Source organism: Pygocentrus nattereri, chromosome 8, assembly GCF_015220715.1.
Source record: "Pygocentrus nattereri isolate fPygNat1 chromosome 8, fPygNat1.pri, whole genome shotgun sequence".
NCBI lineage: Eukaryota > Metazoa > Chordata > Actinopteri > Characiformes > Serrasalmidae > Pygocentrus > Pygocentrus nattereri.
Genome location: NC_051218.1, coordinates 32278262 through 32350350, shown reverse-complemented (window position 1 = coordinate 32350350; position 72089 = coordinate 32278262). Strand labels below are relative to the sequence as shown.

The following is a 72089-nucleotide window of genomic DNA, read 5'->3' as shown; positions in this document are numbered from 1 at the left end:
GTGGTTGTTAATGCCCAATGGGCTGGTCTGAGTATTTCAGAAACTGCTGATCTACTGGGATTTTCACACACAACCACCTCTAGGGTTTACAGAGTATTGTCCGAAAAAGAGAAAATATCCAGTGAGCGGCTGTTGTGTGGACGAGGTCAGAGGAGAATTTGCAGACTGGTTCGAGATGATAGAAAGGCAACAAGAACTCAAATAACCAACGAAAATCTCTGAGGAATGTTTCCAACACCTTGTTGAAAGTATGCCACGAAGAATTAAGGCAGTTCTGAAGGCGAAAGGGGGTCCAACCTTTTACTAGTGTACCTAATATAGTGCCCGGTAGGTATAAACCTGCACATAAGGTGAATTAATCATGATTTACTGCCATGCCTACAACTTCTTCCGTGCACACTTCCACAGTCAGTTCTCACTGGTTGGAGATCTTTTAGGCATGACGTTAACACCACATTTCACACCAGAGAATCAGCGTCCATCCTACACTACAGGATACTGAGTCTTAAATATTGAACATGTTTAATATTTACATTTCACTGTCAGGCGACCCAGACTGCACTAGGAGTAGATCAGAGGAATAAAGTCTGGATTGTAGATGCCTCACACCGCAGGATAATCTGGAAGGTCATCATTTAAGATCATCCTGCTATCGGGAGAACTTTTTCAATTTTCGGGAGGACAAATCGGCCTAGTTGGCCATACATAAGAAGTACATGAAAACCAGAGAAAATTAACACCAGAATCAGCATGGTGTTTAGGATTAATGAAAAGCAGAGCCAGACTGTTTCAATGAGGAGTTGATTTTAGCTGCAGTATTGTAGGACCTACTTATTTGTTTCATTTAAATTATTATTATTATTTTTTAATCAGAGGCTGTGTTTCTGACTTGTTGACCGATCAGAGGCTGTGTTCCTCACTTTTCAACCAATTTCAACTTGTTGAATAATCGAAGGCTGTATTCATGACTTGTTGTCCAATCAGAGACTGTGTTCCTGATTTGTCACCCAATCAGAGGTTGTGTACCTGACTTGTGGATCAAGTAGAGGTTGTGTTCCTGACTTGTGGGCCAATCAGAGGCTGTGTTTTTGACTTGCTGGCCAAGCAGATGGTGTGTTCCTGACTTGTTACGCAATCAGAGGCTGTGTATCTGACATGTTGCCCAATCAAAGGGTGTGTTTCTGATTTGTTGACCAGACAGAGGCTGTGTACCTGACTTGCGGACTAATCAGAGGTTGTGTTCTTGACCTGTGGACTATTTAGAGGCCGTGTTCCTAATTTGCTGACCAATCAGAGGGTCTATTCCTGACTTGTCACTTAATCAAAAGCTGTATTCCTGACTTGTCGCCCAATTAGAGGCTCTGTATCTGACTTGTCGCCCAATTAGAGGCTGCGTACCTGACTTGCGGACCAAGCAGAGGTTGTATTCCTGACTTGTCACTCAAGTACAGGCTATATGTAAAGCAGTAGAGAAATACATTTTTTGGGTTTTGTCCCATAAGGTAGTGTGTTTTCTATTTTGTTGGGTGGCATTGGGTAAATTGAATGAACTCACTCTATTGGCCTAATGCTAGCATACATGCTATTTAGCCACACAAATTGTCGTCATTGCACCTGTCGCATAATGCTGACATAAATATCCGTACACAGCTTTATCCCATATTATTTAGCCAGTCAATTCACAATCAGATTACATTCCTGGACCTCCTCCAGTAAAACTAATCCAGCTCAATGATGAACTTAAGATGAACTGCCAAGATTGCATAGTTAAAATACAAAATAGCCCCCAAAATGGTCCCCACTTTTTTTCCTCAGATTTTCCTCTATTTTCCCATCATCAACATTCCATATAAAAGCTCAGAAGATACAGGACGTGGTGGTTTTGGACAGTAAATAAAATGGCTGTATTTCTTTTGTAGTCGTGGTGACCACTGGTTCACCACCACCATAAAGAAATTTGAACCATGTCACACCAAAAAACTCTGAATGACTCTGTTTACATGTGTTCAACAGTAGTTTTGAAAAATTGTTACAGTCTCTGTAATAAACGGTGTGATGTTGCGTTCCTCATCTGAGTGAACAGGCAGGATAAACACATCAAAACAGATGTTAATGAAGTATGTGCTCTTCAACAGCGTATCTCATGCCCTTATTTTCTTTTATATGTTTCTCCACAGTCAGTAGACTGGATTTTTTGCAAGTTCAGCAGACACAAGCTGGTACAGGTCAGAGTATTAATAACTCCTGCATTCTGTTGTGCTGTCCTTGTTGGTGCACTTTCCATCACTGGCATGTTTATTTTGACCCATGCACCTGGCTGAGGCAGCACCGAACCTCTCTCTTGGGGGATACGGCAAGGCTGTAATACATGGCACTGTTCACCTGTTAGTCAGGGAGAGACGCATGGCCTCCACTTCGCCGAGACAAACGAGCAGAAAAGCTACGGCCTCGGCTCCTCCGGAGGTGATCCAGCTGCATTTAGCACGTGGCCTTGTGGTGGGCAGACAGGATGTCTACCGTTTACAGTGTCAGTGTTTGCTTATACCTTGGGCAGCAGACATCAGAAGTCAACAGTTATTATCAATGTTTGGCATAAAATTCCATCTATGTTACATAATGGTCTAAATCTAATTTGCATAATAACAAAATAATTATTGTCAAAAGGTTTAAACATCCCCAGTCAAATGACATCATCAGTTAATTTTCTAATTGCAAATAAGTTAACGCAAGGGAATAAAATTAAGAATGGCATTTTTCTGCAAATATGCATGTATTTTTTTTTTTCTTATTTTAACATATTGAAGGTAAAAAATAAAATATAAAATGTGGAATATTCCCTTTTGCACCAACCACATTTATTTATTTATTTATTTATTTATTTAGTTATTTATTCTCTAGTATGTTGAATTCATCAAGTAAATAGTATACATTAACCCTTTAAATGGCCAGGGCCCAAAGCTTTATTACAGACTTCTGTAACCTAAGAATAGCTCAGCTAGTTTGCATTGAAGTCTTTCTAGTTACTGAATAATAAGCATTAGCATGTAGTAAGCCTGACATTTTACTGAAAATAATGAATGATTTTTACTGTAAATAATGAAGTCCATTTATCACTGCCTATTTACATTTAATTACTTTTTTACTTTGACATTCCTGACTTTTTTGACCTCACTTGTTTTAGCATCAAATTACAAAAAATACATTCATAAGATTCGTTCATTTCTACTTGCAACTACAAATGTTATATGTGCTACTTGAGGTTTTCCCAAACATTTCTCCACAAATTTAATATGAGTGATAAATAATGCACATAAAATTGCATCATGCGACTTCGAAGGGATACACAACACGGGATACAGCAGAAAAAAAAAAAAAAAAACTGTGGAAAAAGAGCTGTTGCTTGTTCCACCTTCATTAGTGATGTATACAGTACACCTACCAACCTTGAGAGAGAGGACAAAGAAAAAACAAAGAAGTTGTGACATACTTCACAGCCTTGGAATAAACCCTCCTACTAGACTTCACGCTTGTGGGAGAAAATAAATGATGTGCTAAAACAGCCTTAGAGCATGCATCTCCTACAGATCCTAAACGGCCTCAGATACACAGCCCTTCATCTAGAGCACAATAATCAGTAACACTGCCCTTCTGTCATGTATAACACAGCCCTTCAGTCATCGACAACAGATTAAGCTGTTTTACAGCCTTTCACTCATCTATTACACTATAATCTGTAACATGGCCATTCAGTGAAGCATAATACAGCCTATCTGTAATCTTTTATACAGCCTTTCAGTAATCTATTATACAGCCCTTCAGTTATCCATTACTGAAGGGCTGGAATCTGTGACGCAGTCTTTTAGTCATATTTTACACAGCCTTTCAGTCATCGTTACACAGTCATCTGTAACATAGCATTTCACTCAAGTATAGCACAGCCTTTCAGTCATATTTTACACAGCCCTTCAGTCACCTATTACACAGTATTCAGTAACATGGCCTTTCAGTTAGGTATAAGAAAGCATTTCATTCATCTATTACAGAGTAATCTGTAACATGATCTTTCAGTCAAGAAGCATAATACAGCCTTTCAGCAATCTAGTACACCGCCATTCAGTCATCTGTTAAACAGTAGTAACACAGCTCTCCAGCCATTTTTCTCACAGGCAATTACCTACAGCCCTCTAGCCATGCTTAACACACTGATATATATCATAGCCTTATAGGCATATCTCAGAATCATTCACATGTAACAAAGTCATTTATGTACTGATGTATTATGTATTGATTTATGTTGTCACTGTTTAAAAAAACCTTGCAGCTACTCTTCTAAAAGTGCATACACCCAATATAAATGTCTTTATAGTGTATATATAATATACACTATATGAAAACTTGAATATAACAAAGTAGTCAGTGTACAGCTTGTATAGCAGTATTGATTTACTGTCTTCTGAAAATAACTTAACACACAGTCATTAATGTCTAAATAGCTGGCAACACAAGTGAGTACACCTCAAAGTGAACATGTGCAAATTGTGCTCAAAGTGTCAATATTTTGTGTGACCACCAATATTATTTAGCACCGCCTTAACCCTCTTGGGCATTGAATTCTCCAGAGCTGCACAGGTTGCTACTGGAATCCTCTCCACAATGATATTACAGAGCAGGTGGATGTTAGACACCTTGCGCTCCTCCTCCTTTTGCTTGAGGATGCCCCACAGGTGCTCAATTGGGTTTAGGTCTGGAGACATACTTGACCAGTCCATCACCTTTACCTTCAGCAAGGCAGTTGTCATCTTGGAGGTGTTTTTGGGGCCATTATCGAGTTGGAAAACTGCCATGTGGCGCACTTTCTGAAGGGAGGGGATCGTGCTCTGCTTCAAATGTCACAGTACATGTTGGAATTCATGTTTCCCTCAGTGAACCACAGCTCCCCAGTGCCGGCAGCACTTATGTAGCTCCACACAATGATGCTACCACCACCATGTTTGACTGTAGGCAAGAGACAGTTGTCTTGGCACTTCTCACCAGGGTGCTGCTACACATGCTGGACACCATCTGAGCCAAACAAGTTTATCTTGGTCTCGTCAGACCACAGGGCATGGTTCCAGTAATCCATATTCTTGGACTGCTTGTCTTCAGCAAACTGTTTGCAGGCTCTCTTGTGCGTCAGCTTAAGAAGAGGCTTCCTTCTGGGACGATGGCCATGCTGACTGAGTTGATGCCTTTGCAGCATATAGTCTGAGCACTGACAGGCTGACCCCCCTCTTCTTCAACCTCTGCAGCAATGTGAAACTTCTTTTGTCGACCCTGGCGAGGTCTGTTCCGAGTGGAATCTGTCCTGGAAAACCGCTGAATGACCTTGGCCACCGTGCTATAGCTCAGTTTCAGGGTGTTTGCAATCTTCTTATAGCCTAGGCCATCTTTGTGGAGAGGAACAATTCTATTTCTCGCATCCTCAGAGAGTTCTTTGCCTTGAATTGCCATGTATAATATCCAGTGGCCAGTATGATCGAATTGTACCCAAAAACACCCCTGCTCCCCATTCACACCTGGAACATTGTAACTCTAATGAGTCACATGACACCAGGGAACAACAACACAATTGAGCACAATTTGGACATGTTCACTGTGAGGTGTACTCACTCGTGTTGCCAGCTATGTAGACATTAATGGCTGTGTGTTGAGTTATTATCAGAGGACAGTAAATCTATACTGCTATACAAGCTGTATGCTGACTACTTTAAGTTATATCCAAGTTTCATTTCTATAGTGTTGTCCCATGAAAAGACATAATAGAATATTTGCAGAAATGTGAGGGGTGTACTCACTTTTGTGAGATACTATATATGTATATATGTATAGTGGCGTCTCTACATTAGGGGCCCCACCAAATGTCGCTGTGGGGCAGTGCACAACATGATCAATAATTCAACACAACAACTAGTATTTTTTTTTTCCTTTGTAACCAGCATTGTTGCATATTTATTACATATGACAATAGTAGGGCTGTCTGATACATTCCAAATATCTCCCTGTACCTGTTGTGTAAATGCCAGTAGGCTACTACTAGTAGGCTTCAGCACTCATTTAACCAAGTGAGCAGTTAACTCTGCACGTCAACCCGCTTTCAATAACCAGCTGTGGGACACGATGACGTTGGCCCCATGCTGAGAGGAGCCATTAAAAAATAACAAAAGTACATACGTCATACAGATATTTAGTAAACATTGTTTACAATATGGGCATTGCTATGCTGCGAGCCATTGTTCCTCATCAGTTGTGGTAGCCACTCATAATAGCAAGACAATATAATGAGTCAAGTCAAATAGGTAATAAAAGTTGGTACCAGCCATAAGAGCAGAAATAAGAGATTAAACATTTCTGGAAAGGACTCAACCTGCTCCTTTAATCTAGAGAGATTCAAGAGAAAAACATGGTTAACTGCCATTGTAGCTAAAAACACTCTTTTGCTTTCCTTGCCTGCACTTGCTACACTATCACTTTAAGTCATGCATGGATTGGTGGACTTTGAGAGAAAAGTTTTTGACAAGTTTGCCCAGATAAAAGATTGTCATGCATCTTTTCTTTTCAAGCAGTGAACGTCACTGGTAAAGCATTCTGCATTATTACAAGGCATGTAATTCCTAATGGTTGGAAAGCAATATGTTGCTTTGGACATGTAGCTGCAGACCTCAATGAGTGTATACTGCTAGATAACTTTGGATTTGTAATGTCATGCTGTATAACCAGGATTTATGAGGTAGCAATATATAGCAATGTACTGCACAGTCCTTCAGCCACTTTTATAATACAGTTATGTACAGCAGAGCTCTAAAGGCGTCATTACTACAGACTTGCACTTACACAACCCCTGCCAAGAAGAGTGTGAATGAAAGGAGGACGATAGGAACCAAAATATAAATGAAGAGAGAAATAAAATCAATCTACTCAGGTGTTGCTCCAGGGAACATGGAGGGAGGGCACTTAACCAGCTCCTGAGCAGTTTAATTAGGGGACCCCACTGCTCGTTAATGAGGAGGCTAACGAGGACAGAGCTGGCACTGTGGCCCAGGACTGCGGCTGCCCTGCTGATCACTAATGGGAATGCAGAGCGTCACGAACACAGGACCGAATCTGGACACACACACGCACCATGGCAGAGCTGGCAGGAGGCCGGAGCAAGACCGCTGCGGGGGGGAGGAAGATTGGCAACCAGTGGGGAAGGGGGAGAGAGCCAAAAGGCGGCTTTAATTGCAAGCTTGTGGAGGAAGTGTGGAAAGTGCGGCCCATAATTCAGCGACAGCTTTTTAGTGGTTTGTTTATTTATGTTGCCATCTCATTAGTTATATTGATTAGGCAAAAAAAAAAAAAAAAAAAAATTGCCTGGTTGCTAATTTCATATTCATCACTTGGCATTAGTTTTTTTTTTTTTAAATAAGTCAAAGCTGCAGTTTATGGCTGGTCCCTTTACTTGTGAAATGCTCATTAAGCATGGTGTTATTAAACATGTTTATCTCTGGGGTAACAAACTCACATCTTTTTTTTTATGTTTAACATCAACCTACAAATTTAACCTAGAGATGACCCATGTTTTGCTTTTTTTCAGTTTTACCCCTCAATTATGGCTCAGAAAAGAAATCTGTTCTGGTTTATCAGTGATGAGCGCAGATGTGAGTGTACAAACTGCTCTGTGTCTGATGCATCAAACTTTTGTATGGTACTGAAACAAGATGATTTGGGTTCAACTTCAGTGCCTTATTTTCATGTCATTTGCATAGGACACAACCCAATTTGCCTTTATATACATATAATTTAACTTCCTCTAGATGTTTCAATAGTGAGCCAATAGAAAGAAAGCATTCAGCAAACTCTACGATCAGAGATATTAACTGGGTAAGTATATGGTACAAACACCACAGTACTGTGTATTATTTTGGCAGTTATATGATGTAAACAGACTGTGTAAGAATAAAGTACAGAGTCTCATGCAGTATGCATTTGTATGTGTATGCACTTATGCATGTTACATTGTTATGCAAAATAATTATCTACTACTTTGGAATATATTTCTTAAAGTTTCCTTTCTGTCCTGACAAAATATAGCAAAATGTTTTTTTTTTTTTTATAAATGGAAACAGTTGTGTGTTGAACACACTGTTCACTGTGTGCATAACACTGCTGTTGCAAGTGTTGCAGACACCAGAGGACTTTATTATACAACCCCAATTCCAATGAAGTTGGGACGTTGCGTAAAACATAAATAAAAACAGAATATGATGATTTGCAAATCCTTTTCAACCTATATTCAATTGAATACACTACAAAGACAAGATATTTCATGTTCAAACCAAAGAAGTTGGGACAGGGGCAACAAAAGACTGGGAAAGTTGAGGAATGCTCAAAAAACACCTGTTTGGAACATTCCACAGGTGAACAGGTTAATTGGAAACAGGTGAGTGTCATGATTGGGTATAAAGGGAGAATCCCTGAAAGGCTCAGTCGATCACAAGCAAGGATGGGGCGAGGTTCACCACTTTGTGAACCACTGCGTGAGCAAATAGTCCAACAGTTTAAGAACAACATTTCTCATCATAATATCATCAAAAGATTCAGAGAATCTGGAGAAATCTCTGCAAGTAAGCAGCAAGGCTGAAAACCAACATTGAATGCCCGTGACCTTCGATCCCTCAGATGGCACTGCATTAAAAACCATCATCATTCTGTAACAGATATTACCACATGGGCTCAGGAACACTTCAGAAAACCATTGTCAGTGAACACAGTTCGTCACTCCATCTTCAAGTGCAAGTTAAAACTCTGCCTTGCAAAGCGAAAGCCATATATCAACAACACCCAGAAACGCCGCCGGCTTCTGTGGGCCCGAGCTCATCTGAGATGGACTGACGCAAAGTGGAAAAGTGCCCTGTCCTGGACGTCATGTCCTCTGGGCCAAAGAGGAGAAGGACTGTCCGGATTGTTATCAGCACAAAGTTCAAATGCCAGCATCTCTGATGGTATGGGGGTGTGTTAGCGCCCATGGCATGGGTAATTTGCACATCTGTGAGGGCACCATTAATGCTGAAAGGTACATACAGGTTTTGGAGCGACATATGCTGCCATCCAAGCAACGTCTTTTTCAGGGACGTCCTGCTTATATCAGGAAGACAATGCCAAGCCATATTCTGCACGTGTTACAACAGCGTGGCTTCGTAGGAAAAGAGTGCGGATACTAGACTGGCCTGCCTGTAGTCCAGACCTGTCTCCCATTGAAAATGTGTGGTGCATTATGAAGCGCAAAATATGACAATGAAGACCCCGGACTGTTGAGCAACTGAAGTTGTACATCAAGCAAGAATGGGAAAGAATTCCACCTACAAAGCTTCGACAATTAGTGTCCTCAGTTCCCAAACGCTTATTGAGTGTTGTTAAAAGGAAAGGTAATGTAACACAGTGGTAAACATGCCCCTGTCCCAACTTCTTTGGAACGTGTTGCAGGCATCAAATTCAAAATGAGCAAATATTTGCAAAAAACAATAAAGTTTATCCGTTTGAACATTAAATATCTTGTCTTTGTAGTGGATTCAATTGAATACAGGTTGAAAAGGATTTGCAAATCATCGTATTCTGTTTTTATTTATGTTTTACACAATGTCCCAACTTCACTGGAATTGGGGTTGTAATCCATTGTATGCATTGTCTCCTTTACAGGAGAAGGAAAAACCTCCATTATTTTTATTTTATTTAATGTAAGGTTTTTTTTTTTTTTCAAGTAATTATTAGGCATTTGAATTGATCCATTCATCATGAAATTTACACCCAACATAAAGGGCAATAGGCTTTTTCAAATTATGTCAAAAACTGAAAAACAACAAAAATGAAATTACAAGGTTTTGTTCCAACAACAGTGATATGTATGTCACTCATGATTGGGGAACACCTCTGACACCCAACAAGCAAGAGAACACATATCTCAAAGTGCGCTGCACACCATTTCAACGGAACATGTTCAACACTGACAAAACAGAGATGTGCCCCCAGTTAATATCAATAGCTTAAATCTACATAAAGTCAGTGTTATCTGTTATTCCAAGGTTTCTGAAAGGTGATCATTCATCAGTAACATTTTTCTTTGCTGCAGTTCACACCTTTGAGAGCACACAATGCTGCTTTGTTTGGTGGATGGCATTCAGTGTCAGTGTCTCTCAGAAGAAAACAGGAGGTGTGATGTGAACTGGAACACTCGCTGCCACAGCGGACACTCTGACGAGCTCTGTGTGCATGTGTGTCACCCCCAACAAAAGTTGTTCAGACATAAAAGCAGTGACCTTCACGAAACAATCGCGACATTTCACCTTGGCTTTGAAGCCCACTGCGAGAACGAGGGAGAGAGGGAGGGAGAGAGTGAAGTCGAGGCATTTATCCACGAGCGCGTGTTGGCCAGACAGCCATGAGAGAAGAAGAAAAGCAGAAAAAAACAGATCCCATTTCATCTCTGCAGGAACATGACGGAGGAATAAAAGCAATACTAAAGTTCAATGGGGCCTGTAACTTTCTCTTTCCCCTGCAATTTGTCACAAGCTGAGAGGTCCATCCGGCCGGGGTTGAGGCTGTACTATCACGTGCAGCCAGAGATTCAGTTCCCACTTACATTTACTCACTTACATGCACTTAAAGTGACAGTTCAGCCAAAATAATCAGTTTTTTTTTCACCCCTTATCCTTAATGTAGTTGATAAAACATACTTGATGTCTAAAGATTGCTTCCTTATTTTTAGCGCTGGACCTATGAGGATAATGTAGCTAACAAGCAATGGAAGCTTATACCCCATCAATTAGCATCACACTAACAGCATGCCTAAATCATCACATACTTGACTCAGAGTTGTTAGGTCCTCTTTAATAGACTTATTTATGTGATATCAGACACTATGTGGTGTACTGTACAGAACAGGAGATATTAGTCAATAAAAAACCTCACAAACACTCCTGTACACTACAATAGGAGATATTATTGCATACACATCGCAATTAAGACTTCTGTACACTAGAATAGCAGATATTAGTCCATAAAGGACCATAATAAACACTCTTATACACTAGAATAGGATATATTATTACATACACAGTTCAATTAAGACTTCTATACACTAGAATAGCAGATATTAGTCCATAAAGGACCGTAATAAACACTCTTATACACTAGAATATGAGATATTATTAGAATACACAGTTCAATTAAGACTTCTATACACTAGAATAGCAGATATTAGTCCATAAAGGACCGTAATAAACACTCTTATACACTAGAATATGAGATATTATTAGAATACACAGTTCAATTAAGACTTCTATACACTAGAATAGCAGATATTAGTCCATAAAGGACCGTAATAAATATTCTTATACACTAGAATAGGAGATATTATTACATACACATCTCAATTAAGACTTCGATACACTATAATAACAGATGTTAGTCCCTAAAGGACCATAATAAACATTCTTATACACTAGAATAGGAGGTATTAATCAAGTAATGACCTCAAAAAAATACCTCCTGTACACTAGAACTGAATATATTAGTCTACAAACAATCTCAATACATGCTTCTATACATTAGAATAGGAGATACTGTATTAGCACATAAACACCTCAATCAAGACTTCTGTACATTAGAGTAGAAAATATTAGTCCATAAACAACATGCCTACACATGAGAATATAAGATATTAATCCATAAACAATTATGTACACAGGATGGGAGATATTTGTCCCTGACCAACCTCAAGAAACACCTATACACTATACAATAGGAGACATCTATAAAATGCACTTATACACAAGAATAACAGATATTAGTTCATAAAGAACCTTACTTAAAACTCATATACACTAGCATAGGAGATATTAGCCCACAACCAACCTCAATAAACACTTGTATACACTAGAATCAGAGATAATAGTCCATAAGCAACCTCAATAAATGTTCTTATGTACTAGAATATGTGATATGTACTAGAAAATGACCTCAATAAACATGCCTATAGACCAGAATATGAGACATTCTAGTGTGTAAAAAATGCTCCTATACACTAGAATAGGCAATAATAGTCCATAATCTTTCTAAGAGCCAAAAGCTTCCAAAACATTTTAAATAATCAGTAATAATGGTGACCAAAGACAGATCAAATTGATCATCAAAAAACTGTCCTCATTTTCCAAAAATCTCACTCAAAAAACTGAAAAGCAGTGATGCTCTAAAGACAGTGAGTGATTTCTGATTTTCTGACCAGGTTCTAGCACTTGTCTCAGTAACAGTAGTCCATAGTGAGTGCTATCATTTTCCTCCTTATTCGTGTGTCCAGATGATCATATTTTTGTCTCTATTCCAGATTTCTTATATCTTTTTTCCTCCTTCCTCTGTTTTCTATTTTGCTGTCTCTTCTCTCACTCCTTTCCACCCTGTCAGTGAACGTGTGGCGAAAGTGTTGATTAACTGTGTGTGTGTGTGTGTGCGTGTGTGTGTGTGTGTGTGTGTGTGTGTGTGTGTGTGTGCTGGGGCCACTGAAGGCCTAAATTAGACTCTCTCTCCTCTCTCGCCCTGTAATCAGTACTTTCAGCCTCAATAGGCTCAGCAGCATGAAGGAAGAACTTCCACATCAGCTTCAGCATCTCACTCACTACAGATTATACATTCAGATACACTCTCTCTCTCTCTCTCTCTCTCTCTCTCTCTCTCTCTCTATATATATATATATATATATATATATATATATATATATATATATACATATATATATATATAATATATATATACACACACACACACACACACACACACATGTACACATATATACACACATCACTGTTGCCCAAAGATTAAAAACCACTTTATTTTACTGTAAGTCAATGGAACCAAAGTTTTTTTTCAAGTAATTTGATCCATTTCTTTTAGTCCATTCTTCATGAAATTTACACACAATGAAAAGGACATCAGGCATTTTCAAATTATGTCAAAAACTGAAAAACTCCAAAAATGGAGAAAACAACAGCTATCCTCTGTATCCTCTATATGCTTTCTTCTTCTGTCCATCTTTCTTTCTCTTCTCTTTGCTCTCTCCTTTTCTCTCTCTCTCTCTCTCTCTCTCTCATGACTAGTTATCCCTCTCTCTTTTCTCTTTATCAATGACCACTTTTATCTCTGTACACATGGTTTCTCTCTCTCTCTTTCCTTCTCCCTTTCTGTCTCTCTCTCTCTCTGTCTCTCTCTCTCCCTCCCACTTTCTCTCCTTTCTCCTGCTTTCTTCTTCTTCTATCCATCATCTCTCTCTTCTCTCCCTTTTTATGTCTTGTTTCCCCTCTCCATCACTGACAAGATGTCATGTTTCTCTCTGTACATATGATCTCTCTCTCTCTTTCTCTCTCTCTCTCTCTCTCTCTCTCTCTCTCTCTCTCTGGTGGAGATGGATGGCTTTGACAGGAACAGTAAGACCTTTCAGAGCAGATGCTCCTCTGCATGGTCCTTGGCCGTCTGGAGCTTGAATGAGACCCTCACACTGGCATAATCACACTTTTTATTCGTCCACTCAGAGAAAACAGGACGTGAAAGTGAATATTTTATGTTCTGAGAAGACGAGTGTTCATAGAAAAAAGGAAGAAAGTAAAAAAAAGTAAACCTCTCAATGGCTCTGACACAAGACAGAAACGTCATCCGCGCTCACTCTGCGGGAAACGCACAGGTTCTGCTACATCAAACACGCAGCTCTGAGTGTTTTGAAGGCTTTTCAGAGCTTTTCTCTGGATTGGTAATAATGGGCACCAGCACAGGGGCCCCATTCACGTTCTGTATGCATCTAATATAACAACATCAGTAAAAACTTTATTTAATATAGCGGCTTAAAGTGGTAGAACAGTTTGTGAAGGAACTTTCCACCATTTGACAGCCTTCTCTCCATTTGCTGTGTGATAAACATCCCCACAAATCTTTTCAGATTTTCTGATCTTAGACTGCAAAAAAGACTTATCCTCTTAAAATATCAGGCTTACTATACTAAGACTTGTTACTCAGTACATACAGGGACTTCAGTGCAAACTGGCTGAGCTATTCTTAAGTTTGAAATGTGTAATAAAACTCTGGGCCTGACAGCAGGCCCTGGACATGTAAGGGGTTAAGCACAGTCAATATATCAAATATTTCTCATTGTGAGAAATGTTGTAAGTAGTAATGTAATGTATTTCTATACGTTTACTTGTTATAAGTCATTTTTACAGAGCAAAAGTGGCAGATGGAATAAGAAATAAGGCTTGAAGCAAGTAAAATTAGCTGCCAGTATAATAAGACACTTTAATAAGATGAAACCATTTAACCCTCTGAAGTCTGTCAGTCACCTCTGAGGTGGTCTGGCATTCCAGATATTGTATCTGAATAACAATGGGCCTCATTCAATAACCATTATAAAGAAGAACTTTATTTGGAGTGGTCCTTTGTAAATGAGTAATAAACTCTGTATCAGTAACACATTAAAACATATCAGTGGAGTAGCAGGAGTGAAGCATCTGAATAAACTGAAGTAAATATCTTGTAGATGTTCTTTTGATACATTACTTACATTAAGTAGATGTATTTTTAATATGCTACTTCCATTACACAAAATCTAACCTTGCACAACACCTAACACTAACCCTGGGCCTAAACCTAACCGTAACCCTCATATATATGACATGCTACTCAGAGTCTGTTGAGTGTTTGTTTCATTTAAAAATGACCACTCAAAATAAAGTGTGACCGATTTTTTTTTCTTAAAAATGAAGATTCTAACATTTACAAATGTTTTCTTATTTGGGATTTGTTTGTTCTATCTCTTCTCTGATTCTTTCTTTCTTTCTCTGTCTTCTCTCTTTCTCTTGCCCTCTCTTCTCCTCCTCCCTCTCTCTATCTCTCACTCTCTTCTCTCCCTTACTCCCTATCTATCTATCTGTCTATCTATCTATCTATCTATCTATCTATCTATCTATCTATCTATCTATCTATCTATCTCTTACTCTTTCTTTCATTTTCTCTCCTCTCTCTTTCCCAGTCTTCTCCCTCTCTCTATCTATCTCTCACTTTCTCCTCTCTGTCTATCTATCTATCTATCTATCTATCTATCTATCTATCTATCTATCTATCTCTCTCTCTCTCTCTCTCTCTCTCTTCCACTGAAGCCTCTGCCTTTTGGCTCTCTACCTTTACCTCTTCTTTTCTCTCTCTCCATTGTTTTTATTATCAGTGTATTCCAGCATATGGTTTAGTATATTTTCTCTGTTTCTCAGTGTGGTAAATAATCTGAATGCTACAGCAGGTATATCTTAGGTAGCGAAGCACTAGAGTACTCCTCTAACCTCAGAAGACAGACAGACAGCTGTAGGAGTCGTCTCGAGTGGGTGGAGAAAGAAACAGCCGCTTCAAGTGTGTCTTTCTGCTCACGCTGTGGAAGTACATCTACTCATCTGCCACCACTTCTGAGTGGCTGGAAACAGCTCTGTGTCACAAGCGTCAAAAAAAAAGTGACAGTACTGTACAGTACGCATCTGCCTGTCAGGCCGAGCCAGCAGGAGAGCTTTTACTTAAATTAGAAAGCTGTCAGTCAGCAGAGACGTTCAGCAGCTTCATTTAGGAAAAGAGGTGAAAGCGTAACATGTCTCGCTGAATTTTGGGTCACTTTTCATCTTTGCTTTAGAAGCAGTTAAGCCTTTGAACCCTGTCTGTTTTTCAATTAACAAATTATGTTAAAGTTTGGTTAAAAACTGAAACTTTTAAGCAATTATTATTTAAGAATACACTGTTATTGATTACTGATACTTCAGTTGTGTAGCTTGTAATCAGTACCAGGTTATCTTTTTTTGCAATCTGCTGACACTTTTTTCACATTCATTAAAGAAAAACAAGCTTGAAGAATGCCTTTGTTGTTTATCAGTTTGACCTTACACTGAACATAGGAGAGAAATAAAACCTTTCAGCGCAGGGTGGAATTATTCCAACACCAAGCCAAGTTCATAAAAAATATATTCCCCTCTCCCTAAAAATGCCTCTAATATTCTCAGTGTGAGATCAAACTGATAAACAACAAAGACACTTGCTCTTTTGTTTTCTCATCTTTACCATGGGTGCCAATAATTCTGGAGGGTGTTTGACAAGGTTCATGTCAGCTGGAAACAAATGAGGCATCTCTTTTCTTTTAGACTGGAATAAAACATTATAATAGCAACCCTAAAATGGAGAGTGAGTTTATATTCACAGCCAGCAGAGATGCTTTAATAAACACCCCTCTCCTCACAGACTCACACGCTTATTCATGTTGTTAATGGGACTGTGGTGCGGTGCAGCAATGGAAAAAGGGTTTAGCATAACTGTGTAAAGGGGTGTGATGTAGCTTTGGAAATGGTGTAAGGTATACATAAAAATGGGTGTAGGGTAAACATTGAAATGAGTGTGAGAGACCCATGGACATGCGTATAGATTAACCATTGAAATAAGTGTAGAGTAACCATGGAAAAAGGTGAAGGGTAACCATGTAAATAGTGTAGGGGAATCATGGAACTGGGTGTAGCATAACATTGTTAATCTGTGTAGTATAACTATGGAAATGGATGTAGCCTAACCATTTAATGTAACAATATAAATTAATCAATCTTGGAAATGGGTGTTGGGTAACCATTTAAATAAGCATTGGATAAAAAAATGGATAAAAAAAAAAAACACCAATAGAAATTGGTGTTAGGAGGACTACAGAATTAGGTATAGGGTAACTACAGAAATGGGTGTAGGGTAGCCATGGAAAAAGGTGAAGGGCAGCCATGTAAATAGTGTAGGGTCATTATGGAAATACGTAAAGCCTAACTATGTCAATAGAGGTAGGGTAACAATAGAAATGGGTGAAGAGTAAAAATAGAAATGAGTGCAACTTAACCATGTGAATGGGGTGCAACATAACTGTGGAAATGGGTGTAGCATAATCATGGAAATATAGGTGTAGTGTAACCATAGAAATTAGTGGTATGATGGTGTAAATAGATGTAGTGTAACCTCTTGAATAGGTGTAGCATAACTATGAGGATTGTAACCATGGAAATGAGTGCAGCCTAACAATGTAAATGTGTATAAGGTAACCAGGCAAATGTAGTGTAATTATGCGAATTGGTGTAGTGTGGGATGTTTATCAGTCAGCACACGTTATAATTGTATTATCTGGATTATTAGAGCTGGGCAGTGAAAACAGACCTGCAGGCTTTATAGATTTCCTCTATATCTACAACCTCTAAATCACTTTGAAAGTGCCTCCCTTGTCCCCAGAGGAAACAGCTATAAGCATACTTTTCAAATTTCCCTTCATCAGCCGTTCACCCACACAGTTCAGTATGAATATGAGTGTTTAGCATTGGTAAGAAGTGGTCAAGTGCAGTTTCTTCTGTCAGATTAATAGCGTCCTACAGACAAAGGACATGTAGTGTCTGGGAATAGGATACTAAACTGCATGAAAAGGGAAAAAAAACAATGCTTACAAAACAGTTTGCATTTTCATAGCTGTATTTCATGAAAGATAACCCTGAGTAAACAACACTGCTCTATGGGGGCCTAGAGTAAACAATGTAGTTGAGAATTTAGAGATGCTGTAAGACGAAACAAAGGCTGGAGCTTTTCCATCAGAGTCTTCCTGACGCTTTCATTACTCATGAGCATCCAGACAGCAATTAGCTTGATTGGCTTTATTATGTCTACTGGACTGTTTAGTTATTGAATTATTATTAAGAATTCTTGGTAGTGATTGTAGTTTATAATGGCTGAACAACAGATATGGCATTCACATTAATATGGTATCAAGCAATACAAGAAATACATCAAATTAATATAATTTCCATAACAATGGCATGATAAAGAACTTTAAACAAACATATGTTTGATTTTTATCAACATCGCTGTTGTCAGAGGAAAATCTTGTATCTCCAAAATGGTAACTTTACAGGAAAAGGAAAAAAGAAACATACTTCACATTAAATGTAAGTCAGTGGAACCAGAATTTTTCCCAAGACATTTTGGGTCATTTTGAAATTTACACACAATGTAAAGATCAACAGACATTTTCAAATTATGCCAAAAACTGAAAAATGATACGAGGTTTTGTTCCAACAGCAGCGATATACTGCTAAGGGTATTGCAAAAATAAACAAAAACCAAATAATTACATCAATAAATAAAAGTTTGGAAAAACTATATGAGCGTTTAGATGATGAGACGATTCTTGTTGCTCAAAAGCGATGCAGCAGGGTCTGCTAATGTGGTAACTCATGTTAGGATGTGTGTTTAGGGTTACGATTCTTTTCAATCAGCCGTCTGCAGTTTTTCCACATCACCTTTAGTGTCAGCTCAGCTCACTTGGAGCCTCAACGGAGCTGATACCAAAACCACTATCTAGTGGTTTGGCCAATGGAGAACCAAGAAATGTGAGTCAAGGCGATCCAGTAATGAAAAAAGCGGCTAAAAAAAAAAGGACTAGAAATGAAGTTAGCTAGCTACTCACTAGCATTTGTGACTTTAGAGCCATGATAGCAGAAGATGCCACCGCCTGGGTCGAGCATTAAACCTCTACAAGTGGCTCTGCTGTAGTAACTCAACCATTTATTTAAATGGCATCCTGAACATCTAAAGAAGAATGGTTTCCAAATTCTACGAAACAATTGGCATACTTGTATTCAGTCCAGTTAAATGAGACCTTCCCGGTTTAGTGTACAATACCTATGAAAAATTTGTTCTGTGTCACTGCATTATTACATTGTTTTGCACATTTCTTTTCCTGTTTCACGTTTGCTCTGCCACAGAAAACCAACACTTGTTCAGAGACTAATATCAGAGTAAATCATTAAGGTTTTTCATCTCCTCTATAATTTTGGCAGTAATATATTTACTGAGCATGAACAGATATTTTTACATTTGTGGCTGCATTTTGGCACAGCTCCAGCGCCACAAAATAAATAAATAAATAAATAAATAAACAGCTAATCACGCAAGAGTCTCTTTGTGCTTCTGTCTATGAGCCATTAACCCTCTGACAGTAACTGAACCATTCATTCAAATGGCATCCTGCATCGCTGAAGATGAACAATTCCAAGATGTAAATTCCATGAAATAATTAGAACCCAGAAAATCAATATTGGTCTCAGGGGTGTTTCATATTACAACCCCAATTCCAATGAAGTTGGGACGTTGTGTAAAACATAAAAAAAAAAAAAAACAGAATACAATGATTTGCAAATCCTTTTCAGCCTATATTCAATTGAATCCACTACAAAGACAAGATATTTAATGTTCAAACGGATAAACTTTATTGTTTTTTGCAAATATTCACTCATTTTGAATTTGATGCATGTTTACCACTGTGTTAGATCACCTTTCCTTTTAACAACACTCAATAAGCGTTTGGGAACTGAGGACACTAATTGTTGATGGAATTCTTTCCCATTTTTGTTTGATGTATAACTTCAGTTGCTCAACAGTCCGGGGTCTCCGTTGTTGTATTTTGTGCTTCATAATGCACCACACATTTTCAATGAGAGTCAGGTCTGGACTGCAGGCAGGCCAGTCTAGTACCCGCACTCTTTTACTATGAAGCCACGCTGTTGTAACACGTGCAGAATGTGGCTTGGCATTGTCTTGCTGAAATATGCAGGGACTTTGATGCTCCATAACCTGTATGTATCTTTCAATAATCTGGACAGTCCATTTCCTCTTTGGCCCGGAGGACATGACGTCCATGATTTCCAAAAACAATTTGAAATGTGGACTCGTCAGACCACAGGACACTTTTCCACTTTGTGTCAGTCCATCTCAGATGAGCTCGGGCCCAGAGAAGCCGGCGGCGTGTCTGGGTGTTGTTGATATGTGGCTTTCGCTTTGCATGGCAGAGTTTTAACTTGCACTTGTAGATGAAGTGACAAACTCTGTTCACTGACAATGGTTTTCTGAAGTGTTCCTGAGCCCATGTGGTAATATCCGTTACAGAATGATGTCGGTTTTTAATGCAGCGCCGCCTGAGGGATCGAAGGTCACGAGCATTCAGTGTTGGTTGTCTGCCTTGCCGCTTACTTGCAGAGATTTCTCCAGATTCTCTGAATCTTTTGATGATATTATGGACTGTAGATGATGAAATCCTTAAATTCTTTGCAATTGCACGTTGAGAAACACTGTTCTTAAACTGTTGGACTATTTGCTCACGCAGTTGTTTACAAAGTGGTGAACCTCGCCCCATCCTTGCTTGTGAATGACTGAGCCTTTCAGGGATGCTCCCTTTATACCCAGTCATGACACTCACCTGTTTCCTATTAACCTGTTCACCTGTGGAATGTCCAAAACATCCTTTTGTTGCCCCTGTCCCAAAATCTTTGGAACACGTTGCAGGCATCAGATTCAAAATGAGTGAATATTTGCGAAAAATCCGTTTGAACATTAAATATCTTGTCTTTGTAGTGAATTCAACTAAACATAGGTTGAAAAGCATTTGCACATCATCATATTCTGTTTTTATTTATGTTTTACACAACATTCCAACTTCATTGGAATTGGGGTTGTATTTTTTATTGGCAGTTTAGTGGTTTAGTACCTAATGGGGAATTGCATCTATTTTTCCACTTACATTTCTCCATTATTTAGTGGTTGAGATATAGACAGACTCACTCAGAGCGTTTTGGTGTGAAATGGTTCAGATTTCTTATCAGTTGTGGTCATTAGGAACCAGTGGTCACCATGACTACAACACAAATATAGCCATTTTATTTACTATTCAAAACCTGTAAAGTTTTCTTTGGGGACTTTTTTTGCCTCAGAGTACCCTGTATATTTTTATCCCTCCACCATGAGTGGATTTTAAGGCCAAAATATTCTCTGAAGTATCATAGAGCAATGTCTCAGACATCAGGTAGTGAATTCATAACCATTTCGTCTACCTTTCTGTGATGGAGCTTTTAGAGGCGGATGTCTGGTTCCTATCACCACCACTGTGAACATTTCTGACTCCGTAAGTCTCTCTAGAACAGAGCATTTCACACCAAACCAATCTGAATGACTCTCTTTACATTTTAACCATTTAAATGATTTTTAATTTAAATTAGTTTTCTTTAAAAACATGCAAACCTATTGGCTTGAAAAATAAAGTTACTTAACAGGTTCAAGCTTAAATAATTTTGTACACGAGTTACAGATAAGTAAGGTGAACTAAGACAGACCACTTCAAGTACAATTCGCATGCCTATAGGGATTTTTACATGGTGAAAACATTCTTCAGATTGATGGAGAATGTGTTGAATATGGTTCTATATAGCACCAAGAAGGGTTCTGCTATTCCATGTCAAGCTTGTTACAGTAGAAGAACACGTTTTGGTGCTACATAGCCCCAACAAAGGTTTTATATAGAACCATATACAGTCATGGCCGAAAGTGTTGGCACCCCTGAATTTTTTCCAGAAAATGAAGTATTTCTCCATGACAATTATTGCAATTACACATGTTTTGTTATACACATGTTTATTTCCTTTGTGTGTATTGGAACGACACAAAAAACACAGGAAAAAAAAAGGCAAATTTGACATAATTTCACACAAAACTCCAAAAATGGGCCAGACAAAATTATTGGCACCTTTTCAAAATTGAGGGTAAATAACTTTGTTTCAAGCATGTGATGCTCATTCAAACTCACCTGTGATAAGTAACAGGTGTGAGCAATTTTAAAATCACACCTGAAACCAGATAAAAAGGAGAGAAGTTGACTCTATCTTTGCATTGTGTGTCTGTGTGTGCCACACTAAGCATGGAGAACAGAAAGAGGAGAAGAGAACTGTCTGAGAACTTGAGAACCAAAATTGTGGAAAAATATCAACAATCTCAAGGTTACAATTCCATCTCCAGAGATCTTGATGTTCCTTTGTCCATGGTGCGCAACGTAATCAAGAACTTTACAACCCATGGCACTGTAGCTAATCTCCCTGGACGTGGACGGAGGAGATAAATTGATAAAAGGTTGCAATGCAGGATAGTCCGGATGGTGGATAAGCAGCCCCAATCAAGTTCCAAACAAATTCAAGCTGTCCTGCAGGCACAGGGTGCATCAGTGTCAGCTAGAACTATCCGTCGACATTTGAATGAAATTAAACGCTATGGCAGGAGACCCAGGAGGACCCCACTGCTGACACAGAGACATAAAAAAGCTAGACTGCACTTTGCCAAAATGTATGTAAGTAAGCCAAAATCCTTCTGGGAAAACATCTTGTGGGCAGATGAGACCAAGATAGAGCTTTTTGGTAAAGCACATCATTCTACTGTTTACCGAAAATGGAATGAGGCCTACAAAGAAAAGAACACAGTACCTACAGTCAAATATGGTGGAGGTTCAAAGATGTTTTGGGGTTGTTTTGCTGCCTCTGGAACTGGCTGCCTTGACTGTGTGCAAAGCATCATGAAATCTGATGATTACCAAAGGATTTTGGGTCGCAATGTAGGGCCCAATGTCAGAAAGCTGGGTTTGCATCCTAGGTCATGGGTCTTCCAGCAGGACAATGACCCCAAACATACTTCAAAAAGCACCCAGAAATGGATGGAAACAAAGCGCTGGAGAGTTCTAAAGTGGCCCTGCAATGAGTCCGGATCTAAATCCCATTGAACACCTGTGGAGAGATCTTAAAATTGCTGTTGGGAGAAGGCACCCTTCAAATATGAGAGACTTGGAGCGGTTAGCAAAAGGAGAGGTGTAAGAAGCTTGTTGACGGTTATGGGAAGGGACTGATTTCTGTTATTTTATCCAAAGGGTGTGCAACCAAATATTAAGTTGAGGGTGCCAATAATTTTGTCTGGCCCATTTTTGGAGTTTTGTTTGAAATTATGTCAAATTTGCCTTGTTTTTTGTGTTGTTCCAATACACACAAAGGAAATAAACATGTGTATAACAAAACATGTGTAATTGCAATAATTTTCGGGGAGAAATTCAGGGGTGCCAACACTTTCGGCCATGACTGTATAGCACATTTTCTATCAATCTGAAGAACCATTAAATTTCATGTCATTTCATGCCTTGTTCCAGGAGGCAGAAGAGAAGACAGTTTGTATGAGGGGTGTACCTACAACCCCATTTCCCAAAAAGTTGGGACACAAAATGACGTGCAAAATGACGTGCAAATCATTTAAATCCTACATTTACTTGAAAATATTACAAAGACAACTTATCAAATGTTGAAACAGAAAAATGTTATTGTTTTTTGAAAAATACATGATACATACTTGATGCAAACAACACATTCCAAAAAAGTTGGGACAGGGGCAACAAAAGGCAAAAGGTAAAGTGTAATTCTAAAGAAAAAACAATAGGTAATTGACATCAGGTCAGTGACAAGACTGGGTATAAAAAAGCATCCCAGGGAGGCTGAGTCTCTCAGAAGTAAAGATGAGGAGGGATTAATCACTCTGTGAAAGACTGCACAGGCAAATAGTGCAACAAAATAACAAAGAATATTTGCTGTACATTAAATAGCAAAGAACATTTGCTGTTCATCATCTACTGTACAAAATAACATTAAAATATTCATGGAATCTGGAGAAATCTCTGTATGCAATGGACAAAGCCAAAAACAGTATTTGCTGGGCCCTCAGGCAGCACTGCATTGAAAACAGACATAATTCTGAATTAGAAACACTTCTGAAAACCACTCTGTGTGAAAACAGTTTGTTGCTACATCCACAAATGCAAGTGAAAACTCTCAAATGCCAAGAAGAAACCATATATAAACAGGATCTATAAATGCTGCCTCCTTCTCTGGGCAAGAGCTCATTTAAAAAGGACTGAGGGTAGGTGGAAAAGTGTCCTGTGTCCAACGTATCAAAATGTTTTTTTCGGAAATCATGGACACTGTGTCCTCTGGTCACCGGAAAACCCAGCTTGTTACTAGTGCACAGTTCAAAAGCCAGTATTCATAATGATATAGGGGTTTTTGCAACATTTGCTGCCATCCAGACTGCATCTTTTCCAGGGGAAGCCTTGCTTATTTCAGCAAGACAATGCCAAACCACATTCTGCATTTATTACATTCTGCATGTATAACAGCATTGTTCCATATTAAAAGAGTCTAGGTGCTAAACTGACCTGTCTGCAGTCCAGATCTGTCATCTACTGATAACATTTGGCACATTTTGAAATGAAAAATAAGACAAATCCAACCCTGAACTGTTGAGCAGTTGAAATCCTATATCAAACAAGTATGTGAAAACATTTCACTTTCAAAACATACTATTTTTATGTACATTCTGCGCAGCGTAATGACTTTAAAGTGTTACTGTAAATTTTCTCCTGTTTTACTTATCCTGTGTTTGCTGGGTGCAACAAAAGAAAAGCACCAGAAGTTGGGATCAAATCCAAAACCAATAAGCTGTTGTTTTCACAGTAAACCTCCTCTTTAATTTTAGCCCATGTACTTAAACATAGTGTTGAGTTTCACTGTAATATGACATTTACTGAGTATGAAAAGACATATTTTTGTATTTGTGGCCTTGCTGCATTTCTGTATGACCCCACACTCCTTTCATTTCGCTGTGTAATCAGCCAAAAACACAGCGTGAAATGCCAGGTTACAGCAAAAAGAAGGAAAAAAGAAATAGGAAAAAAAATGCAGCCGAATAAAAAATGAGGGCCTTCAGCATAAATTGGCACTTTCACACAACCAACCAAACTCTGGTGGGTCAGGAGGGCAGGTGGGACGTGACTCCGGCTCACACCCACTGCGCTCCAAGAGTGGCTGTTTAGCTCCCCCCCCCCTTTTTCCCCTTATTTCCAAACTGCTGGTGTCATTGAGGAGATTGCAATATCTCCAAAAACCTGCATGCTATCAGAGTGCACATAAACACCCATTACAGCACCAATTTCAACCTGCGCTTGATTCATAGCCCAAAACGTCTTCTGATAGGCGGGCTCACATGCTCATCTACAGTCTAACACCAGGCAGATGGAGCAGCACAACTTAGAGAACATCCATTTTCTATCCATCCATTTTCTAAGCCGCTTCTCTGTCAGGGTCGCGGGGGGATGCTGGAGCCTATCCCAGCAGTCTTCGGGCAGAAGGCAGGATACACCCTGGACAGGTCGCCAGTCCATCACAGGGCAAACAGACAGACACAGACAGTCACTCACACAGTCACACCTAGGGGCAAACTTAGAGAACATGATAAACAAAAACACACCTAGCTGCACGTTTTTAATACAAATGAGTGTGTTGTCTGCAATAACTTGAAGGGGAATTTCACCAATATATGCAGATTTTCTGCATAATTTAGTCATTCAGATGTCTTGCGCATTTACAAAATTTCAGCAAAAATAAAGGGAATTAAATCGTTTTCCAGGACTACAATAATGCAAAGAAATGAATTGCATTAAAACGAGAATGACAGAGAGATTTAACTTTAAGATTTTATCTTTGTAAGTTTTTTAATTTCATCTTTACAGCCATTTGCCATCTTCTTGTAACCATGTTGCTGTTGTGTTTTGTTTCTGGGTTTTTTTTTTTTTGTATTAGTACAAAAAAGCTCACCTGAAAATATCAAGTGCTCACCATATAGTATTTGGTGCCTTTTGGTGGTATCTGATCTCGGAAAAAAAAAACAAAAACACAGCTTTCCTTTAGGGGCTCTGTAGTATTTGCCTTTATTAGTACAACATCTCAGGAAACTCCTCTGGGAGAAGCAGAAGATAAAAAATACTGTACTTACAAATGAGTCTATTTACAATGAACAAGGTTGGCACTTTAATTTGATGCACTACGTCAATGTTTTTTTTTATTGAAATTTACAAGCAAGAAGGGCATTCAAAGTGGAACAATGTTGTCTTTCACTGGGGGGCATTTTCTTGATTTTATGCGTAGCAAACTAAATTGTCCTTTAAAGACTCTTCATATAACATGATACTCATATGTTTCATATCAAAATGCTCTGTTATCTTCATCACTACTTTCCAAAACCACTGCAGCAACTTCAGCATCTGTAAACTCTCTGCATGCCATTTCACACGTAGCTCCAATGTGGACTGAATGAAGAATGAAGGGTTTCTGGTGTGATGGGTCAGTCCTTAGTGATTTCCTGAGTGTCAGTGGTCAGTTTCACACAGAATCTAGAAGGACACACAAATCCACTAGTTACACATGGTGAAAGACAGATGAATCTCAGCCCATCTTCATAGACTCATAACTCTGTATGAGCTTGTGATAAGATGGAATGGAAAGGGCGAGTCTACAGATTCAGGAAATATTGGACTGTATTTATGTGCTGTATCATCACAAAGATACGGAAATAGATATACAAACATTTGACGTGTGGGCGAGTTCATGGAACCCAGAGGGCTAAATCACTGGATAGCTACAATAAAAGGCATTTGCTTTTGGTACTTTGTTGCTCAAAAATTTTGAGAAATATGTTTAAAAATGAAACTCAGATAAGTGTTCAAATGCAACTGAAGGACAACTTGATAAAGCCCTGCTTTGGAAAAAAAACAGGCTCTGCCCATTCTATTACCTTGTGATGTTAGCACTTAAACCTTTCAGATGTTTAAACCAGGTTTGGGGCAAAAATAGTTTCAACATGAGCTATTAACAATTGTTTTTTTTTTTTTTTTTTTTTGGGGGGGGGGGGGGGGGGGGCTGTCAGAACCTGCTTTTCATACTGAGAGCTGGATTTTTGCTTAGTAATTAGATTTATCAGTGTATGTAAACTCTTACTCTGATTTCTTTCAGATTTCTCAGTCTGCGCATGTGCGAAAACAAACGGCAGTACTGGAAATAAGCGAGAAGCATTGCTGTGAGATGGAAGAAAAACACATTTGGAGCGATGCTGAAACCAAATCTATCCTTGACAAATGAAGGCTTTGTATAAGTTTAGTCTTCTAGATGATGTGTTTTCATATTTTGAGGTAAAGTGGTGCAAAGTTTTTTTGTTTTTTTTAAGCTATGGCATGCAGTGTGAGTTTAAGTTTACATTTATGTGACATCTTATTTTGTGGGTTTATTGGCTGGTTGCAAAGCATACATCTAATTACTGCTTGGCTCATCTGATTTTCTGCAGTTATTAAGTGCATGTAAACACACTCATTGAAAGCAATATAATTTGCCAATAAAATAAGACAACTACACAGTTACTTAAAACGTGTAGAATGCCTGCAAATTTGTTTTGAATCACTGAATAAAAAACAAACATTCAAATATTATTGTGGATAAAATTAGAACATATATGTATTTATATGTAATCACAGAAAGAAAGCAAAGTAAAGAGTAAATGCAAAATTTAATCACTTTAGGTCATTTGCAGGTTGTGTTGCATTATTTCTCATACACTTTAGCTGCAGCTGTGGATATGAATGGGCTAGTTAGGAAAGTAATAGTAAAAACCAAACTTTACTTGGAAAAGTTCATATGGCAGACTGTCCGAAGCTGTGACCGTTACTGTGTTATTGTGATGGAGCATCTTAAGCCTTTATAGCTGCAGTAAAAGCAGCCTATAAGTCGCAGCTGGCTCTTAATCGTGACTTTAAGCGCAGAGAGACAAAACACAGACGAGCTACAACAACAAACTCAAAAACATGCAAAGTCTGCACAAAATAACAAACACAGCCCTCAAATACAAGCACACCTTCACTTACACACAGGGCCTGCTGCTGCTGATAAGACTCTCTCTCTCTCTATTTCTCTCATCCTCTCTCTCTATCCCTCCTTCTCCCTCTCTCTCTTTATTTCTGTCTTATTCTCTCTATCTTCTCTCTTTCTCTCATTCTGTTACTCTTTCTCCCTGTCTCGCCTCTTCCTTTTTCTCATGCTGTCTCTCTCTTCCCTCCTTTCTCTTTCTTTCTCTCATTGTCTGTTACTCTTTTCCTCTCCCTCTTTCTCCTTCACTCTCGTTTCTCTGTTTCTCATTCTTTATTTCTGTCTTCCCTCCTCTCTCTTTCACTCTTTTTCCCTCACTTTTTCTCCCTCTTTGTCTGTCTTGCTCTCTCTCACTTCCCCGTCTCCTTCCTTCTCTCACCCTCCCTAACTTTCTTCTTCTTTCTCTCTCCTTCCTCTCTGCCTATCCTTCTCTCTATCCCTCTTTTTGTCTCTAGATTTTCTCTGTTTTTTATCACTTTCTCTTTTTCTCTCTGTCATTTCTCATTCTCCTAAATCTCCCACTCTCTTCCTTTTAATATTTCTCTTGCTTTCCCTTTCTTTTTCTCTCATTCTCTTTTCTTTCCTCTCCCTCTCCGTTCTTCTCTCTTGCACTGTCCCTCTTCCCTTCTCATTCTGTCTCTATTTCTCTTTGTCTCTCTTCCTTTCTGTTTCTCTTCTTCTCTCTCTTGTTTCCTCTCCTCCTCCTTATCCTCTATTCTTTTTCTCTCATGCTGTCTTTCCCTTCCTGTCTGTCTCTTTTGCTCTGTCTCCTTCTCTGTCTTTCTTCCTCTCGCTCTCCTCTTTCTTTTGCTTTCTCTTTTTGTCTCTTTCTTCCTTTCTCATTCTATCTATCTCTCTCTGTTTCTCTGTCTTCTTCCTATGTCTCATTCTTTTTCTCTCTCTCTGTATTTCTCCCTCTCCAGCTTTCTCTTTCCCCAACTCTCTCTCCTTCTCTCCTTCTTTCTCACTCTTTTTCTCTCTCTGCCTTATCACCCACTCTTTTTCTTTCTTTGTCTGTATTTCTCTCTCATTTTCTCTCCCTGTCTTTTTCTCAAATGCTCTCTCTCTTCCTCTCTCTCTTTCCCTTTCTCTCTCTCTTCCGCTCTGTCTTGATCTTTTCTCTCTCCATCCTTCTCACTCTACCTTTCTCTCCTTTTCTCTGTTTCTCTCTCCTCTCTTTTTCTCTCGCTCTCTGTCTCTCTCTCTTCTCCCTTCATCATTATTCCTCTCTGCGTCTCCTTCTCAGCTCCTACCTGTGCCACTGCAGATTGGCACTTATGAAGAGGCTCTTGCTAAGTCTGACATCTATTCCAGTTAAAGATCACTTCGTCAGCTTCCCTCTGGCTCCGGGGCCACGAACCACTAATGACTCCGGCTCTGCATGCATTTAAAAAAACCAAGAAATGACAGCAGACAATTCATCTGCCGTGTGTGTGCGCATGTGTGTGAGTGTGTGAGTGAGTGATGGGCGGTTTATAATTTAATGCACCTCTTTAAGTGCTTAAAATCACCCCTTTCCTGTCGTGGAGTTGAATTTTTTTTCCACTGTAGCTGTCACCCGAGAGGAGAGCCAATTAACAGCAAAGTCTACTTATCCCATCACCATCCTGTACGAGTCAGAATGTGTGAGATAAAGAGGCTGAAGTAAAAGACTTGACTTTAGCTGGTCTGTTTTCAGCAATGACGTCTAGATCTGGTGCCATTTTTCTGTTAAAATTGATTGCGGCAAAACCGATTATAACCTTAAAATGGTCTTTTGTACCAAATCCTGCGTAATTAAAATCCAGGGACCAATTTTGATTAATCTGGCACCTCGTTCACACATAAAATACATTATAACATGGCAAAAATATCCCCTTATAATTAATCTGTTTTAAGGAATAATCCAGTTCCATCATCAGATAAGCTAAATAACCCAGTTCCATCAATAAAGACAAATAACCAAGTACCATCTTTAGTGAAGGAAAATAAGTTAATATATTTCATAATCAATGACGATGACTAACTAAGACTGATCATCAGCGAACATCAATAATTCAGTTCTATTAGCAGTAAAGGTGAATAATTCAGTTCCATCATCAAAAAGGACGAATAATCCAGTCTCATGATAAATAAAGCTGAATAATCCAGTTTTCTAAATAAGTTCTATCATTAACAAATACCAAGAATCTAGTTCTTTCATCATAACATTAACATTATCCAGTCCCATCATCAAGAAAGACAAATAATCCAGTTTTTTATCAATAAAAACTAATAATCTGGTTCGATAACCAAAAAAGAATAATACACTCCCATCACAAACAAAGACATATGATCCAGTTCCACAACCAATAAAGACTAATAAAGCAGCTCATCAGTGAAGAATGATACTACCACCACCAGGTTTCACAAATGAGGTGCTGCGGTACTGAGGTTGGATTACATTTGTTTGTAATGTTGAATTTTCAACATGTTGGACTAAAAACTAACAAAAGCAATCAAAAGTAATTCAACATCAGTACCTGACCTTACTAATGCTGTGGTGGATGAATGAAATAAAAACGTCTAGTATAAAACCTTCACAGAAGAGTACTGCAGGAAAGGGGGACAAACTCACTGTTAATTCACTATCATTTCAGAAGAAGGTCGATGGAGTTCTAGGTTGCTACAGATGTTAATCCAGATAGTCATGGATAAATTGGAATTTTCATGCATGTTAACAACTCATGTGGAAACACTTTGCATCAGAGTTCTCAGCACTGATATCATGGAGTTAAATGTGGTTAATATTGATATTTATGTTCAAAGTCAATTCATTTACTTGACTCATTTATTGTTTGTCAGTTTGGACATCAAAACAGTATCAAAACATCTTCTGATTCTTTTCTGACAAAGATGAAAGTCATATTAAAATCTTTAAACTGGAAAAATGAGCTGTAACAAACTATGATGCTCTGAAATCAAAAACCATTTCTGTCCTTTTTAATTGTATGTGAAAGAGCAGCTCCTCCTGCTTTTAGGAGACTGCTGGTAGACACAGCAGTTTATGTTGGTTGTGACGAGGTTCACTTCACTTTACTGTAAACTGTTTATTTTATCATCCAAACATATTGGAAAACCAGGGGCTGTATTACAGACAACGTCCTAGGCTTATGTCTTAACCTAAGATCTGACAGGTCAAGATATGATTTTCCACAAATTTGTATCAAAGAAGCAAATTTGATCTTAGTTAAGGAATCTTATCTTACAGCATCGTAAGAAATCTTAACTCACTCAGTCGAAGTCAACAATCAACTGTCATGTCTGTTACCTAGCAACTGACCATGCACAAAAAGCTCAAATATTGGTTAGCCAGACAGCTAGCTGCTGTCACTGATGTAAAAAAAAGTAAAAAAAAAAAAAAAAAAAACCTAAAGTGTGATAAACTGTAAGTTCTGAATATTGTGAAAGCACCCCCTGCTGTTTATCAGAGCAAAGCCACTCTCCAGTTTCAGTCTCCATTTCCCAAACACTTTAGCCAAGCATGTTAACGTTATTCTTCCCAATATACAGACATACTTCTAGCTCTGTCTTCTCATTATTCACCACCATGACTGTAATATTTTACTATCAACATAAACATATAAGGGGATGGTGGATATTTTGTGTCTGCAGTGTCTGAGATTTTTAAAACGCAGAGTTAGGAAAGAAAACCATCTCACAGTAAAAGCAGCATTTACAGCATAAAATGTAGCATCATTATGCTGGTAGTAAACTATATGCTGCCTGACACGCTGCTTAAATACAATAGAAACGGAAGCTTAAACAGGACACTGTTGGGGAGTATTTAGGAGATTTAGACATTAGGATGTTTGTTTAATACTGTTGACTGGACCCCTCACTGCTGCAGCTTGTTTAGTAATTTAAGGTGATGTCAGAGATTCTCATGAAGAGGAAATGGTATTGAAATGGAGGACAGATCTTTTCCTTGAAGATGTCCTCATAGAGTCCATTGTTAGCATGGAAATGAACATGTTTTGCAGTGACATAAAAAAAATCACTACTGTTTATCAGTGAATAGCTTCTTATTCATCTTTTTTGAAATGTACAGAGTGTGTTTTAATAAAGGAGAATATTTTTAACGCAGCATGTCCATGAACACAAAACCCTGAATATATCAGATTTTTATATTTGTAAATATACCAGAGGTTTTGACATTAATCCTTTTTCATACTGTTGAAACCTGATTCAGGCAACGTGGGCCTGGAATATGGGGCCATGGGATGTTCTTCTGCCAAAAAAGTTCAGTGAAAAAGCAAAAAGGCCCTGGGAATGTAAGGAAGACCTCAAAATTATCCTAGTATAAGTTGTTACTAGGTGCAGGTTCACAGAAACAAAATGATTGGCTCTCCCTTTTCCCCAAACCGCCTTGACTCAATGCAACTTTATAGCTTGTAATAGAGAAATCAAGGCTACAATTGTGCAGTCTGTAATATCTCTGAGGTTTACAGCTCCAGTAACCGCTTCATGTTTTTTTAACTGTGTAGGAGGTTATGCTGGTCTGTACTCTCAGCTGGTGAAGGATGCTTCTTGCTAGAGTGTCAATCAAAAACGATGAAGCGAACTCGGCCTTGGCAGCATTAATCACACCTTTGTGAGAGACACAGTGTCTAGATTTCCTCCACATGCACTCACTGGCCACTTTATTAGAAACACCAACCTTGTACTTCCACTATTTGACCACTTTATTAGAAACACCTACCTTGTGCTTCCTCTCTGGCCACTTTATTAGAAACACCAATATTATGCTTCCACTAAGTTGCCACTTTATCTGAGACAGCTTGAGCTTCCTCTCCCTGGCCACTTTATTAGAATAAACACCAACCTTGTACTTCCACTCACTGGCCACTTTATTAGAAACACCAACCTTATACCACTAGGTTTGCATTTTACATGACCACTGTTAATCAGATACTGTTTGGGAGCCTTCTCAGTATAGCATTATTTATAGTTATACATTATTGGTCCACTAAAAAGTCACCCACTACACAAAAATATCCATCTAAAAGCTGTTCTTCTTCTAGAAACTTGTTTATACTATGGCTACAGAATGACTATATACATTTGTTTTTCTGATAAGATTGGATCCCATAGTAAATCAGCATGATTCTTCTGTCTGTTCCAAATTATGTAGGTACGAAATTTAATGTGTAATGCCTTCTGTTCAGCTCCTGAAATCCTAACCAATGAGAGAGCTTGCTTGGCTTTATCTACCTAGATCCATTAATAAATAATTCTCAAAAAAAAAATCCCAGAAATAATTAGATTTACACTGAGGGTTACTGATGTCATAGTGTCAGAAACACATAAACAAGTTATGAGTTATGATATGAGCTCCATACGTTTTGAGGTGATTGATAAGTTAGGCATGTGGTTTGCTACAATACTAATTGATAGAGGCTAATCTAAGCTTTTTCACATTTGCCTCTAATGCCTCTGGGTGATTTAATTTTGTTTTCTATGAACTAATACCCATTGGGTCCCATTACTAAACTGCATCATATCCTACTGTCAGATTAGAGAAGCTATTAAACTATCTGTTTCCCGAATTTCACTGCGCGGCCCAATAAATCCCCATTAGGTTAGCATTAGCACACTGGCCACTGTGGCTGATTGAGAGTGATGTTTATTTGATCAGTTATGGGATGAGGACAGGCTCGAGCATTTTGTCAGAGATGGATCGCAGTGTCAATATAATAGATGTGCTTTTGTTTGCTGAGCTCCATGGGGACAAAACTAGCATCCTCTTTTTTTATACAGCCGCCATACGATTGCTATTAGCTCATGTAGCCCTTTTGTGTAACAACAGAATGTTTGCATATGTGCGTGTTGCATCACAAACAATACAAGGCTCGCATTTTGTTTTGTGTTTTTTTTTTATTTCCAGACCTATTGTGGTAGATGGCAGCAGCATGAAATCAAAATCAAACCGAGAAAAGCGGCGGCACACAGGAAAAAAGCCTGGCGGAGTGTAAAGGGTGAGGGTGTTTCTGTGTGCGTGTCTCAGGAGGGCAGGATTAAGGCGCCTTTTTTTTCAGACGTGCACGGCTCAGCTCAGTCTTCTGCTTTGTTATGCTTATGTTAATGTCTTCTACATCTAAGAGGCAAATGCATGGGAAGGCGAGGGAGCGGGGGTGAATTTAGAACAATAATACTCACTTATTCTCTTTTTTTTTCTTTCTTCTCACACATGCACACTCGCTATCTCTCTCTCTGCCTTGCTTCTACCTGGAGAGATGGAGTTCGTATCGTGCACACCTACGTTCGGCCCACGCGCCGCTTTCCAGGCCTACCAGGAGTATTACATCATCGACCTTAACCTCAGCCTCCACCTTCACGCACATGCTGGCTGACCTCGCGCCATTGACATGCGACTTACATTGTCAAAGAGTGAGTGCTGAAGCCTCTAGTGCTCACACGCTGGTGAGTATTCCTGTCTTTGTGGTGCCGTTCAAAAGTTTGGAACCACTTGCCATAACAGCAAGCAGCGTAATGGATTTCAACAGTCACTGAAATGTTTTATTACATATTTCATTTTCACAGGCCAGCATACATAATGTTACACAAATCCTACAAAGACCTTTCATCACAACTCACATGGGCCTTCTGTAGGATTTTAACTGATCTTGGACTTTAGACTACAGTCCTTTTGCTTTGAGTGACCAGATGCCATAAATATGCTTATTTTTATGAAAATAAATGATTGAACATTATATTTTAGATTAAACCATCATAGCAGTACTGAAACTTTGCCAAATGTTTCAGAGCATAAGTCAAAAATGCAGCTAGTACATGACCAGCAAACACAGCTTTGAACAGCTCTACACCCATACAGCTTCTTTAAACACACAAAAAAGTACCTACTGTGGGAAATATGACAATTCTTAATGCCCCACATTGATTTTTAGACTTTGGGACACATTTACATTAAAACAATGGGATCTAGCTGCTCACCATGTGGCCATGGGGGGCAGGGATGCAGTCTCACTTACTGCTTCACAATGCATGGGCATGGCTAAAATAAGGGATAAAAAAAAATTTCGGTAGTGACATGAAAATGTGTTTTTTTTTAATTCATGATAGATCTCAATCTTTTAACTTCACTCTAAACAAAATGTAAATTATTTTTAAAAATTGCAAGTATTATTTTCAGAAGTGTAAATTTAGGGGTTAGGGTTTGGAGCAGACATCTCCCAAAAGAACATACCTGATAAATTATGGTTCTGAGTGTATTTAGCTTATCACTATCTCTATTAATGCCTGGGGTTTAAACACATCATTACATGATCATTGTAAATATATATGATCTGGATATTTCTTATGGATCCTGCTCTTAAGTAAAGTGCTATCCAATATTTCAAGAAATTAATAAAATCATTTATTATCATTTATCAACTATTAATGTTACTTTAATTCTGTTTAAGTTTTTTGCATAAAAATGTGGTTACCTTATACTTATACTTACCTGGCAGGGGCGATACCATGACCACGAAGGTGGTTCACCCAGGGCGAGGCTCTGCCATTGCACTTGGGTGGTGCTGACCCTTGCGAATTCCCATCCCATACCCATTCTCGATCCCCAGTGCCGACAGTCCGTGACTGAGGTGTCCTTGAGCAAGACACCTAACCCTTAACTGCTCCCCGGGCGCCGTGGATAGGGCTGCCCACTGCTCTGGGCAAGTGTGTGCTCACTGCCCCCTAGTGTGTGTGCTCACTAGTGTGTATGTGGTGTTTCACTACACGGATGGGTTAAATGCGGAGGTGGAATTTCCCCGGTTGTGGGATCAAAAAAGTATCACTTACTTACTTTGTAAACAGAGTCATTCAAAATGGTTTGGAGTGAAATGCTCTGTTCTACAGAAACTTAGAGTCAGAACTGTTCAAAGTTGTGGTGATTGGAACCAGATGTCCACCTCTAAAAGTTCCATCACAGAAAGGTATTACATGAAATGGTTATGAACGCACTGCCTGATGTCTGAGACATTGATTTAGGATGGTTCTGAGAGTATTTTGGCCATAAAATCCATTCATGGTGGAGGGATATATGCTAAGGCATACACAAGGATCCACAAAGAAAACTTATTCTAGATTATCCACTATTTTGCCATCATCAACATCCCATATTCCCCATTAGACATTAAACCACTAAACTGCCTTATTATGAAAATAATAAAATAAATGCAAATAAAACACATTTAAGCAGCATGTACATCATGCTCTTCAAATTTCCTGTTTTTTTTTTGTTTTGAAAGAAATATAACTGAATGTTTTTTTAAAAGATTTTTTTCCCGGCAATATGATGCACTCATGGTGGCTGCTTATAACATGAAACACCTTGGAGACCAATATTGATTTTCTGGATTCTAATTATTTCATGGAATTTACATTTTTTCATCTACAGTGAGGCAGGACGCCATTTGAATAAAAGTTTCAGTTACCACTCTGAATGACTGTTTAGATCTCCAACACTGAATTATGCAGAAATTGTGAACAAAGTCCCTTTAATTCTAAATGCTACAAACCTTTTTCAGTCCATTTAGAGCTTCCTAGTATCCTACTAATTATCTAAAACCTATGATGTTGTCCAGGATGAGCATAGTAGTGTCATTTTATGCATTTGTCTGCAGCTAAATTGGTTATATATTATTGAAAACACACACACACACACACACACACACACACACACACACACACATCTTCTTAGCTTCTGGGTCACGGGGGGGTGCTGGAGCCCATCCCAGTGGTCATCGGGCGGAAGGCAGGATACACCCTGGACAGGTCGCCAGTCCATTGCCAGGCATATTATTGAAAACTTGATTCCAAATTTTTTATGCATATACAGTGCATATCGTTGCTATCGGAACAAAACCTTGTATCTCCATTTTTGTTGTTTTTCAGTTTTTGACACAATTTGAAAATACCAATAGTTCTATATATTGTGTGTAAATTCCATAATGATTGGACCAAAAGAAATGACCTAAATTTACTTGGAAAAATTATTGAATGAAGATATGAGTGTCCACATGCTGCTAAATGATAACCTTTATCTCAGTATCCAAAAGATCAGCTTTGGTACTTATTGTAACGAAAGCGCTCAAACGTCCCCACTTAATGTGTTAAATTTTGATGGAGAGCCATCCTAATGTCCCAGAAACACCAAAACATTCACGAGTTCCAGTGTTCTTTGGCCATTTGGTCCCCAAACAGAGCTAAATACACATACACACGTGGAGTTGGTGTGGAGATGAAGTTTGAGGCACTGATACGCCCACACTGTTGAGAGTGTGGTGAGCTCACCGCAGGGTCGCGGGTTAGCAGGGCTCCGGGGTTTACTTATGCTAACGCTAGTGCGCTAACAGAGTCTTTAGCGTAGGATCTGTGCAGAGATCCGGGCCAGAACCGTGTGGCCATCATGAACAGTGTGTGGGAGGACGAGAGTTTGCGTGCAGGTCAGCGTTAACACACCGACTACACGCACACACACACACACACACACACACACACATATGCTGTGATCTGAAGATGTGATTAGCATCTTTATGGAGCTCCTGGACAGCCTCTCTCACAGACTCATTTCATTAGCAGTGATTTTTTTGCAGATACCAGCTGTAATGAGTTTATTGGTTTATTAGTGATGAAGCTGCAGCAATTTCTATAATCTGTTAAACTGTTAATCTAACTAACACTGAGTAACTAAATTAATAAGTTAAGGTGTTAAGTAACTCTTTAAAAACTTAAAACATCCTAATAACCTTAAAAAGCTGGCTTGACACTGTAAATGGGGTCTGAATTTTCAAGGACTGCTTCATAAAGATAACTGCAGGTGAAACAGAGGATAGAGAATCAGAGAAATAGACAGAATCAGTGACAAAGAGAAAAATGTTTACTGTCTCTCCCCCTGTTTTCTTTCTCTCGCTCTCACTTTGACTCTCACTCTCCTCTTCATCTCTCTCTTCTATCTCTCTCTTCTCTCTCCCTCTCCTTCTATCTATCTCCCTCTCTTTCTCTTTCTTTTTTCTCTTTATCTCTGTCCTATGCTCTCTCTTTCTTTCTCTCTTTTCTCTCTCCTTGTCTCTCTTCCTCTCTTGTCTCTCATGCTTTCCCTTCCTCCTCACTCTTCTCCTCTCTTCCTGCCTCTCTCTCTCTCTCTCTCTCAAATGGTTGTAGAGTGTAGATGGCTTTACTGTCACTAATAAGATCCCTTGACACACTCAGAAGACACATGTGTGTGTGTGCATGTGTGTGTGTCCACTGAGTGGGTGTCTTTGCCTTTAAATGTCAGTGACCGCCTTTAAAAAGACAGTCAAAAGACTGTTCTCTGTCCTCTGGACCTTTAATGTAAAGGTCCTGTCTTTTGATAGGTCTCTTATTTGTTTTTAGTCTTACATTAATCATTCATTTTTTCATTCATTTAATTGTTAATTATTTATTTATATTACACAGTGCTGTACTGAAGAGGGGTAACGCAGTATATAATTATGTGTTGCATTTTCCTGTAATGTGTAATGCCCTGTAAAGTCTAATAATCATTTTAAAGTCAGGGGCATCAGGCCAGGAGTTCTCACATGATAACATAAAGTACATCTTTACGTATTAAAGGTTCAAGGGCACAACCAATGCTACTCCAATGTTCTTTTATGCATTGCATATAATTACCTTTTTCCCCCAGAGAGGTCGCCAAATCCCCTAACATCCCATAGTGCTGCTTAAAACTAAAATCTAAAAAAACATTTAAAGTAAATTAATTGCAAAATAAAACTTTTTTTTTTCACTTTGTTGCAGTGTGTAGCAGTTGTACAGTTAGTAATTTTTAAAACCCATTTATTAAAATTTTAAACCCATTATTAGAGGACTAGATTTGTAGAATTCGAGCATTTTTCAAAGCAATGTTTTTATATAGGGTATGTTTTTAACATCATTTACTCAAAATCTGTGTCTAATTTCTGAATGAAAGTGTGCATTAGTGAGATCAGGATGTTAAGGAAACCCTGGGCTACACAGATATGACATTATTTTACATGTAAATGGTAAAAGAACTTTGATATCTTTATGGATCTGGCTAATATGTTTTATATTAAAAGAACTTAGAAGATCCTAAATTTTGTAAATCTTTGCAGTGCCTCCTCAGATACCTTTTCAGACATTGTTAGTCTAGAGTGTCTATTAACTGAAAATGCAATAATTTTGATGATGATGATGATAATAATAATAATAATAATAATAATAATAATAACCATCATCATCATCACCATCATCGTCATCATTTGCATAAGGCAGCCATGTTTTTCATTGATTTTCTGTCCTGTTAGATTTAAGCTAAGTGCTGAGGTCTTTATTTTTATTTGCAAATTAGTTGTATATTTCCTATCTTGAGTTTCTAATATATCAATGTAATTTTTAACCCTTTAAAGGCCAAAAGCAGAGCAGTAACATCAGGATTTTGAGTAGTTTATTGAGGGCAGGGTCTGCCGAGTATTCTGATTGGATAGCCATGTCTGTAGCGTAAACTATTCTGGAGTACATTTTTTAAAGCTTTGTTGCTGTTGTTACATAGTTAGACTATGGCAGTTGTGATGCAAGTGTTTCCCAAAGGTGTAGATGGAACTATCAAGGTATCCACTTTGGTGGTTTGGTAGTTACATAGTACGACCCATCGTTAATCGACACAGGTCTTTCCCAAAACCATGGTGTGACCAATCATCTGAGAACACTCAGTTAATTTGTGTAGATTTGTGCCTAGTTTCTGGTAACTAAGTCATCAATTCCTTCACTTCCTTGCTCTTAAAATAATGATGTATCTATCAGTTCTCCTAGTTAGTCGATATTGTTATAATATATTTGATGCTGCAGAAAATTATTGCAGAAAGAGAAACAACAACTACAGAAAGTTGCTCAAGTTCTAGTTCGGCATGATGAACACACTTCTCGTCTTCATTTCCGTGAAATAGAAATTTCCGTGAAATTTTATCAAAGCAAGACGACTCTGCACCGCACTGAGCCTCTATGAAGCACAACCTTTTTATCTCTGCCCTTTCAGATTTTTTCTCACTCTCCTCTGTCTCTTTCTTTTCTGTCCTCTGTTTCTTTCCATCCTTTGTTCCATTCATCTTTCTTTCTCTCTATCTTCTTTATCTCTTTCTTCTGTTTCTCACTTCTGTTTCTATTGCTCAGTTTTTTTCTCACTCAATCATTTTTCTCTTTTTTCTTTTCCACTCTTAGGGTTTTCTCATTCTCTTCTCTTTTATTTTTTTCTCCCTCTCACACTCTTCTATCTCTTTTCTCTCCATCTCTCTCTCTCTCTCTTTCTGTTGTTTCTCTTTCTTGTCTCTTTGCCTCTTTCACTCTCTTTCAGATGTTTTTTCTTTCCCCTCTTTTCTCATTTTTTATATTTCATCTCTTATTTCTTTCCCTTCTGTTTCTCGTTTTCTTTCTCCCTTCCATTTCTCTCTCTCTGTCTCTCTCTTGCTCATTATTGCCCGTCCAAATCGTAGGTTGGCATGGCGATGCCGCTAAATGCCAGGCACCGGTGGCTTAATGCTGCTGAAAATTGGCATCCAGCTGCTGAGCAGCAGAGAGAGAGAGAGAGAGAGAGAGAGAGAGAGAGAGAGAGAGAGAGAGATATGAGGCCATAATTAGAGCCAAAACTGACAGAGAAGTGGCAATCAGCCTTCTCCTGCTGCTCCAGCTCTCTCTCTCTCTCTCTCTCTCTCTCTCTCTCTCTCTCTCTCTCTCTCTCTCTCTCCCTCTCTCTCCCTCTCTCTCTCCCTCTTTCTCTCTCTCTGTATCTCTCTCTCTGATTTTTCTCTTCTCTCTCCTGTCATCCCCTTCTATTGCTCTGAGTTAATCCTGTCTCTTTCTCTCACTTCACTCTCTTATTTTTCAACTCTCTAAAATTACTTGCACTTTCTCCATCCCTCTGTCACTCCTCTGTTTCCTGCCCTCCGTGCAGCCCTTCGTTCTCTACTCATTCACTGTAAATCATCTCCATTTCTACCAATTGTACAGCATACTCAGGGTTGGGATAGACACTGAAAAATTAGCAGCTAACTACTTCATAGCAACTTTCCAAAAATGTAGCTAGCTACAATTTAGCTGCTTTTCCAGAAAAAGTAGTGGCTACTTTTTAGCTGCTTTTTGAAAAGTAGTGGCTACTTTTTAGCTGCTTTTTGAAAAGTAGTGGCTACTTTTTTGTTGCTTTTTGAAAAGTAATGGCTACTTTTTAGCTACTGTTTGAAAAGTAGTAGCTACTTTTAGCTACTTTTTGAAAAGTACTGGTTACTTTTTAGCTGCTTTTTGAAAAGTAGTGGCTACTTTTTAGCTGCTTTTTGAAAAGTAATGGCTACTTTTTAGCTACTGTTTGAAAAGTAGTAGCTACTTTTAGCTACTTTTTGAAAAGTACTGGTTACTTTTTAGCTCCTTTTTGAAAAGCAGTGGCTACATTTTAGCTACTTTTTGAAAAGTACTGGTTACTTTTTAGCTATTTTTTGAAAAGTAGTGCACTACTTTTAGCTACTTTTTGAAAAGTAGTGGTTACTTTTTAGCTATTTTTTGAAAAGTAGTGCACTACTTTTAGCTACTTTTTGAAAAGTAGTGGCTACTTTTTAGCTACTTTTTGAAAAGTAGTGCACTACTTTTAGTTACTGTCAAACCCTAACTGCTAGAATGTTTGTGAATCTCCACCAGACCATCTGACAGTGCGAAAAAGACATTGCATTTAATCCTGTGCCTGAAAGAAACAGAAAGAAAACTGCAAATATACAAAAAGGTCACCAAAAAGTGAGTTTAAGTGTAACCAACAATCAAACTTACACAACCAATGGTGTGGTATCCAACAAAAATTTACGCTAAGCAAAGTCAATAATTTCAGGTTTTTCCTAACAAAAATCAACAAAACTAGCCGAATATAAACCTTCCACTGTTAAATAAAACTGCTCCAATTTAAACATTTCAGCAAGGTATACAGGCACGACATTCAGAGTCCTTTGTTACACATAAGCAACACTTTAGCCTCCATTTTTTTTTTTTTCCACTTTAGCTGAACCGGGTTCCTGATACATTTAATCTGCAATGAGAAACTGTCAAACACTAAGCTGTGAAGTCAGCTTCTGTTTTGCCAGCTCTCATTTTCTTCCCCCTCCTATTTTCTCTCTCATTCTCTCTCATTCTGTCTCCTTCTCTCGTTCTCTTTTTCTCTCCTCTCATTCTGTCTCTAGTTTTCTCTTCCTCTCTTATTAGCCACATTTACATGCAGCCTGATAATCCGTTAATAATCTGATTAATAGCTCAATCGGAATAGAATACGTCCATGTAAACACCTCAATCGGAATAGACTAATCCGATTGAGGCCATTTGGAATACATTTTCTATCCGATTGAACAAGGTGGGTAAACCTCTAAATAATCCGTTAAATAGAAGAATATTATCCGTGTAAACGCCTGAATCCGATTACACTCCAATCAGACGGTGTAAGAACGTTCTGCGCATGCGCGTTGCGTTATAGCGAAAGGTTTATACCGCTCAGCATGGCGGAGCAGAAGCTTGTCTGCAGAGGAGACGAGGTTTATACTCTGAGCTTTAAAAGACGGCGGTGGGACGGACGTCCAGCTTATGTATCTCAGAGCATGACGTCTTACGTACATGTAAAGGACATTTTCCTGAGCCTGACATCAGTTTAAAGCCATTAAAAACACAAGCGCGCCAACTGGAAACTCATCTCACGCCGACCGGACCTCACGTGATGTTCGCTGTCATGGTAGCGTTTACTCTCAGCGCTGCTCCACGCATGCGCATCATTCTGCGTCGGATTACTTGTAGTGAGCATGTAAACGAAGATTTTCATCAGATTGGTGAGCAGAGTGAGAATAAACACCTCACTCTGAGTCTGTAATCCGATTGTTTTCAATCGGATTGGCAAAAATCCTTGCATGTAAACACAGACACTCTCATTTTCTCCCCTCTCTCATTCTTTCTCGTTTTCTCCCCCTCTCTCATTCTCTCTTGTTTTCTCCCCTCTCTCATTCTCTCTCGTTTTCTCCCCTCTCTCATTCTCTCTCGTTTTCTCCCCTCTCTCATTCTCTCCCGTTTTCTCCCCTCTCTTATTCTCTCTCGTTTTCTCCCCTCTCTCATTCTCTCCCGTTTTCTCCCCTCTCTCATTCTCTCCCGTTTTCTCCCCTCTCTCATTCTCTCATTTTCTCCCCCTCTCATTCTCTCGTTTTCTCTTCCTCTCTCATTCTTTCTTTTTCTCCCCACTCTCATTCTCTCCAGTTTTCTCTCCCTCTCTCATTTTCTCCCCTCTCTCATTCTCTCTCGTTTTCTCCCCTCTCTCATTCTCTCATTTTCTCCCCTCTCATTCTCTCGTTTTCTCACCATCTCTTGTTCTCTCTCATTTTCTCCTTTCTCTCATTCTCTCATTTTCTCCCCTCTCTCATTCTTTCTCGTTTTCTCCCCCTCTCTCATTCTCTCTCGTTTTCTCCCCTCTCTCATTCTCTCTCGTTTTCTCCCCTCTCTCATTCTCTCTCGTTTTCTCCCCTCTCTCATTCTCTCCCGTTTTCTCCCCTCTCTCATTCTTTCTCGTTTTCTCCCCTCTCTCATTCTCTCCCGTTTTCTCCCCTCTCTCATTCTTTCTCGTTTTCTCCCCCTCTCTCATTCTCTCTCGTTTTCTCCCCTCTCTCATTCTTTCTCGTTTTCTCCCCCTCTCTCATTCTCTCCTGTTTTCTCCCCCTCTCTCATTCTCTCCCGTTTTCTCCCCCTCTCTCATTCTCTCTCGTTTTCTCCCCCTCTCTCATTCTCTCTCGTTTTCTCCCCCTCTCTCATTCTCTCCCGTTTTTTCCCCCTCTCATTCGCTCCTGTTTTCTCCCCTCTCTCATTCTCTCCCGTTTTCTCCCCTCTCTCATTCTCTCCCGTTTTCTCCCCTCTCTCATTCTCTCCCGTTTTCTCCCCCTCTCTCATTCTCTCTCGTTTTCTCTCCCTCTCTCATTCTCTCGTTTTCTCCAACTCTCTCATTCTCTCTTGTTTTCTTTCCCTCTCATTTTCTCTTGTTTTCTTTCCCTCTCATTCTCTCATTTTCTCCCCTCTCATTCTCTTGTTTTCTCACCATCTCTTGTTCTCTCTCATTTTCTCCTTTCTCTCATTCTCTCATTTTCTCCCCTCTCTCATTCTTTCTCGTTTTCTCCCCTCTCTCAATTTCTCTCGTTTTCTCCCCTCTCATTCTCTCGTTTTCTCACCATCTCTTGTTCTCTCTCATTTTCTCCTTTCTCTCATTTTCTCCCCTCACATTCTCTCTCGTTTTCTCCCCTCACATTATCTCTCGTTTTCTCCTTTCTCTCATTCTCTCGTTTTCTCCCCTCTCTCATTCTCTCTCATTTTCTCTCCCTTTCTCAATTTCTGTCTCATTCTCTTTCTCCTTCATTTTTTCTCACATTCTGTCTCTCATTTTCTCCTTTTCTCACCCTCTCTCGTTCTCTCTCATTTTCTCCCTTCTCTCATTCTCTCTCAATTTCTCTCCCTCTTCATTCTCTCTCATTCTCTCTCTCTCTCTCTCTCTCTCTCTCTCTCTCGGTCTCATTCTCTTTCTCCTTCAGTTTTTCTTTCTCATTCTCTTTCTCTCATTTTCTCTCTCTTTTTCTTTTTCTCTATTTTCTCTTTCTCTGTCTCTCATTTCCTCTCTTTCTCTCATTTTCTTTCTGCCTTTTCTTTTGTGTTTTTTTTTTTCTGATCACAGTATGGTTTACTGCAACCTAAAAGTGCTTATTGGCATTTTATCACCTCTTTACTGTGTGATTAGAATTTTAAATAAGTGTTCTCAGGTTTTTGGGATAATTTTCATGCAAGAAAGCAGTACTTCAGTAATTTGTGACAGTGGTGGGACTGTGAGAAGGGTCAACAGTACACATTCAATGTCTCATAACACATTACTGACTCCATGAGAAGTTGAGATTCTTTATTTGCAAACATTGTTAGATTCTACTGGAGACCAGAGTCACACTACAGATCTAAAATGTAAAAAAGAACCCTTGCAAACCTGATGGGTTTTAGAGCACAGGAGGCTCTGGTCCAGTTATTAAAGTTTGAAGCAGTTGAATGGCCCATCTAAGTTTTTCTTTAATTTGGAAATAAAGAATGGCCAGAGCCATTATATTCACTCTCTGTGCTCTGAAGACGGGCAAGAGCTTACTGATCCCAGGCTGTACGATTCTATTCTGTATTGTACAGGAGTAAGTATGAGGAGAATGGAAAACTGGCTTCAAGCTTTTATACAGGTCTTTCAAAGGTCTCTAAGCAGCTGAATGCAGAGCTGGAAAGGCCCCTCGGTGAGCAGGAGCTCTATGTCGCTTTGCAGAGCATGGAGGGTGGGACTGCCCGAGGCATTGATGGCCTTCTAATGGAGTTTTATAAGGCCTTTTGGGCAAAGCTCAGTGCAAACTTGTTGGCCTCTCTGAACAAGACCTTGGCAGAGGGTTCTCTGCCATTAAGCTGCAGGAGGGCTGTGATCTGCCAAAGAAGAGAGACCTGCAGACTGGAGACTGGTGAGTCTGCTGTGCACTGATCTCAAGGTGTTCTCCAAAGCTCTGGCTATTAAGGAAAGAGAAGTGATGGGGCATGTCATTCACTTAAACCAGATATTGTGTACCTGGCACGTCTATTACAGATAATATTTGTTTAGAGTGAGGGATTTTTTGGAAATTTCCAAAGAGAAATTTTAATTCTGGTCTCATTTCATTAGATCAAGAAAAAGCTTTTGATTGAGTCGAGCATCAGTTTCTGTGGTACACTCTCGAGGCTTTTGGTCAAGGTACTGTACCTTTTGCTACAGTAAAGGTATTGTACCAGGACACTGAGAGTGTGCTGAAGATTAATGGTGGTTTTAGCACTGCCTTTAAGGCTGAGCGTGACATATGGCAAGGTTATGCTTTGTCTGTAATGCTGTATTTTCTTGCCATCAAACCACTGCTGAATAGACTTTGATCCAAAATCAAAGGCTTCGTGCTACCCCAGTATGATGTTTAACATCGCATTTCTGCCTATGCAGATGATGTAAAGATTATGGTAAATGGGCAAGCGGATATTGATCATTTAGTGTCTGCTGTTCAGGATTTTGGGAACAAACGGAAGATCGAGGCCTGTGCAGTGGGGAAACGGACGAGTGATTTTTAGGTGTCTAACTTGGGGATGAGGCTACATGACGAAAGAGCTGGGAGGGTGTAGTGGACAAAACATAGGGTAGGCTAGCACGATGGAAGTGGATTCGCTCACAAATGTCATTCAGAGGAAGAGTATTAGTAGCTGCTGGCTTGTTTGCAAGCCACCATGGTGGACTTCTTTTGGGTCTCTTAAGGTAAGCTTTTTCTTGCTAAGGAGGAAGGTGGACAGGGCCTTGCTCACATGACAAGGCTGGCTACTTTTTATTCAAAAATTTTTGACTGGTTCTGTGGGTAGAAAGGTGTCCAGTGCAATTCTGCATGGAGCAGATAGCATTGGCCTGGATATTGCTTTGTTTCTAATGGACTATAAGAAGCTATGCCTGAGTGGATTACCATTTTGTTATCATGGATTGTGTACATTTTGGGCATTGTTTAAGTCTGACAGACTGGAACCAAACAATTCCCTTTTCTGGCTGCTGGAGAAGCCACTGATAAAAGGGTCACGCCTGGACGTGGCGAGTGAAGGTGTACCTGGCCTCACTCTGACTCTGTCTGCCTCCAACATGGTCAAACAACGGCATGTAGTGGATGCAGCTGGACCAGGACTGGGGGATGCCGGGACCATTGTTTCCGGTTTAGGCCAGAGATCCATTCACCATGCAAGGAGTGTTTTTGACCTGTGGGGGAAACCGCTGGACCAAGAAGATTGCTCCTTACTAGAAAACTGCTGGAGTGGGAGTGCTGTGCCCAATGGAGGGGATCCATTCCCAAAAACTGGCCTCACTCCTGATTTTAAAGACATGTCTGGTCCATTATTCTACCTGAATGGACTGCAAGACCAAAGTAGGGGCACAGCCTCAGGTAAAATTCTCTACAAGTGTTGTATTAAGGTTTTTAACAAATCAGTATTGAACGGGAGGGCAGATACGGTGTGGAGAGGAAAAGTTGGGCTAGGGATGGATAAGCGACCGGTTTGAATGGTGTTGTATAAACCCCCTTTAACAAAGAGATCTTCTCCAGTGGAGAATTTTGCATGTGGCTGTAGCTGGGAACTTTTTTGTGTCTGTTATTAATCCATGTCAATGATAAATGTATGTTTTGTGATTTTGGAAAGATGATTTTTCACTGTTTTTTAGAATGTGCAAGACTGCTCTTTGATACACTGAGTTTCTTGTTCATGAAGTGTGAGGAATTTTTTATGTCACATGCTTTTCATCCAGTTATAACCAAACAGAAAGCAAGAAATGCCAACTTCTTAATGTTGTTGTTGGCCAGGCTAAGCTTGCGATTTACAATTCAAGATGAAACAAAGCAGAGAACAGATCTGGTCATGATGTCTTATCTCTGTTTATTGCTCTAGTGAAATCTAGGATTACGTTTGAGTTTAACTTCTATAAAGCAATGAACAACTTGGATTTGAATTTGAATGGTGTTATAATGATTTTTCTGCACTGGGGTGAGTTAGTCCTTGCCAGTTCTTGGGGCTGGCATAATATTCTTGAAGTATTTGTAATTATGATTTGAAGTGACTGAATAAAAGTCTGAATCTAAATCTTTCTCCCTCATTTCTCTCTCTCTTTCACTTTCTCATTTTCTTTCTTTTCCTCGTTTTCACCCTCTGCCTTTTCTTTCTCACTTTCATTCTCTCTCTCATTTTACTTGCTCTCTCTCTCACCATTTTCTTTCTCTATTTCTCCTTGTACCTTATTTTTCTTTCTCTCTCTTTCATTCTTTCTTCTGTGTACATACTCTCGTATTTTCTCTCTCACCCTCATTTTCCCTCTATCTATTTCTCCATCTTTTCCCTTCATTCACTCTCTCACTCACTTGTCCCCTCTATTTCCCTTTCTCTTTGCCTGTTTTTCTCACTGCTTCTCTTTACTTTCTTTACATTCTTTCTCTCTGTCTGTATATTTCTTGCTCTCTTCTTTCATTACTGACACTAAAAATTTCTTTTTTTGCTCTTTCTGTTTCTTGTTTTTTTGTTTGTTTTCTATTTTTCTTTTCCCCCATCTTTTTCTCTTTTTTGCTCTCTCTTTCCTATCCTCTATATTTATCTTTTTTATCTTTTGTCATAGTGTGATTTCTATTTTGCTCTCACTGTTGTGTTTCTGATTCACTTTCTGACTAATTCTGTTTCCTTGTCTCATTTATTGTCTATCTCCTGCTTTCTTTAAGTACTCTCTTCCTTTTACCTTCCTTTGCTTTTTGTTTCCATTCTTTCTGTTTCTTTATCTTTTTTCTTTTTTCCTGTTACTCTCCCTTTCTCATTTTACCTTCTCTATCTTATCCGATCACTTTATTTCCTTCCCTCACTTTTACTTTATCCCAATCCATCTTTCTCTCATACTTTATCTGTATCAGGCTTCCCCCTCCTCTCTCTCTCTCTCTGTTTCAGGCGGGATATCGGTGTCTGTTGGCATTGATTGCCCCGTTAGTTACTTATTCCATACACACTGTTTGAGCTCTGAGGTGTGTGTGTGTGTGTGTGTCTGTGTGAGGGCTCTGACTGGCTCATTAAAAGCAGAGCAGGAGACGAGCTCCAGCCGATAAATCAATCAGGCTGATGGATCGGTCCCGTCCCAACTCATACACGCACACACGCATACAAGGCTGCGGCTGGAAATAGCTGTAAAAGACGGCCATCTAAATATACAGACGGCTCAGTCACCTCGCACTTCTGAGCTTTCCAGCATCAGCTGTTTCTCCATCTGCACCGCATGAACCGCACAGCTCCAGTGCCACACTCTAATGGATGATTTGCACAGTCCTGGCACATTCCCTCCAAACTAAACAGCTTTCATAAACACTTCAGAGTTTGTTTAGTTTAGAAAAGAATAGTGGCCACATTTTTAGAAACATCTGCCTTATACTTCCACTATACTTCCGCCGTTTTATTAGAAACACCAACATTGTTCTTCCAATAATTTGACACTTTACTAGAAACACCCACCCTCTGCTTCCACTAAGTAGCCACATCTTTAGAAACAACACCCTTGTGCTTCCTCAAAATGGCCACTTTATTAGAAACAGCAACCTAGTGCTTCCTCTAAGTGGCCACTTTATTAGAAACACCGACCTTGTTCCATCCATCCATCCATCCATTTTCTAAGCCGCTTCTCCATCAGGGTCGCTAGGGGGTGCTGAAGCCTATCCCAGCAGTCTTCGGGCGGAAGGCAGGATACACCCTGGACAGGTCGCCAGTCCATCACAGGGCAGACAGACAGGCAGACACAGTCACTCACACACAGGGGCAATTTAGCATGTCCAACTGGCCTGACTGCATGTCTTTGGACTGTGGGAGGAAACCGGAGAACTCGGAGGAAACCCACGCAGACACGGGGAGAACATGCAAACTCCACACAGAGAGGACCCAGGTCGCCCGGACAGGGAATCGAACCCAGGCCCTCCTTGCTGTGAGGCGAGAGCGCTACCCACCACGCCACTGTGCCACCACCGACCTTGTTCTTCCAGTAAATGGCCATTTTATGAGAAACACTACCTGTATTTATACTATGGAGCCACTTTATTAGACACAACAATCTTCTACTTCCCAGACGTTCTACTTCCCACTTTATGATAAACACCTAATTTTAATCATTTTTGTTTAAGATGGAACCGGATTATTCATCCATACTCCTTACAAGAATGCCTTTGTAGAGATCTTAATGATTTAAAAAAAAATCAAAAGCAATTACATTTAAATAATACAGCAAAATAAAGAAATGCTAATATGCTTAGCTTTGGCTGTTATGAAGTTATGTTAATGTATTTTAGAACATACAAAGGACCTAACAGTGTGAATGTCAGAGTGTGTGTGGGGGGGGTTGTGTGTGTGTGTGTGTGTATCGTTAGCAGTATCAGTGTGTCTGAAGCTCCCTGTTGGCAGGGTGAGGTAGAGCTGAAATAATCTGTGTGCTGGATTGCTTCCCTCACAGATGAGTCAAGGGGCCATTAGGCGCTCAGTATGAACGCTATTACTCAGTAGGGGAGGGCAAAGCTGCCAAAGATCAGTGCATGTGCACAGAAATCCCCTTTCCGAGCACAAAGCAACAGCTTTTTGATGACAAACGTTGACAGGTTCATCTCATATTTAGCCTCCACTTGAGTCGCCACCTGTTCCACAAAGTCATTATTATTGTTTTTCCATAAGAAGCACGCGAGAGCTTTAAAGCCCCCATGTGTTTGCATCTCCTCGTTCCATGCTCATGTTTTCAAAATAATTATGAATGCAGATACGATGCTCTGGCCGGCTTTAAACCCAGTGGCATTTAGCGGGGCACATCACAGCAATCTGTGTTTTCATTTTAATTGCACAAGGCTCATGCCAAACAGCCAAGAGAGAACGGAGGATGATGAATTCCAACAATGAAAAGCATTCAAATCCCATTCTGCTTTCTTTCTGCATAAAAGGCCAAAAAAGGTGCTTGTTTACCAACTCAGCCCATGAGAGGGAATTTCAGGACTTGCCCTGCTGAACGGAAAATTAGCTCAGTGCGAACGACAGGTTCTTTCTGAAGGTGGACGCCCTCGTGCCCTTCTAGGCAAGAAACTCCTGCAAGTTCTGAGTTTAGCTTGAAATATTTATCCAAGACACGACTGCAGACCCTCTTCCCTAAGACTACTGATTTATGTCTTTACAACTTTTACTAAATTTTTCCATTTTTTCCATGCTCTTCCCAAATTATTGTAAAAAAAAAAAAAAAAAAAGTAAAAAGTGTAAACATGGACCTGTATGTATTGTAAATTAAGAATTTCCATGTTGTGGGACTAATAAAGGATTATCTTACATATTTATTATAAAATTAGGTAATTGGCATGGTGGGTAGCCCTGTTGCCTCACAGCGAGAAGGGCCTGGGTTCGATTCCCCGGCAGGGTGACTGGGGTCCTCTCTGCATGTTCTCCCTGTGTCTGCATGGGAGTTCTCCAGTTCTCCAGGTCGCTCCTCCCTGCAGCATTGCTCAAGACGGGCAGACCCAAGGCACTTACCTGAGCTCTCATCGTCCAGACACAAAGCGGGAAGGCCCTTCGCCTTCTTACAGGACCGATGAGACGCTCATGTTCCATCAGCACAAGGGGATTTGCTGTCTCCGGTTTGGTGGTGTTGGGACATGTCGAACTCGGGCTGCTTAGAAACTGCCGGAGTTTAGTCCCAACGGAACAACCACATACCAGAGTCTCGCTTACTCGCTGCATCCTTTGGTCACTGGTCTTTCTGTAACGCGGAGCGAGGAGGGGGATGCACGTGCCAAGATAAGCGAGATTTATTAAGGGCAAATCCAGGGTCATAGTCATAATGGTCCAGGTTCACATAGCTAACATGGATAGATCGGGGGGCAGACATGACAGACACCAGAACGCAACAGAACATCCAACACAGCAGATAACACACATACAGAAAACAAAGGGCAAACACAGGGCTTAAATAAGACACTGGGAAGATGAGGGACAGGAGAAAACAATCAGGGGCGGAGTCACAAAACAAGGGGCATGAACAGAAACAAACGCACATGGAAGACCAAAACAAAAAGCACATGGAGTGGGAGGAGCCAATCGTGACATTCCAGTGGCTTAGTGGCCATTGTTGCTGCTTAGCAACGATTACCTTAAATTCAAAGTAAAATTCAACCTCACCATTTACCTACAATTAAAATGTTTAAGCAATTTTTTATCATTTAAGGCAATGGCAGAATCATTTGGGAAAAAATGCTCCAGTCAGTTAGTGTTTTCATGCATCTTATTATCTGATAACTGCAGAAAATCAGGTTTTGTCATTGATCAGTTCAGTTTGTTTATATGTGCTTGGATAATCAGATAATGGGAAATTATAGGTCTAAATGAAAGATGCAGTAATTGGATTTCTGGTTTGCAACCAACCAATAAATTCACAGAATAAGACATGACTTAAATGTAATGTAAACCTCATCGTCATGCTTTTCTAAAGTATTAAGACACTTTATTGGAAAATATGAATATCTATCTAGAAAGAACATCATTTACACATGCAGATATCTTCTAAGCTGTTTTTCCTTCTGGGTCTCAGAAAATGAAAAAATATATTAAATTTCTTCTTTTTGTCAGGTATGTATTTGGTTTCAGCGTCGCTCCAAAAGCGTTGCTTAACACAACACCTGCATCACTTGCCGTTTCTGGGACAGCGCTCTTTTTTCACACTTACAGACTGAGATGAACGAAAGAAATCAGAGTAAGAGTTTACATGTACTGAAAAACCACATTACTGAGCTCAAATCCAGCCTCGATCAGATTTAGACCTTCCCCCAATATGAGAAATCAGAGTGTATTGTTAATGCAACCACTTATAAATGCATTCATTGTCAGTCACTCCCTGGCACATTTGCAGAAAACATGCCTGAAAACTGTTTTTGTTAACAGTTGTGACCACAGATAACAAGCCAGCAACCAATCTGAAACAGCTTTAAACTAACAAGAAATAAACCTACATAACAGCAAACCTGGTTACTTTAGAGACACCTGGCAACCAAGACTGAATAAAAAAACACCAAAAGCATGCAAAAAAGGAACATGCAGTTAATTCATTCTACCCAGTGTGTATGTTAATAAGTATTTTTTGGGGCTGCCCAAAGTTGGTTTGCGAGGATATTTGATTTGTCCCACCAGAAAATTATCCCAATATGTGTTTCCCAATCTCCTCACCCAAAATGAGAACATAAAAACACATTTTTTAAAATTTGATTTAAATTATTTTTCCTTTTTTTATTCAAACTGTGCAAAATTTTGAATTCAATGCTCAATTTAAGTATCACATAATCATATTTTTACCTGTCTTTTCTGGAACTTTAACTGAGGAGCTAATGAGCGTGCATGTCCACGTTGGTCAGTAAAGTGGATCAGCATGTGGAACTAGCATGTGGAATCTGTGAGCTACAGCTGCTATATAAAAGAAGCACAAAGCAACCTGAAGCTGATACCTTCCTACTTTTTTTACAAATGCTTCTTAAAATATGCTGATGGGAGGAAAAAGAGAAAAGCAACACCCCCCCCCCCCCCCCCCCCCCTCCTACCCACACACACATATACACACACACATATACACACACACACACACACACACCCCAATACCCAAAAGAAACAGCTTGTTATTCTTCTTTAACTGACTTGACATTTTTTGCTGGATCAAACACGCACTGTAGGGAGGGATGATATAAAAAACATACTAAATTAAGTGCTTACCTGTCAGAACAGGTGCCGAAATGCTTCTACCACTAACAGCCACTTTGCTTTTGGTAATCCCACCGGTGTTTGGTGCTAATGAGCAAGGCTTGTTGTCCCTGACTGAGTTGAAAGCATCAGTCCAGTTTCCCACTGCTGTGCATATGAGAATATGATCATTTCTATGTACAGGGGTTTATACAGGGTTTTATAAACCCCTTAAATGCTCAGGGCCCATAAGTTTTATTACACACTTCTAAGACCTAAAAATTGTTCAGGCTCAGTTTGCATTGTGGCATTGTGTAGTTACTGAATAATAAGCCTTAGATTGCGATAAGCCTGAGACTCTTAATGGGTTAAGAGTTTTATACAGGTTTTATAAATGATTTAATAATGTCATAGTGGATTCATTAAGGTTAAGAGTTTAGTAAAGGCTTTAGATTTGGCTTTGCAATTGGTTATATGCAGGGTTTGAAATGACCAGTTTCATAGAGGATAAACCAATTAAAAGTTTGTTATATGGAAATGTAATGCTGAACCCTCTGGGGTCTGAGGGTATTTTCTCAATTTGTGCATCTCTTCTTAAATTCTCCTCTAAAGGCTCTTCATGTAGGATGATACTCATATGTTTCTTATCAAAATGCTCTTATCTTCATCACTACTTTCCAAAACCGCAACTTCAGGTTTCTGGCGTGATGGTCAGTGCTTAGTGATTTCCTCAGTGTCCATTGGTCAGTTTAAGACAAAATGGAGAGAGACATACGAATCCACATGGTCCACATGGTGAGAAGTGGATAATGTGTGTCTCAGCCCCTCTTTACAGCCTCATAACTTCGGATGTGAGTCACATATGATTTTGTGATAAGATGGAATGGAAAGAGTGCCTCTACAGATTCAGGAGATGTTTGAGCTGTATTTTTGCACTGTTTTATCACAAAGATACAGAAAAACATATGTTTTTCTCTCTTTGCACCTCAACCCATGTTTATAGATAACAGCAGCAGAAACCACAAAACCAAATCTATTAGAGATACTGAACAACTCCACACAGCTTGAGACAAGTCTGTGATGATTTATGCAGAGAGTTAGCACCATGCTAATTGCTAAATTGTAATATAAGCTCGCATTACTTGTTACTATTAATTTCATAGCTCCAGTGGTAAAACCAAAAAAGCAAACTTCAGACATCAAACATGTCTGGGCTGATTTACAACATTTTGGGAGTTGGGGAGCCAAATGAGATGTTTGTGCTGAACAGTTGCTTTAAACAAATGTATTTGTGTATGTGCTCTAAATGATTCCCTTTTTTGGACTTCATAGCAGCAAAGATGCAAATACAGAGCACTTTTTCCAGAAAAAAAATGATGTTTTGTGAAGTGTACTCGTGTGTCCACAGATCACAGGATGCTGAATGCGTGCTTCAGCCTTTCTTTGCTTTAATTGACAAGCAGATCAATGGCTTTCTCCTTCGCCGTCGTGTTCTTTTAAATATAACAGCACACCATTAATTTACTGCATTTGTTTGTTGTTTCTGCTCTCGGCTCTTTGTTCTTCCATGAAATGATGCAGTGACTGTTAGCTAAGACTCTTTCCTCTCGTTTTCAGAATAAACAGAAGAGATGAATGTGAGTTTGGGTTGAAGTGAATTTATCACCCGTTTAAGTAGCTTGATTGTGTGCTAGTTTGTTGAAAGTATGTGTATATGTAAGGATGCACATATACACTGTATCCATAAGTCTTCACACAGCTTGTATGATTTCCATAGAAAAGCACTGACCAACAGAATGGGATGCGCTGGAGCAACTGCACATGAGCCTTCCATCATGCCCAGTGCTAAGCATTGGCTAGAGGGGAATAAAGCCCCCAGCAATGGAACTGTGTTCTCTGGAGTGACTGAGCTCCATCCAGTACCTTTGGGATGAGTTGGAGTGATTCATAATTGATCTTCCAACATCATGATCTCACTAAGTGCTGATTGGTTGGCATTACTGCTACTAAGTACTGACTGGTTGGCATTACTGCCACTGATTGCTTATTGGTTCTCGTTACTGCTACCTAGTACTGATTGGTTAGCATTACTGCTACTGTGTGCTGATTCTTTGGCATTACTGAGAAAGAGTACTGATTTATTGGCAATACTGCTACTGAATACTGATTGGTTAGCATTACTGCTCCTGAGTACTGATTGGTTAGCATTACTGCTTCTGAGAACTGACTGGTTAGTTGCTGCTACTGAATACTGATTGGTTGGCCTTACTCCTACTAGTGCTAATTAGCTGGCATTACTGCTACTGAATACTGATTGGTTAGCATTACTGCTACTGAGAACTGACTGGTTAGCATTGCTGCTACTGAGAACTGACTGGTTAGCATTGCTGCTACTGAGTACTGATTGGTTAACATTACTGCTGCAAATTGCTTAGCATTACTGCTGCTGAACACTGATTGACTAGCATTACTGCTACTGAGTACTGAGTTCAAAAGCACTCAGAAATATAACACCAGTGTTGAAATGTTTCCTGCTGTTCAGGAAATTAATGTATTCTTCTACACAACAATGTTTAAACCCTTACAAGCTATGATTTTGCTCAAATGCTCCGTATTAACCCTTTCATTTTGAGCTCACTCTGGAGCACTCTCTAGCATTGGACAGAACAAGTAGACATTACTAAGTGGCAGTTCTCCTCACTACACATCCTCTGGGTACACATCCTTCCAGACCCATAGCACTGAGTTGTCTTCTCACAGTGGAAGGACAGACAGAAACACCAGTGGATGTTTTCAGATCTGAAGCAGCTTGATTTTCTCCTCTTGCTCAAAGAGGAAAGCTTTAAGTTCAGCTTATCTGATGAGGACGGTTTTGGTGTCTGTCAGGTCTTCCAGTTGGTTGTTATAGTAGTCTCATTTTCTCTCTAGCTTTTCATCAGTTTTTGAAGTCCAGTTTTGGAAACCATCTTATATCTGATGCCCAAAAAAATATCTCCTGAGTGACTTAATGAAGTGTGTTCTCTGACTTGTATACATGCAGGTACTATGTGCATGTGTACGATTGCTCTCCACTTCAACTCCTATTATAGAAGCCCAAAATTTGGACAAAAAGTTTTCCCATTACAATCTGATGGTGGGAGTGAAGTGGGTGCACCGCTGTGGAATTTTGATAAGAAAAAAAACTGTTCTACATGATCCCTCACTGACCTCTATATATACACACACCTCTATAAATACAAGGCTGAACTTGACCAGGATAATGATTAGGCTACCATAATGAACAACACCCACGTTCTCTATCAGCCCGAGCACAGTGCAACAAGGCATGGCTGAGGGCATCTGTCACAGGTCTATGAGTGTGTGTGTGTGTGTGTGTGTGTGTGTGTGTGTGTGTGTGTGTGTGTGTGTGTGTGTTTAAGGGTCTCCTAGATCAGCTGTCACCCAGACTGAACGCTGGGCGGCAAAGTTATAACGACACAATGTGTTTCCTTTTCACCCCTCGCTCTCTCCGCCAGGCGTCTTATTATTTCTTTCTGGAACGAGACAGGGCGAGTGAGGCAGGGACAGAACAGGGAGACAGGGAGAGAGAAAGACCGACAGACAACAACTTTGGCCCCGTTAACGCTTGCTTGTTAGAGCCAAGACTTGCCTTGTAATAGCCTGGTGCCAAACTTTCTGTATTTTTTTCTTTTTTTCTGTCTTTTTTTGGGGTAATTGGCAGGTAGCACAGTGAGATTGACAAATGAATGTCAGCCATCAGCTATTTCCCCCAGCACCGCACATGCCAGCCATGTGGGGAAAATCAAAATAATTAAAATAAATAAGGTGCGGATCGGAGAGGCCAGACACTTAGGGAGAGTGAGAGAGAGCGGGGGAGGAAAGATAGAGAGAGAGAGAGAAAGAGAGAGAGAGAGAGAGAGAGAGAGAGAGAGATGGGAAGGGTTGTCAGGCTTGCAATGCACAGCCTGTTACCAGAAAGCAATTATTTGTGATGAAAAATCCCTCACTTGTCCACAGGCACAGGGGAAAGTTATGAATCATCCAACAGACAGGCTGCGCAGGCTAAAGCTAAAGGTCCTGCTGGATGCACTGAGAGATATCCGTCGTTCTGAGAGAGAGAGAGAGAGAGAGAGAGAGAGAGGGAGAGAGAGAGAGAGAAACAAAAAACATTTGAGCAATTTAAAGCGATAATTTACAGAAAATTCCCAAACGTATCCACATCTCTGCCTTCACCAAACAAGTAAGCATCGCTATTGATCGGATGAAGCAGCCAAAGTACAAATGGGATCAATTGTTTGGCAAAAGACTTGTAGCATTTTCATCCCTAACCTGAACATAGTCGATCAGCCAAGACATGTTTGGTGTCTGATGTTTTTTTCACCAGCAAAACCAGCATATGTTGTGGTTTGGAGGCTCGTATGTTGGTCAGCCATCATGATGACTGTCCAGCATGTAATTCATGCTGGTCTGTGCTTTTTTTTGCATATTTTAGCGTGATACAAAATTAACATTTGTAAATGTAAGTAAATCATTTTAATATTATTTGCTTGTTGTTTCTTTAGTTCTCTGCTAGGGGTAAAAAAAGAAAAAACAAAAAACAATATAGAGTGGCTGGCCAGTAAAAACAGGGTGTTAGATGATGGTACGCTGTTCAACCAGCATGACCATGCTGGGTGATCAGCTATATCAGCACCAGACCAACTTAGACCAGTACAGAATGCATGCTGGTCTATGCTATGCAGGGTTAGCACAGGCGCTATGACGCTAATGTAGCTAGCTAGTATAGAAGCTGATTTTACAATCTGTAATTAGCATCTGAATTTAACTTTTTTAATTTTCTGTGTGAATTATCATCAAAGGAAAGTGATGCTAATCACCTTGAAATCATTACACATTCACTGCAAACTGTGTCAAGTTGTTAGGTAATCCCACATGATGTCTGAACTTTGTTTCGTTAGTTATTAGCACTAGTGCTATGAGGATAAAGTAGCTATCAGGTAGCTTCAGCTAATTAGCATTTTGGCCACAGACTTTTTAGCAGCATCATACTTTTTTGACTTGTACTACTGTTTTTCTTTTACATTTTGTCTGTGATGCAATCTGTATTAATATTTAACAGTATGTAACAGTTTTGGAAACTATATAATCAGGTTTGAAATTATTTGCTGTCTCTCTAGTTTAAGAGCCTACAAGGCTAATGTAACTAGCAAGTCATGGCAGCTGATATGAGCATCTGCTCATTATCATCTTAGCAAACTGCATGCCAAAGCCTGCTGAAAAAAACCCTATGAAACTGTTGTGTTTTAGTATGTCAGAAACAACAGACACAAGTCTATTTGAGTTTGTTACCTGCTGTTAGTCTTTAGTTTAAGGCCTGTCACTATGAAGCTAAAATAGCTAGCAAATAATACCTCTGATAATTAGCACTGTAGCAAACTGCACGCCTAAAGCATCTGACATTCACCGCAAACAGGTTTCAGAAGTCAAATAGACTTGCTTAGGTGGTTTCTAACGCTATATGTCATACTGTTATCTCCACGCTTTTCCTTTTAGCACCTTGAGTCATGGTTAGCGATGCAGAAGGAGCCGAAACTTGGTCAGCACAACGACGTGGTGAAATCCGCTGACATTTCACAGGCAACACAAAGGCACATGCTTGCAGAGCCTATTATTATAAAGCTGATGTCCTGTAAATACAGTAGAAGATAGAAATGCGGTGAGAATGGCAGCACTAACAGACGCTCTACACACATGGCAAACATGCTAGTGTGAATTTGAGGAAAAAAAAAAAAAACGCGCATTCCAAGTATGAATGTGTGACTTACTCAACTCCTACAGACTCCAACAGCTCACTCAGGGCAAAGCCAACAGTTGCGCTTCACATTTTTTGTGGGACTTTGCTAGACTGCAGTGTTGTTGTGCTTTGGTGGCACAAAGAAAACACTGCAAGAAAAAAAAAAACTCCTAGAATCGAGCTAATGCCAAATTTAAGTCTTATGCTAGCGGGTTGAGAGGAGACGTATCAAAACTGATCTTGTAGAGATTTGGAGAGGCTGTGTTATGTTTACTCACCATAAGAAAACTGAGAAAAGTCAAGGTTTTGACACTTCTATGGAGTGTAGCAGCTGTTGGGAAGACAAAAGCCCAAAAGCCATCAAAGTTAACTTGAATGGGAAATCATAACTTTCCTTCTGTAGCATAATACTAATGAATTATTATGTTTAAAACATATTAGAGCATTTTGAACCCACATGATGTGAATGTTATACATTCAATGTAATGTAAACAGCATTCTATGATTCCTAAGGTCAGAGTAAGGCCTAGAAATCTGATTAAGAAATCTGATAAAGAGAGTTGGATTTTATCTCAGTAGATGGGTTTTTCAGTGCATTCCCTCTGATTCCTTTCATTTTTCAGTAGTGCATGTGTGAAAACAGAGCGCTGTTCTAGAAGTAGCAATTCAGTGTATAACAGCATTGCAAGATGCAACAAAACACTTTTGGAGCAATTTTGGAGCTGAAAATGACTACATGCTAGAGTTGAAGGCATTTGGAGGACAGTGCCAACCACAAGTTCTGTCAACTAACATGGCACCTTGGTGAGTGTTGGGGGGAGACAAGGGGCTATCCTGCCCACCCAGAGAGAGTGAGGCTAAATGTACTCTTTTAAGCTCCTGGCCACAGATGGCTGTGTCATCAGCAGGGATCAGACTCATGATCTCCTGATGATAGGGCCAATGCTTAGATGGTTGTACCACTCAGAAGCCGATAACAAAGAGTTCAGTTGCGAAGCAAGACATAGAGTTTCCCTGTTACCTGATTACCCAAGTGCATGTAAACACAATGAACCACTTCCTGAGGAAATCAGATTTTCTGCAGTTATCAGATTATTAAGGGAATGAACACTCACTTACTCCCTTGTGTGGTGGCTGTATTTTAGCCTGGCTTGCTCTCACTGTGAGCTGTTTATCTGCTTGTAAACACTGCTATATTACAGACACTAATACATGAAAATATTATAGGAGTGAATTCTGTGACTTATATTCACAACTCATTAATTAAAAAGTTACAAATGAAAAATTTACCTTTTTTGGTATTAAAAAGAGCAAATCTCAATAAAAATATCTGTCCACCTTCACAGATCATGTTGCTATGGGAATACAACATTACCCTTGTAGCTTTGGTGCTAAAACTAAAGAAGCACACTTCAGACACCATTTTTCAAACATTTTCAAAATGTCTGCATAATTAAATGGTTAAGATGTAAGAGTGTGATATGCTCTGTTCTACAGAAACTTACAGAGTCAGAATTGTTGTGGTGGTGATAGGAACCTAAAAAAGCTGCCTCACTGAAATGTATTGCATGAAATGGTTATGAATTCACTGCCTGATGTCTGAGATATTGTTTTGTGATAGTTTCGAGAGGAAACCCTATTTTTAAATCCATTTATAGTGGAGATGGGGAATACATGCCTTCAAAATAGTCCTCAAAAGAAAACTTATTTTAGATTTTCCACTATTTTATCATCATCAAAATTCGATAGAAAACACGCGTAGATTCACTGGTGGTTTCGAAAAGTAAATGCAATGTCTATATTTGTGTTGTAGACATGGTGATCCCTGGTTCCTATCATCACCACTGTAAAGACATTTGGATATCTACAGCCAACCATATCACACCAAACCTCTCAGAATGCCTATTTATATATCAACCACTGAATTATGCAGGAAATTTGAAAAATCTTTAGTTAAAAAATAAATAAATAAATAAATAAATAAAAACACAAGCTAAATACTTATGCCTTATCAGAATTCATGGCAGTCAGTTCCAATATGAACCTTTAATGAATCCAGACAATGTTGATGAACACAGTCTTGAATAGAGACTTTACTGTAATAGAAAGTTGGCAGCAAATCTATTTGTTCCTGTTCTTCTAACAGTGCAGTCAGTGCAATTCACTTCTCTGAATGCAACATAACAGAGATAGCCTTGAGAAAAAATTCCACGAATAGTGGAAGGTACAGGATGTGCCTTTTTTTTTCTGTGACCACTGTGTGTTCTCCATTTCAATCAGTGAGACCGTAATTATGCAGCACAACAGGAGGAGCTCCTGCATGACTGCTTTATCACTCCAAATACACTCCTGAATGATAACAGATGTGAAGGATAGCTCGGAGTGTGCTTCAGGTAACACACACTCACATAAATCTGCCCAAATCCATGTGAAATCCGTGCTGGAACATCTCCTTCAGATGCCAAGGGTGTCGCAAATTTTCTAATAAGACTAAGTAGCCTATAAATAAAAATGCTAATAAGAGTTAGACTGACGCACCATCAAAAATGCAATATTTCAGTTAGGATGCTGGGCACACTAGGAAACAAGTACCCTATGTTCCCTAGTGTCCCTTGGGACTAAAGACCCCCTGGAGTAAAAGACTCACTGGATTTTATTGGCTTCCGGAATACTAAAGGGCACCAAACATCAACACAGCCCTCTCCTAAACACCTGTTTATGATTATATGCTGTGAATTTTAGCTGAACTGTGTGATCATAACATGCAGGGTAGACGACTGAGTCAGAGGGGAAGTGATCTAATATTCATGATTTTTGAAACATTGTAATTTCTGTTTCTAATAGCAAGCCTTGTTTTGAGTATATATTTCTTTTGACAAAAACCTTGAATAAGACTGATGAAATGATCAGTATTCTTCAATTAGAGCATATATGAGGAAAGCATTTGGGGTAATTCTATCTGTTTTGATATTATTATTATTTATTTATTTAGTCATTTGACCCTGTTAACATGGTAGGTAGTGGCAGAATGAGCTTTTTAAGGGCCTCGTCCACCTGTATCTGTATATTTTTGAAAACCACCATTGCTTTTGAAAGTCTCTGCGCGCACCTGATAATGAATAAACAACTAAAAAATGCTCATACCAGTGTGGCAGCCCAGCCGGGGGCGATATCATTATAAAATCCCTCATGAATACCTCATTGTGTATTACATAAAATACAGAGTGCAAAGCTGATTTTCAAAAAAAGTTCCGGTGGCACATTAATATATTTTTTAAACTTAATTCGATCGCACAATTCTGATTCCTGCCAGAAAATAAAAGCTAATAAAGTGACCACTACTTCCATGGGTTTTTATGGTTATGTCTCTTATGATCGTGCAGAGCTCTTCAAGCATTTTACTTCATTTATATTATGCAGTTTTTGGAGAGGAGTTAATGATCAGATCACACATATTTAGAATCACTCAAATATTTTTAATATTTGCGATCAAAGTGACGCCTTTTGCAAGAACCATGCGCAGTACATTCTGATGCCTCCACAGTACAATGGAAAGAAAAGTAAAGTGCAATTTAACCAGCCGTACTGCAGACAGATTGTTACATGACCAATAATTGTTATTATTATTGTTGTGATGCCAGCATTTTCAACATCTTCCAGCCTTGTCAAAACTCTAAACATAGAATATTCTCCACTCTGGGTGGCATTTTCAAAATGCTTCATATTCATTGACCTAAAATGACATTTTCAGTTGGATGAGAAGCTAAAAAGGAGAGAAAAAAAAAATCTCGATTTGAGTGAAGGGCAGTTTTAATGTTGCTTCCATCGACATTATTTCTAAGAAATAACCTGTTGTCACAGTGAGTCTTATCAGCACTCAGGTTTATAACTCTAGCTGGGTTTTGGGCAGGCACACGGTATGTGCTGTGGGCACACAACATGATTAACAGACTAACAGTATGACTAAGTATGCTCATGCCCTTGACCAGATAACTTGAAAGAAGACACACAGCTTTGTCCTGATTGGTTAAACGGTAAATAGACAAAACACTTTGTTCTGAAATGATTTATAGGAAAGCAGATATCCCTTTGTCTAGATTGGTTTACAGGTAAGTCAACACCTCTCTTTGTCCTTATTGGTTAACGAGTGATTAGACTCACCTCCTTGCCCTAATTGGTTGACAGGGAAGTTGGCACACACCCTTGTTCTGACTGGTTAGCAGGTAATTAGACGTGCCTGTTTGGCCTGAGTGGTTGGCAGGGAAGTAGATACACAACTTTGTTCTGATTTATTTTTAGGCAAGTAAACATATTCTTATTAGTTGAAAGTATATGCACTTCCCTGTCCTGATTGGTTGACAGATAATTAAACATACCTCCTTGTCTTGATTGGTTGGATGTTTGTGGTCTTGCCTCTTTGTTCTGACTGGTTGCAGGTTTGTCTCTAATTGATTAGGTGTTTTTGGCTATATTGCTGTAATTTTAATGGCCTTGTCTCCTTTTCCAATAATAAATTAATTGTTGATTTCCTAGTCCTGGACTATATTTTCCTTTCAAGTCTGAATCTCCATCAGACTGCAGTGTAGTCCAGGACTAAGCTTAAACCCTGTCCAGGAAACTGACCCAAAGTGTTGCATGGTTTATGCCAAACATTTTGGATGTGCACAAAGTAACACACAAGAACAGAAAATCAAGAGCTGCTTAATGAGGGAAGCTCAGCTTTTTGACCACGTGACAGGAAATTGTCTTGGAAATGGGACTGAAATTGCTTTGTTCTTATGGGTATTTCACGATGGTTTTAAATGGACTCAGCTCAATAAATACATTTACTTGTCAAACTTTTACTTGATCATAACTGTCAAGTAGCACATTGGTGGCTTTTCATGGTAAGACAGTCATCATAACAGCATGTTTGTCATAAAATCTGATCTAAAGCTTCATTCTCAAATGCTTGACATTTGTACAATAAATATAAATGCTTTGTTTACATCAAAAAATGTAAAACATATGTTCTTCAGTCTTTGTAAAGGTTATGGTGACTCCTCATGAAAAATGCTTGGGAGACTGCTAAAAGAAATGGGGGCTTACTTTGAAGAATCTCCCTGTATAACTCCATATGTGTTATTTCATAGTTTTCGTGTCCATACAATTATTCTGAAATGTGGAAAATGGTAAATAGTGTACAACCGTTCAACCGGTACTGTATCTCCTTTGTGATAAAACAGACTGTGGGACACAGACTCTCTTTTTGTTCATTCGGTGATAATAAACATGAAGCAGGTGTGCTCGCTAACACCAGGAAACGCATCATCAGCAAACTGAGTGCACCTGGACCCAGCTGTGTCCTCAAACCAGAGAGAAAGATAGAGAGCAAAAAGAACAGAAAAGGGTCTGAGAGGCAGAGGAATTCATAAGAAAGAATCATAAACACACAAAATGAGAAAAAATATTGGCTCAGTATGCAGGAAAATGAAAGGCTGCCATGACATGAGCATGCCAAACTACAATTGTGATATGCTATACAATATACCCTGAATTACTTACATTTACAGCTTTTAGCAGACACTCTAATCCAGAGGAACTTACAAAAGTCTGTTGTTGTCAACTTGGAAAATATGTCTTTTGGCTTGAGGTCAAAAATACTGCTGAACTAATAAAATGTAGAGCGAAGACACAGTGCCGGTATCATCAATAATACACAAAAGTATAGTATAGTGTACAGCAGGTTTACTATAGTATAGTTTTTATAGTAATGTATTGTAAAATGCCAGTCTTTCAAACAGTGTAGCACAACATAATGTCAGTGTCATATACTATAGGTTTAATAAAGTAGAGCAGAAATTGTATATATTACAATATAGTGTATTGTTGATTTTGTATAGCAAAATGCTGTTTTTCAATAATATTTTAAATAAAATATAATATGCCAGTTTTGGTGTAGTTATGGTTTTGTATAGTATAGTGGAGCTTTTGTATAAGACAATGAAGGTTTTATATAAGTAAATGGAAGTCTTATGTAGCACAGTGGAGGATTTGTCTAGTGTACTAGAGGTTTTGTATTGTATAATTGAGGTTTTGTGTAGTACAGCGAAGGTTTTCTATAATAAAATGAAGGTTTCTTTATAGGTTAGTAAATGGTTTGTTTAGTGTAGTGAAGGTTTTGTGCAGTATAATGGAGATGCTGTATAGTAAAGTGGAGGTTTTGTTCTATATGACAGAGACGTTGTACAGTACAATGGAGGTATAGTATAATGGAAGTTTTGTATAGTATAATATATTTTTTTCATATAACGGTGGTTTTTATATAGTTTTATAGTAAAGTAGTTATAATGTATAGGTTTTATATAGTTTAGAGGAGGTTTAGTATAGTGTAATGTTGTATGTATAATGCTGGTTTTGTATAGTAAAGTGGAGGTTTTGTACAGCATAGTGGAGGTTTTATAAAATAAAGTGGAGGTTTTGTATAGTAAAGTGGAGGTTTTGTATAGTATAGTGGAGGTTTTGTATAGTATAGTGGAGGTTTTGTATAGTATGGTTAAGGTTTTTATAGTAAAGTTGAGGTTTTGTAAGATATAATGGAGGTTTTGTATAGTATACTGGAGGTTTTGTAAGATATAATGGAGGTTTTGTAAGATATAATGGAGGTTTTGTAAGATATAATGGAGGCTTTGTATAGTATAGTTGAGGTTTTATATGGTGTAGTAGAGCTTTTATATAGTATAGTGAAGGTTTTGTATAGTATAGTAAATGTGCAGGTGTCAGTGAGACAGAGGCAGGATTGCAGTGGCAGTAAGTGGGAGACTGATAGGACAGTGTGGTGACAGAGTGGATCCGTGTGCCATGTGTTAATCAGATAGGATGTTGTTGTGCTGCTGACAGCAGACACACACACACACACACACACACACACACACACACACACATACACTTACAGCAGCAGTGTCAGGATGGCACTCGAACACTCAGAGCTCGACAGCTGACAACCACATTTCTCCTCCTCTCTCTCTCTCTCTCTCTCTGTATCACACCTCTCTCCATCACCCTTTCTCCTGCTGGAGCTGCTAATTCTGTCCCACTGGACCCCTTGGCAGCGAGGGGAGACCTGCACTGTTTCATAACTGGATTTAATGCTTTCCCATAAGACAGGCATGCAGAGACAGGAATGGTGATATGGCTCTTCCCTCACACACTTCACCCCCCTCTATCCCACTCCGAATGAGTCTTTCTGGAGTGTCTCCATTTCCTTCTGTAGGACTGCTGTTAAATGCTAATATGCTACTCTAGTCTTAAAGGAATACCTTAATTTATGCAGTTTTCTGACTTATCCCAAATGTAGTTGATCACCCAAAACAGTGCTGTTTTTCTGCTGGTTTCTGCTGGTTGCTGGTTTCCCTACTTAGTTTAGAAGCTAATGTAATTGGCAACTCTGCTGAACATTAAATGCATTTATAATCAGCTGTTACTCACCTGTTAAGCAATTAGGAACCTTTACATTGTAATATCCATCCATCCATCCATCCAATTTCCAAGCCGCTTCTCCGTCAGTGTCGCAGGGGGATGCTGGAGCCTATCCCAGCAGTCATTGGGCGGAAGGCTGTAATATCAACCCATTAAAAAAAGCAAAAACACACTGCAAAACCATCAGAAACCAACAAAGTGGTTTGTGTGGGTATCTCCAGCAGGGAAGTAATGTAAGCTTTTATTAGTATCTGCCAATTACCATAAATCTTGACACCAATTATCTACAACTCTGCTGAATTGTTAAGTAATCTCAGATTTGCTTATGGGTTTCTGACCCTACTGTTATCCAAAGGCTAAACATGGACTTACACATGTTAACATAGCTAAAAACAGTAGCAACAGCCATCTTGAATGTTGATCTTGAATGAATGTTCACTGCTCATTTTAATATTTTTGTGCACTTTATTGCCAGTGAAGTATCACTTTAACATGCTGGACCAAAATATCAATTTGGCTTTGTATAAAAATGGCAGATTTTTAGGGAAGAAAGACTACCATTGAGCTATTTCGAATTGAATACAGTGGTGTCCCAAATCAATAATTTTTTTCAACAGCCCATGAACAAATACGGTGTCATGTATTATAAATTAAAGAAAATGCATTGTAATACACTTCATAAACAAAAGTATACCTCTCCTTTATATTGAGTTCAGGTGTTTAGCCACACTTGTAGTCTATAGACAAACACTGGCAGTAGAATGGGTCATACTAATGAGCTCAGTGACTTTAAGCATGGCACTGTCAGTTTGTGAAATTTCTGTCCTGATAGATCTTCCCCAGACAACTGTAAGTGCTATCATTGCGTAATGGAAGCATCTAAGAGCTAACAACAGCTCTGCCATGAAGCAGTAGATCACACAAACTCACAGTGTGAGGCTGGCAAGTGCTGAAGAGAACAGTGCCTATCCTCTGTTGAATGACTCACTAAAGACATCAGCAAAATAATTGAGTATCAGGGGCTTCACGAAATGGGTTTCTATGGCTGAGCAACTACACAAAAGTCAAAGATCAAAATGCACATATAACCTCCTGTAGGTGTAATGTGTCTGTGTCCCAATAATTTATAGAATTTTATTTATTACACACACACACACAAACACACACACACACACACACACACACACACACACTCACTGTTCAGTAGCTAATCACATGGCCCCAACTCAATGCATTTAGACATGTAGAGGTGGTGGTTAAGGCAACTTGCTGAAGTGCAGACCGAGCATCAGAATGGGGAAGAAAGGTGATTTAAATGACTTTGAACGTGGCGTGGTTGTTGGTGCCAGACTGGCTGGTCTGAGTATTTCAGAAACTGCTGATCTACTGGGATTTTCATGCATAAGCATCTCTAGGGTTTACAGAGAACGGTCTGAAAAAGAGAAAATATCCAGTGAGTGGCAGTTGTGTGGATGAAAATGCCTTGTTGATGTGAGAGGTGAGAGGAGACGAGGCAGACTGGTTCGAGATGATAGAAAGACAACAGTGACTCAAATAAATAAACAAAATTTCTGAAGAATGTTTCCAACACCTTGTTAAAAGTATGACATGAAGAATTAAGGCAGTTCTAAAGGCAAAAAGGGGTCTAACCTTTCACTAGCAAGGTGAGTGTATATGGAATGAACATTGATAAATATGGAATGAACATTGATATATATTGAATGGATATTGATATATATGGAATGAATATTGATATTGTAGCGGACACCCCCAATCTAGGTGAGCCAGAATCACATTGCTTAGGAGGGCTCTACATTCCTGAACTTAGAGCTCAGGACTTTTTCAAAGGTCAAGCAGATGTTATGAAACAGGATTACCGTACCAACAAGTTTTACGACTTAAAAGGATGCTATCTTGGGAATATGGACACAGTGGGATGCCCACAACCCCCTTTGCTCCATATGGCATACCATACCAGGCCATAAATTCTGGCCTGGAATTCAGCTGCAGATCTTCCCAAACTTTAACTAAGCTATGAATTAACAGAAATCATTCTATAGACTGCACCAATACGGAATTTCCACCATTCAATGAGATTTGGTTCAAGAAGTCCAGAGATATCAAGAAATAGGTTGCTATGAGAATCTATAACAAAGCTAGCCTTTTTAGATTTCATTGACAATCTAGATATAGAACCACAACACCCCAAGTGGTGAAAATGAGGCACACCACACCACCACTGTGGCGACCAATATGTGTCCTGAATGTGCTTTTCTTATTTCCCTTGGTCCTTTCCTTTTATTGTCAATTTTATTTCTTCAACATTTATGCAGTCTATATTATAGGAAAAGCATTACCCGTGTTCTTTAACATGAGTTGTGTATCAGGTACAGAGGGTTAAACTCTCCCTTAACATACCTGAATATTCTGTTCGTTCATTGATTCTGAAAGTTTAACCAATTTGATGATATAAGAATGTTTCTTTGTCTTTGCTTAAACTAACTGAAACAAAGAAGGCAGTGATTCTGGGGAAGGCATTCCTAAAATTATGCACAACCACTCAGGGTTGGAAACAATGAATAGCTAATTGTTAGGTTAGGAAAACCTATCAGCACTCTGATTCCACCCCAAGGGGAAGGGTCAGCAGTTGGAGCAAAACCCCAGGGCATGGAACTTTTGTGAGACAGAAAAAGAGACAGAGAGAGCAGGAGTCAGCGTTCTCAACCAGAAGATAGCTGAACTCCTAAGTTTGTGCCAGCCTTAGTCAGAGAGACAGGCCAGAATTGGAACGCTCCAACATCAGATCTGCTTAGATCAGTCCGTCTACAGACCTTAAGTTTAGACCACCCTCAGAGAAGGAAGGTAGATGTTTCTTGTCTGCTAAAGAGAGGTAGTTAGTTAAGTTAACGTCACCAGCCTCAGAACCTTGACTGCAATCGAACCAGACATAGGAAAAGAACAAGCGGTTCGGACGCCATGGAGACTCAGCAGCACACCCAGAGCCATGCACTAATCTCTGAGCAGATTAACCAGCGAAAGGCTGCCAAACGCCACCCTGAGATGGCCACGAGACGCCACCCTGACACGGCCTCGAGATGCCACCCTCAGATGGCCACAAGGCGCCTTCACCAATCAGAGTTAGTAAGAGTGTGTTTGTGTTTGGTGACCATCAGAAGAAAGAGTAGGGCTAGGAGTGGCCTACCTCAATTTTCAGTTGCTTTTCAAGTGGCATTGTTTTCCTTTGCTCTCAATAAAAGAGCATTTTTCAAACAGAAATGATGGCCTCATCTGACTCTTCTTCTCCACCATGTCAAATTATGTACATGTTGAAGCCATCTGTGGCTTCATATTGTAATGCCGGGGAGCAATGATGAGGCAGACGCATGCGCTGTGATAAGTGAGATTTATTATGTGCAAATCCATTCTTGGGGTTAAAACAGTCCAGGGTCAATGAGCCAATATGGATAACAGGCGGGACAGACATAACGCAAATGAACAGAATAAACAAACAACAGAAGCCGGAATAAACAAAAGACCACACGAGAATACATCAAACAATGCAAACAAAGACCAGCAACCACACAGGGGAAAACACAGGGCTTAAATACTAAAAGGATAATGATGGCTAACGAGGCACAGGAGGAAAACAGGTGGCTACAATCAGGGGCAGGGACTAAAAACAAGGGGGCAGGACTGGGAAGAAACAAAACACAAGCACATGGGCAGGAATGGGAGGGGCCAATTGTGACACACATCATTTATCAGCCACTCTCAGATCACTCTGTCCAAGGGATCACTGTGTATACATAATGGTCACTTTATCAGAATTCCCTTCCTTTAGGCTCCACCTGGAGTTTATTAATGCCCATTTATTGATGCACAGTTTTTGTTGTCAAAAAAAAAAAAAGTCCTCAACCCTTCAACAGGGACTTTCATTCAATATATATCAATGTTCATTCCATATTTTACATTTATGGTATTTGGCAGACGCTCTTATCCAGAGCGACTTACAATTTGATAGTTACACAGGTAGGCAAAGGCGGTGTTAGGAGTCTTGCCCAAGGACCCTTATTGGTATAGTGTAGAGTGTTTGCCCAGGTGGAGATTGAACCCCAGTCTACAGCGTAGAAGGCAGGGATGTTACCCACTACACTAACCAACCACACTAACCATATATGTCACTGTTCACTGTATATACATGAATCTTTTTATATATATATATATATATATATATATATATATATATACATAATGTTTAATATAGGATGATATACAACACATCCTCATCAATCTGAAGAACATTTCACCATGTAAAGAACATTAAAGAAGTGTGTAGAGCAATGTAAAGCACGGTAAATTATACTTTCATAATGTTGACTAATTTAATATATGAAAAACGGAAATATTAAAATATTAACCTGAAGCTCTCCTTATTTTTACCCCCATAAGGAGAAACAATATAATTGTAATGTATTTCAAACACTACAAATACATCTGGTTTCTTTACAAACATATCTGGAACTCTTTCGGAGTGCATCATGGTTCTATATAGAAGCACTGTCTTTACTAAAGAATCCTTAAAGAACCATCTTATGAGTGCAGCCAAGCTAAAACACTAATCATAAGGTAACATGCTACTCATGATACAATGTAATACGATACACTGCAATACAACACATCCCTATGGCACAATGACAAAACATTCATATTTTTCTGCTCCTGGGTGTGAAAGGTCCCCACAAACACTTAAATACACAAGCACACATACACAATACTGCTACATTAACAATTCACCCCCAAATAAGTGAACTGATAGTCGCACACATACACACACATGCAATTAAATATTAAACGGCCCTCAACTCTCACTTCCATGCTCTTGTTTTTGTATGCATGCTGTTGGCCCTACACTTGAAATCATTCGCTCTCCAAAGCTCGCTGTAATTTCCATTAATATTGAAACGCCACAGCGGGCTTTTCTCGTCCCCCCGGACAACTCATCCCCTCCCCGCTCTTCCCCAGTAATTAAGTCTCTGATTGGCTGGGACCTGAGTTGCATTTGGAAAAAAAAGAAAAGAAGAAGCAAAACCAGAAAGCAGTGACTTGTTATTATTTCTGTTTTCTATTCCGATGCACTTCATACTTCAAGTGCCTCCCAAAGCCTGAAACACTGTTTTGGGTGCTTAACGTAACTGATTAACAAAAGTTAGTGATAAAAGAACAAACTCACGCAAGAATGATAATTCGCGTCTCCCTTTCCACAGCACATTGGTGGCAGTTCGTGTGAAAGTGTGACGGATGCTGCTCTACCAAGAGACTTCTTCGTCTTCTTCCCTCCGGGGCAAAAATAAAAAAGCCCTGACAGCTTAATTGCTGTTTCCTAGGCCCAGGTTTGCATGAGAATGCATACAAAGCTGAAGAGTGGAGTTACATGTTTGTGCATTAGCTAATTGCACTAACATGTCAAGCTAATACACGTATCCCTCATCAAGCCTTTTATTTTAAAGGCCTTCTTTATTGTCCTCCACTCACCAAATTAGCACGTCAGAAAGCGCAAAAAGATCATAAAGAAAGAGCGAGGAAGAAACTGCTAATTAGCGCATCTCCAAATGAGGCTAAAGCCCAATCCAGCTTTTGTTGCTAGTCGTTTTGCATGATGTACAGTTTGGTGAGGAGAATAGCCAGTGTAATTAATAACATCCCCTGCCACTTATTGCTCGCTATACAAAAAAGCTCCATCTCATCTTACACTGCAACCTCTTTATCTCTCCCCACCACTTTCTGGTTGGTTTTTGTGTGGT

General features: G+C 39.3%; 1 non-coding gene across 1 annotated transcript; it reads left to right on the top strand.

Moving 5' to 3' along the window:
- Window positions 1–35173: 35173 nt before the first annotated feature.
- Window positions 35174–35342, top strand: LOC119263928. The gene has a single exon (XR_005130643.1). It is a non-coding gene; the product is annotated as a U1 spliceosomal RNA (small nuclear RNA).
- Window positions 35343–72089: the final 36747 nt, after the last annotated feature.